This window comes from Streptopelia decaocto, assembly GCF_964273445.1.
Source record: "Streptopelia decaocto genome assembly, contig: HAP1_SCAFFOLD_238, whole genome shotgun sequence".
In the NCBI taxonomy this organism is placed as follows: domain Eukaryota; kingdom Metazoa; phylum Chordata; class Aves; order Columbiformes; family Columbidae; genus Streptopelia; species Streptopelia decaocto.
Window position 1 is genome coordinate 41,938 of NW_028115450.1, and position 72,089 is coordinate 114,026.

Below are 72,089 nucleotides of genomic sequence, written 5' to 3' on the forward strand. Positions count from 1 at the left end.
GACCTAGCCGCTGCTAGGCAAGTGCTAGCTAACTTGGAAGCTAAAGCACGAATCAATAGGATAAAAAGAAAAAGGGGGAATTGTGAGAAATGCAGTTGTGATTTGTGCTAAGATGTTTAATGTTTACAGATATAACCAAATGAGGCACGGGCTCTGAACCTGGAAAAGGGAAAAGGTGGTTAAGTTCTATGTAAAAAGTTATGAAACTTGCTTATGAAGTTATATTGACAGAGGGAACTAACATTTTAAGGGTTAACTAAACATATAGTGGGTGCCTACTAACAAACTAACATTTTAAGGCTTAGCCACACAATAAACGCTTAGTTTAGAGCTTCATGTAAATTTATGTTAAGAAAACAGAACCCCATTGAATGCCAAGATAAGAAGTTTTACTGCACCTAGCCGTAAACTTGAGGAGACAAGATAACGAAGATTTACAGCAAAAGGGGCACCAGTCTGGTTTCAATTGACTTGGCAGCTTGGGTCCCAGCCAATTCAACATAATGAGCCAAGGGTAAAAAGTTCACTGTGACGAAGCTGAAGGAGCCTTCATCCAAAGACCCCAAAGACCCCTCCTCAAAATCACCAAGTGACACTGTGCAGGCGCAACAGAGGAGGGTCAGGGTGGAGACTATGGAAATGGTTATCTGAGACTCATTTTAATAAGAAGCGGGGAAAGGTTATGAATATGTATAGGCATTCCTGGGGTCATTATGAATATGTAATACCTTACTGTATTTAAGCACACTTCTTATTGTTTAAAGGTGTGCGTGTTGGGCGGAGCGAATCCCCCACGCACCCAGCACTGTTTTGCTTATGCTCTAATGAACACATGTTTAAGGAATACAAGGAATTGGATTAAACGTTGTTTATCCATAGAAAAAGTGTAAGTTATTTATTTCACATTCAAACTGCAATAAATACATTTATATTCAAACTGCAATAAACATGTTTTCACATCTGAAACAAGGGATGGGAAACCAGAGAGAATTTCCAGAGCCTTTCCCTAGCATTTTACTCAGATCAGATAACTTTTGGTTAAAACATCACAGTCCTCCCGTATTGCCCTGCAAAGTGGATCCTGGTCAACATGGACATTTTTTGAAGATCTATCAGTGGATCCCACAGGAGAAGCTCCAGTAGATCCAGTTTCAAGTTCAGCAGTGGCTGGGGAGAAAAGAGACAAGATTGCTGGTGTTACTTTTCCAATAGACACAGCCAAATAAATCACTGTAAAAACATTAGGGGTAACTGAAGAAACTACAGTCCAGAAAGAGGTTTGAAAACTTCCAAGGGAACGTAACAATGAAAGGGCCAGGCACAAAGGAAGAAATACTTTTTGTTAGTTTTTTCCCCTCATGTGCTTATCAGTCAGCAGTATTTCTAAAGCTGGTGAAAGCAATTCCAGAGGTTCCACGCTGAACATCTTCAGGGAATGCACCTGATTACACCAGTGCTGAATTCAGCCCCCTGCAGGCCTCTTGAGCCTCAAGTGTCTGTTTTCCTTAAATGTTCAAACCAGTAATTTACTGGAACGCTACTCCTAAAAACCAGCTTCTGCATTCACTGTGACAAACTGGAAAGAATCTGGCTGTGAAAACACCAACGCTTGTCCAGTGCAGCCAGGTCAGGACAAGTCTCCCAGCCTGGCACCTTCTCTGAGGGGCATTTCTGTAACTCACCCTGGCAAAACCCTCTTTCCTCCATGAAAACACATAATCCATGAAAGCAAAGACACCTTTGCCATCTTTCTCCAGCCACATTTTTTAGACAAGGTGCCCAAACCAAGCACACTCTATGACTCCTGTCAGACGCACAACTACGTTCAAAACGCACGCGGACACGATGCAATGACTTTGTGTCCATTCAGACACATGGAAAGAGCTCTGAGGCCACAGCTGAACACTCTCTGTGTGATTCAGAGCACACAGAAACAGAAGGAAATGTTCTCAGGGCCTACTTGCTTTCAAATAGCACCAGTCACTGCAAAGTGGTGACTCTGGGGGACCACTTATCATGAAGAGGTGAAATTCCTCTTTGGACACCTGGCCTCATATTATAGAGCATGTATTTTATGCTATGCATTACAAGTATTGAAACTTGTGTGTGCCTAAACACTACGGAATTAACTTTTCCTAAAGAAAGGGTATATTTTGTCACTGATTATATTCTTCAAAAAAGACTGCAAGACATAAGCTACAAATAGAAGCAATGAATAGTAGACAGCAAACATTAAGAACTAACAGCAGGGAACGTGTATGGTGTGGTTTAGAGCTGAATGCAGTTGAGGTACAGGGAAGAAGTAGTGATGGCTGAAGTTATAAAAATCTTATCCCGGGGCTGTTTTTATGTTTGATGTTTGTGCTTGAAGATTAACGCTCGTGAAAGGTGATTTTAGCTTAAGCTGAGTGGATCTGTGTGGGGCAAATGAGTTAGTTGTCTTTGTGCCTTTTTTTCAGGCAACCGCATAACTTCCTGCACAATATTCTGGTGAGCAGGAAGGTCTCACATTCAAGTCTAAACTGGAAAGCTAGGAGAAAAAAAGTAAGAAAATCTGTGCTTAGAACAGGAACTTCACAGCTTCCAAGCCATTCTTTTCAAGAGTTAGGAACAGTCATCTTTTTCCTTAAAAACATGCCTGACATAATGACACATTACCCTGTTCAATTTCTTTAGTGATTCTTTCATCCAGTTCCTGCCATACCTAGAATTATACAGAAAATATATAGTTAATATTTTAACAGCTACATTTTTGTAACACTAGAGCTCTAGAATATTCTTAAAACCCAAACATAACATGAAAAAGCCTTAAAAGATCCTAACAAATAGAGACGTCTTGGTTTGGGGTCTGATTTTTTAATGAAGAGAAACTCTTGGTCAGCCAGGTTGTAACATTCCCATTACTGAGCAACATTAACTAGCACAAAACAATCTGTAGCTCACCTGCTGGATTATAACTGGGCATTTAAAAAATATACAGGAAGAAAGCACAGGGGTATTATTACAATGAAGGTCTGGCTAAAGTCTGTCATCAAACACATGAGCAGAGTGTCAGCTAAATGTCTCCACTGTTCTCCTTCCCCCCAGTCCCTGGAAAAGGCACCATCTCTGACTATCCCAAGCCTCCTGAGCGGGCACTTCTCACCTCACTGCACCTCTCTTCAGGCAGTAACATCCCGGGTTCCCCTGCAGCAGTCACCTTCTCAATAATTGTTCTTCATACACCGGTGTTGACTGACTACTTACCCACATGGGTTACCTGAGCACAGAGTAGGCTGGATCGTCTGAGACTCCATAAGATGATACTCGGAGCCTAGGAACTCAATTTCAGCACAGTCCTGGTACTTCAGACACAACCGCTGTTACTACCAAGAACTTTTTGAATATCAGAGCTGGCAAGAAGGGTAAACCAGACTACTCCTATGGTTTAAAGAAGTTCCATTATAACAGATGAAATCCACACACTGTCATCTTGACTACAAATGGATTCTAGCTTTAGGCTAAAAGGCAGAATAACCTTGCTTACAGATACTCTCGAGCAGCAGTTGAGAACAGTATTTCAAAATGCTTACCTTAGCCACATAGGCTTCAACCCTGTTTCTTGATGATAATGTGCTCCCAGCTAGGCTTAGGAAGCTTTCTCCTAGACTCAGCCTTCCGTTAAGTGCCAAATTGTTGCCAAGATGTTCCCATTCGGTTGAATACAGAATTGGACTTGCAGCCACACCTCCACTGACGATGCTGCTTCCGATGACTGATTTGTTTCGATGGCGTTCCTGAAGGAGATGCGCGTTGGCTTCTGCGAGTTTCTCATTAGCTCTGAAACATTCAGAAGCATACAAAGAATGACCTGTGGGAGTAACCCTTCCACAAAGTTAACCTCCAGGTCTTTGACTATTATTTGACTTCTGAAAGTAGAAGGGATTAAGACCGTCCAAAACAAGAATATAATTTGATCCGAGGTTTTTTGGAGAACCTATTTCTAAGAAGTCACATTACCTAGAAGGACCAGCAAGTTACCAACACTTTGGACTTGTCAGCATTAGGGCTTCAAAGCAACCTGTGAATGCCGTGTGTTTACAGCGCTTCTTCAGAAAAGGCATGTCATGTGCCTAAGAACTCTGGGCTCTCTCTCTGAGCCCAAACCTCAGACATGGTGCTAAAATGGAATCCAGAAAAGATTTATTTTGCTTTTGCTTCACAGAATCAAATTCTGCTGCCTGAAGAGCCTGTCATTCAAGCATCAAGTTTATCTTTTCTGACATACACAGAATAAGAGGAGGAGATTATTAGAGATTAGCAAAAAGGCTGCCTGTTAAAGCACAAACAACTTAAAAAATCCCCTAGTAATGCCATGATCAGTGGTGTTATTGCTGGAACACTAAAGAGAAATTGAGACAGTTCTAATAAAGGGGAAGGGTCTTAAGGTACTTTCCTCACAATACACCATCTTATGTGTACATATCTAATACTAACCAGATATAGAAAAAGGATTTTAGGAGGAAAATGTATGAGGAAAAAGTATCTTACTACCACTCCAAAAAAGCGTGGACTTACCTTTCCAGTTTATTTGCCAGGCATCTTCTAATTTTTACCTCCTCCAGATACAGCTCTTTGTACCTTTTCACTTCCGCCTGCGTGAAATCTTTTTTAAATATATTGTCTTGTTGAATATTTTGTATCTTGTCCAATTCAAATTCAAGTTCTCTAATCCTGTGTTTCAGTTGTTTTTGCAGGGAAGCGTGATGACTGGCTCTGATCTGTTCTAATCTGTCCTGGGAGGCTGCCTGCGTCTGAAGGAGATAATGCACTTTGAACCACCGCAAAGAAAACAGAAGAGTCCCCACCAGTCAGTTTCTTGTACGCAATTTTGAGGGCCCACCTTTACTCAGTGAGGCAACTGTGCCTCCTCACTACCATCAGCAATCAAGGCAGAACTCTGGAACTACCACGTTACATTGCTTTTTTCATTCCAAAAGAAACCCCTTCTTAGAACCATTACTTATCAAAGCTACTAATCAAAAGAACACTGTCTCTGTAGGACAGGGCATATAGAAAAGGATTCCTCCAAGAAATTATGAGGATCCCTCACCTCCACCCCCTGTACAACTTCAGTGACTTCTTTTCTGAGCGCTTTCCCCTGGACAATGACAAAGCAGGACCTGTATGTCTGGCCATGACAACTCTAAGTGTCAATAGTGAGTTCAAGGATGAACAGTAAGAACAAGGCCAGACAGTGATACCGCCCAAGAACTGCAAAACAGAAAGCCACCCTGGGCAAGCTTTGCATTCAGCGCCCTGCAGGCACGTTACTCACACGTGAAAGCACCATTGCCCAGCCGTATTTCCTGTCTTTGCTGAAGGACAGTAGAAGTACAGCACTAACACACAGAATCAGGAACCAAAAATAACATACTACAAAATTATCACCACAAGAGAAGGATATAATTGAGACTACAGGCACATACAAGAAATTCACTTACCTGCAAAAATAGATTGACTTCTTGTAGTTTTTGTCTTATTTCTTGTTCGGCTCGTTCTTCCACTTCTTTTTTATATTGTTCTATAAGGTTGTGATCCACCATGCTAGTCTCCAAACGATGTTTCAGGTTAGCCACCTCTTCTATCAGCTGCCATTTGCTTGTCTCCAGTTTTTGATGGTTCTCATGCATGGTGGACAACTCTTCTCGCAAATCCTGATTCTCAGCTTCCAGCTGCTTGCATTTTTCAGACTCTGCCTCCAACTGCTGGGAAAGTTTTGCAACCTGTAGACAGCAAAAAAAGAAAAAAAAAGAAAAAAAGATAAAAAAAAACAAACCAAACCAAAACAAAACCAAAGAAAACCAACCAACCAAAATCAGAAAAACCAAACAGGTCAATACATTTGAGTGGAATAGAACTTGCTGATTCCGTTCAAGTATAAAGAATGCAAATAGACATGAAGCTTTTAGTGGCATTCTCTAAGAAAAAAAAAAAAAGTCTACTGATACACAGAAGGTCATGAAAACCTTAGCACAAAGGCTTAGATTAAAAAATCCTCAGGGTGTACAACTTTCTCAAGTGTCCTTACAGAGTAGGTGAAACACTGGGTCTCATGACAGAAGCTGACATGGTCTCATGGGCAACCTCTGACAAAACTGCCAAGAAAAGATTGGCCTCCTAAGTTCAGTCTCCTCTCAGTTTTCAACCACAGATCTCCCTGCTGCCCACAACATTCATTCTGTCCATCATCTGCCATGGTTTAACTCCAGTAGGCAGCTAAGAAGCACACAGCCACTTGCTCATTCCCCACTCGTGGCATGGGAGAAATAATTCATCAGGCAAATCATGCTGATGAACACAACTATCTTGCACACCACAACACAGATACAAAACACAGCAGCAGGGGAATGAAGAAATTCACAGCCTTTTCCCTTTTGCCTTGCCCTAAAACCAGAAGGGTATTTGTCAGCTGCACTGTGCCTACACAGCCCACCTGATATCACAGAGTGGCTGCAGCTGGAGGGGACCTCTGGAGATCATCCAGTCCAAGCCACCTGCTAAAGCAGGTACACCTAGAGTAGATCACACAGGAATGTGTCTTGCTTTCATCAATTAGCTGCACACAAAAAATTCAAAGACTAAACCAGTCATTCATCAAAGCCAGTCAGGTACCTGCTGATGGTGGTGGTCCTCTGCAGCTGCCTGTGTTGTCCGTAAGCTAGTTATTAACTCTTCCAGGCGGTTATGAATCTACGGAAGCATTGTAAAAAGATGACACACCATGACTTTCCAGGCTGAAGTTTACACCTCATTACCAAAAATGAATATTACATATACCTCTTCACACCTTTATTCCTATAGCATTTACAACCAGCACCAACGATCAAAACAGCCTTAGTTTGATGCCGCTGTAAAATTGTTAGCAATCATCACCTCTGCCTTTTGCTTTATGGAAAGAGAACATCATGTGGGATATGATGAATCTTCAATGAAAACAAGTATTAAGCTTTTCCCACCCACAGTACGTTTGAAAATCATGCCCTGTTAATCAAAGGGGAAGGACCAGCACTGTGACTCCCTTCCCTCCTTTGACAGTATCAGTACAAAGGTCAACTTTCACACCTAGTTATTTTCAAAATCTCTTCAGCACTAACAGCTGGAGTCATAGCAAGAAGCCAAGCTCACTGGTTACAATACAAAAATCATTTGCTTCATAAAGGTCACTGATGAAAGCACCTTATCTGAGCTAAAATTAACCACTGCATAGAGGCACTGGGAAATGCCAAGGCTCACACTGAGTTCTGCAAATGATACCACAGGCATTCCTCTTCACTGCTTCATGGAAACACATACCAAGTGGCCAAAGGAAAAGAAATCCAGCACAGCAGATGTCCTGGAGTATAATTTTTTGTCCCAGTCTGATGATGCCAGTCAGGCCCCTGGCACAAAGTGCTTGGCAGCAATATCCCCTGTGGGATTTCTGTGAGTTAACTTGATGAATACCTTTAATAATACACATTGCCACAAGTGCCTGGAGCAGCATCTGATGTCACAACAGGTCTAATGCAGACAATAGTGACACCAGCATATTTGTGCCAAATCCTTACCTCTCAGAGGTAAGAAGCCTGTATTCGGAAGAACACAGGGACTGAACTCCCCTAGGCTCTCCAGGAAAACCTCATCCTAAAAGTTCCCCACAGAAAGAGTTAACTAGGCTTGGGAGCTCACAAAAAGGGAAGTTTGTGACCAGCTTACTGATGCAGACGTTTGCTGGTCTCGCTGAAGGGCTTCGATCTTATTGCCCTGCTGCTGGAGTGTGGCTTCCAACTTGGCATTTTCCATTTCGAGGCTTAAAAAGAAATAAAGGTTGGTTATGGAAATCCAGAGCACCACTTGTGAAAGAGCAGCGTGAAATAACATGATCGAAACCAAAAGCATCCTTGAAAATAGCGTATGAACTTGTTGTGATGCAACAAGACTGTCCTGTAGTTTTCACAAAGTCCGAGAAAGCAAGAGACATCTGGCTTCACTGAGTTATTCTCTTACCGTTGCACACGTTCTTCCAGCTGTTTTACGGTTATATTAGCCTCAGAAGATGCCAAGAGGAAGCCCTCGACTTCTTTTGCTTTATTTTCCAAGGCAATCTTCCACAACTGCAAAATCACAGCAAGAATCCACAGTAGTCAGGTGAGCTTGTATGGAGAGGAGTCAACTACTGCTGAAGAATACAAGTACTGCGTGTGTGTATGCACACCCTCTCCTCCAAGAACCATCATCATTTCAAGTACATTCAAACCTTGGCTTCTACTGGCAAATGACCACAAACTGTCTTACTGCAGCATCTTCAAACTGGCCTCTCCCATCCCTGCACTGATTTCTTACAGCACATTTCTAAGCACCAACACTGCTCTTCCAAGCCTTTCAGTGACTTGTAACACTCTTTTTATTGTACCTGCTTGTTTGCTCCTCCACTAAAAGTATGAATTGAAAAGTTCATCCGTCTCCTAAAGTGACTTCACAACTCCCGCATAATAGATTAACATGACTTCTGATTAGATCAGGCCTCTATACTTCAGTGGTCGTAAGAACACTGCCAAAGGTGGCCCCTGCCTCAGAAAGTAGCTTACAGTGCATTTGCAAGAAGGCTGCTCAAGGATGGCAAATTAGAGCAGGGCCAAAGAAGGGAGAGAATAAGAGATAAAAAAATAAAGAAAAGCAAACAAACCCCCCAAACAAAACAAAAGCAACCAACCACCACCAACAACAAAACCCCCAAACCAAACCCAAACAAATTATATGCAGAATAAGCTACAAGAGCATTCAGAATTGACAGCATCTGGTGGCAGGGGAGGTAAAAAAAAGCAGAGACAGCATAGAGAAGCCCAAATGCAGCAGTCCAGGATTCCTAGTGTTCATCAGAAACCAGACAACCTGCTTGGCCAAACCAAACACAATAACCTATGGACACATCAGTTTATTTTGCAAAGCAACTTAGGAAACAGAAACCTTTTTCCAAGTAAGGACAGAGCATTCCCATGTCAAAGACTTGGACAGTAACCTCATTAAGCCTCTGACATAGATTGCTTTCTAAGAGCATCAGCAAGTTCCTGCTGCAGCCGTCTGATCATGCCCTAGTGAAACAGGTAAATGAGCATGAAGAAGGTTACAAGAACCTGAAATATGCCTTCACTTATTTGATTATACAATTAGACCTGCCTTCAGATTGAACTCAAAGGTAGGAACTCTTGCCTGCCACCAGCAGGCATCTGCACAGATGGTGACCTCTCTTCATCCTACTCAGCTGAGCACCTCCAAACTATCAGCAGCTGTTCATGAGGACTTGTGTTTCCTAATACATACAAAAGGCTCAAGTACTAATCTTCTTGGAACAATACACCAGCACATGCTGCAATAATGTATTTTTTTTTCTAACAAAAGGCAACGAAATCTGTTGCAATACAAGAGCGATAGTTCGACTGCAGATATTACTCTGATGACCAAAGGCAGGACTTTGTATTAGATTGTCCTTTGTTCTGTTTGTCCATTACACAAATATAGTGCTAGAGTTCGGCTAGGTTACGGTTCGACTCGATGATCCTGAGGGTCTCTTCCAACTGAAATGATTCTTTGATTCTATAATTAAATGAATACATCTATCTGAAAGCTCTTTTGAGATACACTTTAAGTACATGTTCAAGCACATCCTTTTGCAGTCTTCTTACTGAGTTTATTTAAAAATAACAACTGCCTTTATACTGGCAGATTAGATTTACAAAAGTCTGGATGCACTCTCCCATTACCTACAGCTCCCCTACCTCCCTTCCTACCCCCTATATCTCCCTGCCTTTATTCTTTTCCACCACTTTTCTCAACAAAAAACATCTGCATGCAGAAATGGGAGCAACACATGGGTCCTGCATGTTTAAGGGACATAATTTTATGCTAGTGCTCTGCATAGGAGCATGTTTCATATTCATGTACTGTGTGAATTTGCAGAAAGACAGTTTAACGGATGTCCTAATGAGTCTTCTGTCCAGTTAATTAGTCTTTCACAGAGTCACAAAGAAAGAACACATTTAAATATGGCCACACATCATAAAACAGAGAATAGGAGGCTTAGGTCAGTGTCTGAAATGAACTTCTTGAGGACCAGGCAGGACCCTTAGAACCCCCAAAAACATCCATAAATTAATACTGGCCACTACTAATACTCTTCAATTTCGATAGCAACTTATGGAAAAGCAATTTTTTTTTTTTTTGATGTAGGAGCTTAATATAAATTCATCCCCCACCGCTTCACTTGTCTGCATCTTCATTTCACAACCCTTGCATTTTGGCTTGTTCTTCCCTTTATACCACTCTTACTTGTGTCATCAGTGTGATACATAGATAAAACCCATTAAATAATTAAAATCATTCCAGAGGGCAAAAATGGACTAAAGAAAAGGTGAAAAAAGTTCTAGAGAAGAATCACCTTTCTTGATCAAAGCTTAGACCTAGATACCTGTGTTCTGTTCACTGCTCAGATCTGAGCAGTAACATCCTGTTCGCCAAAACCTTCCATAATTCCAAGAGAAACAAGGCAAACCAGAATAAAACAGCATTATTTGAGCCCATGCACATAACTTATACCTGATACATTTTAGAAACATAAAAGAATTTCAAGAACTGACAAACTTTAAATTGTTCTTTGTAAGCGTATACTTTACCTCTCTTTCTACTTTGTCAGTCTCATATTTAAAGACTTGTTCTCTTAAATCGGTACACTTGGCATTTAATTCCTTGTTTCTCTCTTCCACTAGATAAACTGGCTTTTCTGTATACAGCTATATACTATTACACATCATTACAAATGCATGAATGATGCATTTCCCTCATTCACAGTCCATAGATTTGGCTCAAATATTACAAAGCTGCATACTAGCAGTAATTTGTGCATCTGGTTGATCACTACATAAACACTGTTCCCATCTAAGTGACTGAAGGCTGACACAAGCTATTTATCAAGACATTAATTTTACATTACCTTGTTCTTTTCACTCCCTAGTTTTGCTGCAGGTCTGGAAAACAGAAACATATTTCAGTACTGGAATATTTATATTGCATTATGAACAATATCTAAGGTTGCTCTGCAACTTAACGTCAGTAGTGAATTAAAGTAAAAATTAGTATGAGAATTTTGTTAGATGGAGTTGAAGACTGAAAAAAATTTGTGTAGCATTATGTCTATTGGAAAGGTATTTTTGCCAGGAGGTATTAAGCAAATAGCTGAAATTACTATTCTCTGCACTTTACCCAAGGTGACAGGAATCTTACAGCTATAGATATATATAGAGAGAGATGCAGATACAGAGTTATGTGCATTTGCTATTTAAATCTAGAGGTTCAGCTCTTTTCAGTATTGAGAATCCTTCTCTTACAGGTCAAAGCAACCTAATGTTGGATTCTCTGGTGTACTGGGTCTGGCTGGGATGGAGTTAATTTTCTTCATAGCAGCTCGCACATTGCTGCGTGTTAGATTTCTGCCCAGGGCAGTGTTGATAACACACCAATGCTTGAGCTGTTGCTGGACAGTGCTTGGACAGCATCAGCACCTACTGTTTCTCACTTTGTCTCCCGCAACAGTAACTTTGGGGCAAGCAAGAAGTCGGGAGGGGATAGAGCTGGAAAAAAAAAATAATTCAAAAGGCAGAAAGAACTAAGATGCCTGCAGTGGAAGAGTAATTTTAGTCTCTCCTCTCTCTGTTGGAAAAGATAAAATATATATATTTATGCACACACACACACTCACACTCAGGTAATTATTCAGAATTTGTGCACGTTTGACCTTATCATTAACTTGGCTGGTATGCTCAAAGCACTCCAAGCTAAAAACAAGTAGTTTTGAATACAAAGGGCATCAGGTAGTATTGTCATATGAAAGAATAAGAATCATTGTGCACTCTGGTTTACAAAACTTCCCGTTAGCTTTTAGGTCAACCTTTATCATGAAAAAGTTTTATTTACAATATTCCTTCTATTCAGTACCTTCTTCCATCTTGAGATGTTTCACTGAAAGTGCTGTCATCCAGTACTTGAAAATGATTCCCAGTAGAAGAACTCATCTGCTGATCAGCCTTCTTCTTTGAAGCCTGTCTTTTATTTTTCTTTGAAACTTTGGCATTTGGGGAAAGTTTACTACAAAAGAAAGGGATAGAAAGAAAGGGATAGAAAGAAAGGGATAGAAAGAAAGGGATAGAAAGAAAGGGATAGAAAGAAAGGGATAGAAAGAAAGGGATAGAAAGAAAGGGATAGAAAGAAAGGGATAGAAAGAAAGGGATAGAAAGAAAGGGATAGAAAGAAAGGGATAGAAAGAAAGGGATAGAAAGAAAGGGATAGAAAGAAAGGGATAGAAAGAAAGGGATAGAAAGAAAGGGATAGAAAGAAAGGGATAGAAAGAAAGGGATAGAAAGAAAGGGATAGAAAGAAAGGGATAGAAAGAAAGGGATAGAAAGAAAGGGATAGAAAGAAAGGGATAGAAAGAAAGGGATAGAAAGAAAGGGATAGAAAGAAAGGGATAGAAAGAAAGGGATAGAAAGAAAGGGATAGAAAGGGAGATCATCAGCTGAGTAGCTTTACTTAAAAAAGCCCTGTGTAACAGATGTACTTAAGATGCTGCCCAGAAACAACGGAGATGAAGAATACCTATGACAAAATACAGAGTTGACTCCAAAGACCCTGGAAGACACTCAAGTATTTTAATAATGTTCCCCTAGGAATGAGCAAGAAATGTGGAATCTGAGCTAGATTCAGCTAAGCTGAAACATATTTCATATCCCCATTAGAGGAAGTACCTAGAGCAGAGATGCCTTTGAAGGACAGACAGGAAAAAAACTCCTGCTTAGGGTTGCGTAAAATTATCTGTGCCTTCGTCAAACTTTTGAGCTTGGTTTGGTAATATCTTTTCCCTTTTCCTGACAAAGAACATCTGGACTTTATGAAAACACCAACTGCATGAAGATCACTCAAAATAATCTAGAAAAGGGAGAACGCGAAGTAAACTGTAAGTTCCTATTTCCTGGTTGGCCATTTCCTACAAAAATAAGTAGGGAGTTTTTCAGTCTTCAGCTCTGGTTTTGAAGGCGCATTTTGCCTCGGTATTGACAAGGAAATCTGCAGGAATTTGTCTGTTTGTTTTTTTTTTTATTTTGAGCACGCAATAAATCAATACCCTTGAACCTCCATTATGAGCTTAGGGGTTTTAATTTTCTTTTGTTTTTTCTTAAATTTTTGAGAAGCAGTGGACTACTCGGCATGGCTTTCGGCATTGAGGAAACTACTTCAACTACTACAATATTTGAAAACCTAAAAGATACTTAGAGTAGTACTACAAATAAAAATTAGACATTATTTCCTTAGTTTACCCTTTCATTGGCATCTTGATGCATCTCGACCTCTCCTCAGATGAAAAATTCTTTTTGTCTTTGACTTCTGCAGTGTTTCCAGTCTCAATTTTTGAAGAGTCCTTCTTCCTTAGAGTAACCTTTTGTTTCATTGGCTGATCAGTAATGTTGCCTGGTGGTGGATTTAATTTATCAAGATCTTCCTGGTTTGCCATCACCTCAGTTTTGAAACATCTTTGTTTGCTTTTTTCCTTCTCAACCTACAAAAAGAAAGTTAAACTGCGTGTATTTCTCAGTATTTCTAGAAGAAACACCATACTCAAGACTGAATAATTCAGTGTTTACCTCCGAAATCACATAAAAGAAAAAAAAATAAAATTCATACGGAGAAGCACTTTCACAAAATTACACTACAAAGTGTGTTAAGCCATTGAAAGTACTTTGAATTCACTCATGATAAAAGAGATAACAAAAACACAGCCCTTAGAAAGAAAACAACAGTGTTTTTTAAAACACGAACAACAAAAAGTGAAAGCATTACTGATGGACAAAGAGCTAGAAGGACTGCACAATGTTAGCTGTAAAAACACAACAACAAAAATCACGTGGAAGTGTGCGGGGCTACTGTGTCCTTAATGAGGGTAAAAAGAAAACAGATCCCAAATGCACAGGCAGAAATGGTTTCACAGCAAACAGGAATTTTGGCCAAGGACAAGGAAGACACACCGTGCCGAAACCACAGCAAATCAATAGATCATTCAAGACCCTGTTCAGAAGCTATTTTCATTCTTTGATTCAGAATCAGAATGGACAGCACTGTGCGCATTTCTTTTTCTGGCAAAGAAGTGAGAATTATTGACACTGGAACTGAGTGCCACCTACTGTTGAACTGCAACAGTAACACAGACTGTTTTCCAAAAAAGGGGGAAAAGGACAACTCTCCACTTCTCTCTTTATTCATAACTCATGTATTTCCATTAAAACAAAACCCAATTTGCACAAAGCATCTTCCCTTAATGATGAATAGCTGAAGTGAACAGGACCATTGATATGGAGAAAGACTAAAGAATAAGGAGTAGCAGGTGAACTTCTACCTCTTTTTGCAGCTGTACCTTCTCTTTCTGCAAAGCCAGGAATACTATTTGCAGCACTCCTACCTTACTCTTAAATCTTTCCATATCTTGTTTTAGTTCTTCATCAAGATTCTTTTTCAGTGTGCCACACAACGGCTGAGCATTTGCAAGAAGACTTTCAATTTCTGTTTCTCCTCTTTTATTACTGTTGATAAGGCACTCCCTGGGAACATCACCATTAAATCCAGAGTCTTTTCCAAGTTTCCTTTCTCTTACAAAAAGTGCATTTTCATTACTTGTAGAAACACATTGCATTTTAGGAAGAATAGTAGAAACATCATCCAAAATACTTGTGTTTAAGTTACGTCTTGGGGAATATTCAGGTCTTCCCATTACATTCCTAATTACATTCCTACTACTTCCATTTTCATTCTCCTCCATTTCCATCGCAGGCCTTTTCTCTTCCTCTCCTTTGGCTAGAGGCACCGTTATCTTATCTGTATGGTTTGTGCTCTCGTCTTCATCTGTACTCCAGCTACCTTCCAGATTTGCATTTAAGTTATTTTGATCAGGAAGGACACCAAGACTTGGAATGACAATTTCCATTTTGGGTACTTTTCCACCTCGCTTAAGTTTAAGTTCTCCAAATTCACCTTTATTTTCTAACTTCCTATCTGATTCTGTTGCACGAGATGAAACAACACAAGAACTCTTCACTTCTGACATTTCTCCCGCAAGGGAAGTACTTTTCCGAGTTTCATTAATTTCACCAAACAGCTGCTTCAGCTCTGCTGTAATACTTTTAAAATTTGTTTTCAATTCCCTTTTCTCACTTTCAACTCACATTCTTTCGTATCTTTCTTCCCAGGGTTTTGGACTTAACTGCTTGTCAGCACTGTGCAATTCCTCATTTGCCACTAGGGCTTCCTGAGGTGGAATTTCTGCTTTGTCAGTCTGATTTTCCCATGCTGTTTTCTGTGTCAAGTTGATAGTTTCTAAAATATATTTACCCTTAAGCAAACAGGTACAGATAGAAAGATTACCAAGGAAAAGGAAGTTACAGTTAATCTAGGTAATTTCTGTTGCAAACTCAGCATTCAACAGAAATAATAGAAATAAGAAAGTTTGAAAGCAGTTTTTATAATAAAAAAATATTGAGTGACACTAAATTAAAGGTTCACTGAATCATCATTTTCTTAAAAATGCAAGGACCTACTGTAGTTTCTCTTGGACTAGATATGTTTAGATCTTGGATTAGATTCATTTAGACATTAAGGTTGCTTTTACCTTTTATCCTGCCTGCTTTCCGTATGTGGTAGCAGTTATCAAAATGCAATTCATTTTTTCACATTGTATTGCTTTATTACCATTTTTCATCACAACTGCCTACATTTTCTCACCCTCTTTCCTCCACCATTCTCCACTGTCTGACATTTTACAGTCCCCTGCCAGCTAAGCTAATACAGCCTGGATGAACATGACAAGCTTTCCACTGTCCAGCACATGGAGAACTGGCAGAGTTAGGACTAGATCTTCACCCAAGATTCAGAAATATTAAATTCCATTCCAAGCTCCAAAGAGAAGCATTAATTAGGGAAACCTGTCCATTCCTTCCCTCATCCCCCAAAAAATCAGGAACCCAAGCTTGTATGGAAACCGTACCATGCTGTCGCAGGTCCACCCCAGCCCATCTCCCTGACCCCACGCTCTGTTCCTCAATAGCTCTGACTACTCCAGTCATCTGTCACCCTCCTCCCAACATCCTCACTCCCCATGTGTCTCCTTAGCTCCTGGTGCCTTCGCAACAGGGCCTGCAGCCTTGGGGTCCCCATGGGCTAAGACCATCCAACTCCTCGCTCTCTCTTCTCATTAGCCAGGCCCTTTTCCCCCTCTACACAAATTCCTCCTTCAGAAAAGGGCAGGAGCACCTCAACCAGCCACCACCTGTCTCAGCCTCTCCATTCCCAAGCTCATTGCCCAACTACTACCAGCTTATAGTAGGCTTCAGTTCTCTGCTCTGCCTGTTAAAATTAAGCATGTCCCTCTTTCATGGTGCTTGGGTGTGGGGTGGAAATCATTTACTCCACTGTCCCTCGAGGTGGTACACAAGATTCCAGACCTCTCTATCCAGCCCTGTCCTGTACGCCCAACACGAACAGGATGCCTGCCTTATTCTAGAATGTCCTCTGAAAAAAAAACAAACCCACAACCTTTTCAAACACTTATTACCATGGTCAAACAAGCACGTATTTTGCAGAGGCAGAGAAAGGATCAGAAAGGTCACCATATTTCAAGTGGTTTTGCTTGATCTTTCTCTCACAAAGAGGAAGAGCAGGCATGTTTAACCAAGCAGATAACCATATAATAGACTAATCTCCCTCTTCACTTGAATGTGCATTTTGTATAGGGAAAAAATGCATGACTGCACTGTTTGTCAGCACTGCACAAAAGGAAGAATACCGGTCAAAATATAAGCAAACCAGCTGGAAACAAGTCAGTATAACAGCAAGCATCCAACATAATGACAAAGGTTTTACCCCACCCTTAGAAGATTGTATCCAAATTTACTTCAGACTGTAAGACAACTTTCATCTACAGGCCTCTCTCTTCAGCATTATTTACTGACTGGTAAGGTTTGTTTTTTTACCTTGGTCTATAACACAATCAACCAGTTCAGACTCTAATTCAAAATATTTTGTTTTACATACGGGCATCTCATCATTTTCAAAGGCATCCTTGAGGTCTTCTTTTTCAGCTGCTGATGACATACGACAGGTAGATCCCGAGTGCTCACCTACAGCGAAAAATAGAAGCACTTTTATAACAAGCATGAGTTAAGATTAGTTATTTACACCAAGAGTACATCTTGAATCATCACATTTGTGAGAAAAATCTTAATGCAAAATAACACATCCCCTCAAATCTGGGAGCTCCTAGAGATAAAACTATCGTCATACAGATTCAAGATGCATCTGTGTGAATGCCTTTATTCCAGGGCATTTTAGTTTTTAATGCATAAAGGAAATGTGCCAAAGAAATCGATATACATGGTCACAAATAACAAAATTCCTGTTTCTTAAAGGTGCGTGATATCCCTCTCTCTTTCTCTCTGACACACTGTGTGCTGTGCAGCAACTGGCTACATTCCACCAGCAATTTTAACCTCCCTGTGTGTTGTGCACAGAAAATCACACGCAACGAAATCACAGCCTGAAATCAGTAAGGCCCCAGCTTTTCTCCACGCATGAAACAAATCTGTCTCTAGATGTGGATCTGGAACGAGTATTTCAGTCAAACTGCTGCCTCATCTCTTGCAGAAGAAACAAGTGAGGCACAATCAAAGACAGGCCTGTGAAATGTCGAGAAACATTTCACTTGTACTGTTGAAAACAGGATTCACCTTTCCTCTCCCAGAATCTCTAAGGAATATTGGACAAGTCACAAACACCTCAGAAGCAGTCACTCAGTCTGAGCTCCCCATTATGGGGTGTCTGCCTTGAATCTCTGTTACATCTGAGAATTGGACTCCAAACAGTCCCAGATACAATTTAGAAGCAGCAACTCGTTGCCACTGGTTTTGTGGAAGGCACACAACACTCTGAAGTCTCAAGTACTCAGAAAGAAACAAGTCCCAGCAGCTTTAGTGTGGCACCTAAAAACAGAGATGGAGGCTTTTCACCTTGAGCACTCTGCACCTCCTTTCCCGCTCCACAATTCTATGGGTTCTATACAACAGCCTTTCTATAAACAAAGCTTCACTGCTAAAGAGGTACACAGTATTCTTCCTACAGTGAAAGTGATCAAGACAGGGAGAAAATAGGTATTGTCATAATAATACAAAAGGATCCAGTATTAATAACTCACAGGGCCAAACTCACTTCTGGCATTTTCTGTTTAAGTGATTCGTTTTGGAAGTTTCATTTCTTGAAAGGGATTACATTAGATAGAAACTTAGAGTCACAACTCATATGTCTGAATTGGGAACCTAAGCTCCTCAGTCAGTCATATAGGTTTCCAGAGGTCAATCCTAACCTCAGGTTACACAGTGTGAAATAAAAATCTTCTCCTCCCACCTCAGTCACTGGTGGATGCAATTTCCTGGATTTTTTGTAAATGTATTTTTTGGGTATTTTAACATAAGGCATTTCCCAACACACATTAGTCATTACTGAGCTGATAGCACTTATGTCAGAGTTGTTATGATGATCTATTGATGAACTATTGATGACTATAATGTATTTCAGACAATCAGGTATTAAAGATAATAACAATGATACTTGATTATCTAAGGATAATATTCCATAAGGAAAACAGACACTTTTACTCTGCAATCCCGAAAAACAAGAAAAAGTCAGATTTAGCCTTTCCTGATGCTTATAGATATCCCAGTACCAAGCTGTTTGCTGGTGCAGATGAAGGCTCCAACCAGCAGTACAAATAAAGGACAAAAGTGCAGGCAGCCAAGGACCATTTGTAGATGGCAGATAGGTACCGTAGGGAGTGTTATAAATTATCAATACCAGGACGCTTGGAATAAGTAAACACTTAGCTTCTATACAAATAACCTCTATAATCTGGAGGTCAACATCTTCATTTCCTCCAACAGTTATGCATAGTTTGTGGAGATGGGTCTTTGTCCCTCTTACTAGCATTGTAACATGGCTGGATAACTGGACCCAGCAAGTCCCTCCCTCACCGAGCACACAGCTTTTGGAGTGCTAATTGGGAGGGGTGGCCAGAAGCATTGGAACCCGATGAAATTCAAGAGGGGTATCTGCATCAACATCACAGTGATATGTAACATCCTTTCAGAAAACAAAACAAAAAGAACTCAAGAAAGCAGAACGGGGCACAGATTAGGCATAACTAGGCATCCAGTATGTTGATAATTTGCACATAAGCATCTTCAGTGGTAACAATATCTCCTAGAATGAGAAGAGTCTAGACACACCAGTGTGCTCCGAGTTTCTAGCACACCTGGAAGCCTCTCCACTCCAAGTTCAGCAGGGGGCGGTCAATCTCTCAGATAGACGGAACTCCTCCAGTTTCCACTCAAGTCACAAACTGCAACATGCATGCAGCTTCCTACCATACGACTTCCTACGTGTGACCACTTCCGGCATGGAACATGGGCACCACCATTTTGCTTAAAAGACAGATGAAGTTTTTTGTGGATACAGGAGAGCTGGGACACGTTTTCTGAGGAAGACTGCGCAACACAGACTGAATAAGCTTTTCTGGTCAACTGTATCTGCCTGAAAGCTGGAAAAGTCAGACCTGCCAGCACCCAGACTTCTCTCTGCATACAAAAGATGAAAATCCCCCACCTTTTACTCTGCCTGTTCTCTAGCTAGTATCGAGAGGTGACTTTTAGAGCTCTCTCCAATTAGCCTTTACCACTCCTCTCTCCTCTAATATTTCCCTCCTCATCAATTGTCTTCCATAATAACTTTGTGCAAATTACAGTGTTGCCAAAGACAGAGAATTCCTGGCCACACGCTGACACTGTCATTTCCTCCCACCTTGTCTCTCTTCCCCGCTTCCTTCCCCTGCCTCTGAACCTGCTGGGCAGTTTCCAGCCTCAAAGGAATGTATTTGCTACACGTTTCAAAGCAACTGCCAGACAGGTAGAGAAAAGCCAGGGAAGCAATCATTCCTGCTACGTACAGCTACAGGAGGAGCCCAAGAACGATCCTTTCTGTCTCACCTGCAGCACCTGGACAGCTTAAATTGCAGATCCCTAGCCCGGAATCAGCTACGGCACATGCTCGGGGAACCGCAAATATCAGGAAGGGTTTTTTTGAGAAACTGGAAGGAAAGCAAACTTCAGGACTCCCCTGCAAAGGGGAGATGACAGCAGGTATAGAGGAGGAAGCCCACATCATGGAAGGGTATTTGCAGTGTTGAATGGCAGACCAGAGGAGGAGCACACACATGCATAGAGGCGTATTTCAGTAGACCTTCTTTTCCCAGAACACCTTGCTAGAACCATTAATTTAGTATTAGGAAAAAAACATGCCAGTACAATGTGTCTGGCCATAAAAAAACCCAAAACACTACAGAGACTGCTATGAATACCTTCAATATCATCTGCATCTCCTAAACCTAATTCTTCCAACAGATCTGCAAAACAAATACATCAGATGCTTTATTAAATACTCCTCTCCAGAAAGATTATGAAGCTAAACCCAGAACCACATGAACTAAACGTTACCTGATTCCTGCTGCCTTTTTTTAGGAGAGGTTTCCTTCATTTCCAAAGCTGATTCTGGAGTCTTCAGCTAGAAAAGACACAATCCAATGACAATAGGCCAATTTCAAAGTAACCACATACTATTCAATGAGGACAACAAGTAGCCCATCTGACATGAACAAATACTTACCTGGGAATTGCTGGGTTTCTCTGAAAAGCCTGGAGGTTAAAAAAAAAAAGGTTTTGAAAAAAGTGATTTTATTTAATTGAAGGTCTCTTTTCCTCCATTCAACATCACCAGGTTTACAGCTAAGTATTAGTTGAAAGCATTCTTTCATCAAGAGTATGATACCTAACATTCAGTTTGCCTCATCGTATAGCATTTGGATGACTATACCAGAAATGGACACCACACACTTCCCATCACGCACCTTGGATTTAAAAAACAATAATCACAAAACTAGGACAATTCATGTGAAGCAATAAGGCCGGGCTTGTTGAACGAACAAAATCAAAATACTTAGTCCTTTTGAGGAGCTGAATCCTGTTTTCTAAAAGGATTCTTTCAAAAGCCAAATCCGGTCTGCTATAGCGAATGATCACAAAACAGCGCAGCAGCGCTCCGACTGCAATTCTGCAAGTGCTTTGTGTGAAGGAGTATTTTCCTTTCCATTGATGGGACACGGCAAGCATGGCTGCAGACACAGAAACCTCACACGTGTCATTCAGCAAAAGGAAAAAAAAAGAAAAAAGAAAATCGAGCTAGTTCTCATCAAATTGTTCTGGTTTAGCTTGCAAGGAAACAAACAAATGTTGTTTGGTTGTCATCTGCATTTGTAGTATAGTTCCAAATACTTTTTTTCCTTAAATGTTGTCCAGCATTAAATCATTTCCAAACCCACACAATCTACTGGCCCACCTATGTTTCTCAAATCCTCTGCTTAATTCTTTGAGTTTGAGTCCTCGCATGAAATGAGTCTGTGAAGTGTTACTAAGAACGGCTCCACAGCAAAACTTTTGGATCAAAAAAAAAAAAAAAATTAAAAGCAAACAGTATTTCATTTCACTTCACTTGGTGGTCTAGCACTATGGAAAACCTTAGAAAGATCACCATAATGACCTTTCACCCCCTTCCCACAGGGATTTGAAATTTGCCTTAGTGGAATCACACAAAGCAGACTTCCATGACAACTACTCAACAAGTCGATTTAGAAGCTCCCAGGAGCTTGTCAAGTTTTGCTTCTAGCTTACTAAACTCAAACTGGATTAGCTTCTTCAGTTGTCCTATTGTACCTATCCTAGAAGCAGGATCGACAAACCACCTGGTAAAGGAGAAGTTCTTCTGGAAAGAGTTCTACCCCAAGAGCAAAACTTCCCTGCCATCCTATGCTCAAGATGCTAGGGAGACAGTATCACAAAACACAGGCAGAAACCCTTAGCAACAAAACCTGAACTTTCGGTCCCATTTGAGCTCCTAGGCAAAGCGAAACAGAAAGCTATCAAAAATTAAGCTGGGGGTAAAAATGTTTAGCCAGATCACAGCTTTCTTCTGATGCGTTAGCATCCAGTAACGTTTAAGTGTTCAGGCAGGTCAGTCCTAAAACACATACACTTTCATCATCATGCAACAAGAACCTGAATCCAAAAAATTACAAACACGTCCAAAGAACACACAGAATGCAAACAAGACAACTTCCTTTACAAAGGGGCCAGCAAGCGCTATGATTACTGGTGTTAATTCAAAAAGTAAGCACTTCATTGCTATAGCATGCACCCACATCGGAACAGCATTGCTAAGACAGACACTCATAAAAGTTCACTTTAGTCTATAAATGCCTACAGACAAACATCTAGTCCCCCAGGAAGTTACCGTTGTTGCATGCCTCGGAGACAATCTTGGAGTATATTCCTTGTCTGTCTGCAGCTGGGAGAAACACACCGGACGATACTTCCCTCAGACCTTCACAATTCGACTCTATAATCTAAAACATATGCATGACAATTGGTACAAATGCATTTTCAACTCATTTCTACGCAAAAAGCCAACTTGCACAGCATGGTATCAAGTATATAAGAGGTACAAAAACCTTTTATAAGACCCCAGGAAAGGACACACCAAGATGTACTATACTGGAAAATCACAACAGTTGTGTGTGTTTTCAGGTCTTAGGCAAAAACCTTACAACTCATCTAAACTGTTCTGTCACACTGAGAAACTGGACAGCCAGAAAGGAAAACTAACATGGCAACTCAAGATGTGGGTTGCGAACCAATAGCTGCAGGTCTGTGGTGATCCAACTTCTGTACTGAACTAGTACCTGACATTCAAGTTTGTGCTTATGTTTCTTAGGCACGTATCCTGCATGGTGAGGGAATACATCGATACTCCCAGTCACAAGGCCAATTTGGATTGAATGAAGACTAGCAAGGCAGAGCTTACAAAAAGGGCTGGAGCACACCTACAAAAGCTAGAGGGGATCCAATCAGAAGCAGCTAACCATCTAGGTTATACCCTAAGGAAAATCGCTGACCAGGTCAGCAGAACAGGGCTGCATGGTGAAAAAGCAACAATCCTGCCAGGCCCTGGTTACAAACGTGGAGTAGAAGCAGTAGAAGAAACGAGCCTTATCAGCGTTAGGGCTCAAGGCAACAGCAAGCTCTCAAGTGCTTCTGGATCTTACCCCTCCCCTCCATGCACCCCTTCTGTGGGGACCCCTGAGTCTTCCACAGACAGTACCTCGGAATCCCAGGGAGAATCATTATCTTCCTCTGCTCCCTCGGCTGGCAGGGCACCTATAAATGAGGTAACAAGTGAGACACTGAGTGGTTTTAGTTCACTCTGCTTTTCCCCGTCGGTCAAGCCCTGCATCCAAAAGATGCGCAGTGCTTCTCTTGCTAAGGACAACCTAAGAAGTGAGTGTTTCTTCACGCCTGGTCACATCATGGTATTTCCTTTTCACTGCCACCTCCTCTTGCCTCCTTTCCAGCAGAAGATGGATATGCACAACAGCTGACACAGCTACAAGCAACACCCAGCCCAATTCAGGAAGACACTCCTGCATGCTGCAGTCCGGTGAGATACAGAGTTTAGGTCACCTGCTCTCCAGCCTACAGCTCCAGAATTTGGCACTTACTACTACTTTCCGCTGCACAGCAGCTAATGTAGAAACACTGTCCAAAACATCCTCACACTAAAATCATGAAGCAACAACGCGCGTTTTGTAGCGCCACCAAGAAAGCTCTTCCTGGACAGAGGGGTGTTACCCTGCACCTTCCCAGACGCTCAACACCTCAGCATTGCCACTGAAACACAGAGTATGGGCTCACAGCTCCAACACACGCCAAACACACAAAAGTTGTTTCTATCTTAGGGGATTAACATCCAAATCTCTTCTCTACCAGACAAACAAAAGGTTCAGTCTCAGTGGGTTCCTGGCCAGATGCGACTATCTTCATTTGGCTCTTTTAAGCTACTCCATTAGGTAAAACTGACTCAGGATTCACTCATGTGACTTCTAGTGCTCTCTCCAAGTAGCCTTTACCACTCCTCTCTCCTCTGAGATTTCCCTCCTCATCAATTGTCTTCCATAGTGATTTTGTGCAGATTACAGTGCAAAGCAGCTACTCTTCTATACAGAAAAGATAGGAACAACACTACCGATCCAAGCTGACTCAACACTATTGACCCAAAAATACATTTCAATAAGTTCTGATGAGTAGTAACAAAGTAAATAGATCGGGAAATCTAATCTCTCATTGAACACTCAGTTGTGCAAGATACTGCACCTTTTTTCCAGATTTATGAAATAAACTTGTGAAGGATGGCATTCAGGCCTTTTAGAGTCATACAGATTTGTGCCGCAGGAACTGTGATGCTTTGCTGAAGCAATCTAAATTGCTTAAACCAAAAGCCAACCATAAAAGTTGGAAGGAAATTGTCACATGTACTTCTTAACACTTGATCTTCACGATAACACCTGGGGAAACACTAACATGGCACAAATGAATAAAGACACACCAGAAAAGTAGCTGACACCAAAGGAGCTACGAAAAGGTGGTTGTTCTGTGTTTGTAATATTATACAAACGTATATACAACGTAATGATCCGCTATGGGGCTACATCTCACATTATTGTGTAATACAGACAAAACCAGCACTCATGCTTGAACAACTTTTAAGAAGCCTCTATGCATCTTATAAAAACGCTATCACCACAAAATAAAGGGCACAAGAGGACCTGCTCTTGCTTACCCACTGCAAAGACATGAGAGAGACGAGAAGAGCGAGAGGAAGAGGTGGTGGAGAGGAGGACTGGAAGAGCAAGAGGAGAGAGAGATTTTTCCTAGGGAGAAGTTTAATCTCTATTATTGCCAAAAGAAACACGGTACTTTTTTTATCCCCCTAAAGCGAGGATGCCAAGGTGCTTGGAACCATTTGTATTCTATACTTCAAAGTTACAAGTTCAAGTACTTGCTGACAGATCTGTTCACCTCTCTCTCATTTCTATTTTCAATAGCTGAATGTAGCAACTCTTAAAAACTCATCTCAATAGTAGATATGGAAATCAATAAACGTTAAAACAAGGAAACTAAAAAACCACTGAAGTCATATATCCTCCCTCCAATTTATAGTGGACCAACTAGCTGTGTCACTTTTATCCTTGTTTCCAAAGACAGAGAATTCCTGGCCACACGCTGACACTGTCATTTCCTCCCACCTTGTCTCTCTTCCCCGCTTCCTTCCCCTGCCTCTGAACCTGCTGGGCAGTTTCCAGCCTCAAAGGAATGTATTTGCTACACGTTCCAAAGCAACTGCCAGACAGGTAGAGAAAAGCCAGGGAAGCAATCATTCCTGCTACGTACAGCTACAGGAGGAGCCCAAGAACGATCCTTTCTGTCTCACCTGCAGCACCTGGACAGCTTAAATTGCAGATCCCTAGCCCGGAATCAGCTACGGCACATGCTCGGGGAACCGCAAATATCAGGAAGGGTTTTTTTGAGAAACTGGAAGGAAAGCAAACTTCAGGACTCCCCTGCAAAGGGGAGATGACAGCAGGTATAGAGGAGGAAGCCCACATCATGGAAGGGTATTTGCAGTGTTGAATGGCAGACCAGAGGAGGAGCACACACATGCATAGAGGCGTATTTCAGTAGACCTTCTTTTCCCAGAACACCTTGCTAGAACCATTAATTTAGTATTAGGAAAAAAACATGCCAGTACAATGTGTCTGGCCATAAAAAAACCCAAAACACTACAGAGACTGCTATGAATACCTTCAATATCATCTGCATCTCCTAAACCTAATTCCTCCAACAGATCTGCAAAACAAATACATCAGATGCTTTATTAAATACTCCTCTCCAGAAAGATTATGAAGCTAAACCCAGAACCACATGAACTAAACGTTACCTGATTCCTGCTGCCTTTTTTTAGGAGAGGTTTCCTTCATTTCCAAAGCTGATTCTGGAGTCTTCAGCTAGAAAAGACACAATCCAATGACAATAGGCCAATTTCAAAGTAACCACATACTATTCAATGAGGACAACAAGTAGCCCATCTGACATGAACAAATACTTACCTGGGAATTGCTGGGTTTCTCTGAAAAGCCTGGAGGTTAAAAAAAAAAAGGTTTTGAAAAAAGTGATTTTATTTAATTGAAGGTCTCTTTTCCTCCATTCAACATCACCAGGTTTACAGCTAAGTATTAGTTGAAAGCATTCTTTCATCAAGAGTATGATACCTAACATTCAGTTTGCCTCATCGTATAGCATTTGGATGACTATACCAGAAATGGACACCACACACTTCCCATCACGCACCTTGGATTTAAAAAACAATAATCACAAAACTAGGACAATTCATGTGAAGCAATAAGGCCGGGCTTGTTGAACGAACAAAATCAAAATACTTAGTCCTTTTGAGGAGCTGAATCCTGTTTTCTAAAAGGATTCTTTCAAAAGCCAAATCCGGTCTGCTATAGCGAATGATCACAAAACAGCGCAGCAGCGCTCCGACTGCAATTCTGCAAGTGCTTTGTGTGAAGGAGTATTTTCCTTTCCATTGATGGGACACGGCAAGCATGGCTGCAGACACAGAAACCTCACACGTGTCATTCAGCAAAAGGAAAAAAAAAGAAAAAAGAAAATCGAGCTAGTTCTCATCAAATTGTTCTGGTTTAGCTTGCAAGGAAACAAACAAATGTTGTTTGGTTGTCATCTGCATTTGTAGTATAGTTCCAAATACTTTTTTTCCTTAAATGTTGTCCAGCATTAAATCATTTCCAAACCCACACAATCTACTGGCCCACCTATGTTTCTCAAATCCTCTGCTTAATTCTTTGAGTTTGAGTCCTCGCATGAAATGAGTCTGTGAAGTGTTACTAAGAACGGCTCCACAGCAAAACTTTTGGATCAAAAAAAAAAAAAAAATTAAAAGCAAACAGTATTTCATTTCACTTCACTTGGTGGTCTAGCACTATGGAAAACCTTAGAAAGATCACCATAATGACCTTTCACCCCCTTCCCACAGGGATTTGAAATTTGCCTTAGTGGAATCACACAAAGCAGACTTCCATGACAACTACTCAACAAGTCCATTTAGAAGCTCCCAGGAGCTTGTCAAGTTTTGCTTCTAGCTTACTAAACTCAAACTGGATTAGCTTCTTCAGTTGTCCTATTGTACCTATCCTAGAAGCAGGATCGACAAACCACCTGGTAAAGGAGAAGTTCTTCTGGAAAGAGTTCTACCCCAAGAGCAAAACTTCCCTGCCATCCTATGCTCAAGATGCTAGGGAGACAGTATCACAAAACACAGGCAGAAACCCTTAGCAACAAAACCTGAACTTTCGGTCCCATTTGAGCTCCTAGGCAAAGCGAAACAGAAAGCTATCAAAAATTAAGCTGGGGGTAAAAATGTTTAGCCAGATCACAGCTTTCTTCTGATGCGTTAGCATCCAGTAACGTTTAAGTGTTCAGGCAGGTCAGTCCTAAAACACATACACTTTCATCATCATGCAACAAGAACCTGAATCCAAAAAATTACAAACACGTCCAAAGAACACACAGAATGCAAACAAGACAACTTCCTTTACAAAGGGGCCAGCAAGCGCTATGATTACTGGTGTTAATTCAAAAAGTAAGCACTTCATTGCTATAGCATGCACCCACATCGGAACAGCATTGCTAAGACAGACACTCATAAAAGTTCACTTTAGTCTATAAATGCCTACAGACAAACATCTAGTCCCCCAGGAAGTTACCGTTGTTGCATGCCTCGGAGACAATCTTGGAGTATATTCCTTGTCTGTCTGCAGCTGGGAGAAACACACCGGACGATACTTCCCTCAGACCTTCACAATTCGACTCTATAATCTAAAACATATGCATGACAATTGGTACAAATGCATTTTCAACTCATTTCTACGCAAAAAGCCAACTTGCACAGCATGGTATCAAGTATATAAGAGGTACAAAAACCTTTTATAAGACCCCAGGAAAGGACACACCAAGATGTACTATACTGGAAAATCACAACAGTTGTGTGTGTTTTCAGGTCTTAGGCAAAAACCTTACAACTCATCTAAACTGTTCTGTCACACTGAGAAACTGGACAGCCAGAAAGGAAAACTAACATGGCAACTCAAGATGTGGGTTGCGAACCAATAGCTGCAGGTCTGTGGTGATCCAACTTCTGTACTGAACTAGTACCTGACATTCAAGTTTGTGCTTATGTTTCTTAGGCACGTATCCTGCATGGTGAGGGAATACATCGATACTCCCAGTCACAAGGCCAATTTGGATTGAATGAAGACTAGCAAGGCAGAGCTTACAAAAAGGGCTGGAGCACACCTACAAAAGCTAGAGGGGATCCAATCAGAAGCAGCTAACCATCTAGGTTATACCCTAAGGAAAATCGCTGACCAGGTCAGCAGAACAGGGCTGCATGGTGAAAAAGCAACAATCCTGCCAGGCCCTGGTTACAAACGTGGAGTAGAAGCAGTAGAAGAAACGAGCCTTATCAGCGTTAGGGCTCAAGGCAACAGCAAGCTCTCAAGTGCTTCTGGATCTTACCCCTCCCCTCCATGCACCCCTTCTGTGGGGACCCCTGAGTCTTCCACAGACAGTACCTCGGAATCCCAGGGAGAATCATTATCTTCCTCTGCTCCCTCGGCTGGCAGGGCACCTATAAATGAGGTAACAAGTGAGACACTGAGTGGTTTTAGTTCACTCTGCTTTTCCCCGTCGGTCAAGCCCTGCATCCAAAAGATGCGCAGTGCTTCTCTTGCTAAGGACAACCTAAGAAGTGAGTGTTTCTTCACGCCTGGTCACATCATGGTATTTCCTTTTCACTGCCACCTCCTCTTGCCTCCTTTCCAGCAGAAGATGGATATGCACAACAGCTGACACAGCTACAAGCAACACCCAGCCCAATTCAGGAAGACACTCCTGCATGCTGCAGTCCGGTGAGATACAGAGTTTAGGTCACCTGCTCTCCAGCCTACAGCTCCAGAATTTGGCACTTACTACTACTTTCCGCTGCACAGCAGCTAATGTAGAAACACTGTCCAAAACATCCTCACACTAAAATCATGAAGCAACAACGCGCGTTTTGTAGCGCCACCAAGAAAGCTCTTCCTGGACAGAGGGGTGTTACCCTGCACCTTCCCAGACGCTCAACACCTCAGCATTGCCACTGAAACACAGAGTATGGGCTCACAGCTCCAACACACGCCAAACACACAAAAGTTGTTTCTATCTTAGGGGATTAACATCCAAATCTCTTCTCTACCAGACAAACAAAAGGTTCAGTCTCAGTGGGTTCCTGGCCAGATGCGACTATCTTCATTTGGCTCTTTTAAGCTACTCCATTAGGTAAAACTGACTCAGGATTCACTCATGTGACTTCTAGTGCTCTCTCCAAGTAGCCTTTACCACTCCTCTCTCCTCTGAGATTTCCCTCCTCATCAATTGTCTTCCATAGTGATTTTGTGCAGATTACAGTGCAAAGCAGCTACTCTTCTATACAGAAAAGATAGGAACAACACTACCGATCCAAGCTGACTCAACACTATTGACCCAAAAATACATTTCAATAAGTTCTGATGAGTAGTAACAAAGTAAATAGATCGGGAAATCTAATCTCTCATTGAACACTCAGTTGTGCAAGATACTGCACCTTTTTTCCAGATTTATGAAATAAACTTGTGAAGGATGGCATTCAGGCCTTTTAGAGTCATACAGATTTGTGCCGCAGGAACTGTGATGCTTTGCTGAAGCAATCTAAATTGCTTAAACCAAAAGCCAACCATAAAAGTTGGAAGGAAATTGTCACATGTACTTCTTAACACTTGATCTTCACGATAACACCTGGGGAAACACTAACATGGCACAAATGAATAAAGACACACCAGAAAAGTAGCTGACACCAAAGGAGCTACGAAAAGGTGGTTGTTCTGTGTTTGTAATATTATACAAACGTATATACAACGTAATGATCCGCTATGGGGCTACATCTCACATTATTGTGTAATACAGACAAAACCAGCACTCATGCTTGAACAACTTTTAAGAAGCCTCTATGCATCTTATAAAAACGCTATCACCACAAAATAAAGGGCACAAGAGGACCTGCTCTTGCTTACCCACTGCAAAGACATGAGAGAGACGAGAAGAGCGAGAGGAAGAGGTGGTGGAGAGGAGGACTGGAAGAGCAAGAGGAGAGAGAGATTTTTCCTAGGGAGAAGTTTAATCTCTATTATTGCCAAAAGAAACACGGTACTTTTTTTATCCCCCTAAAGCGAGGATGCCAAGGTGCTTGGAACCATTTGTATTCTATACTTCAAAGTTACAAGTTCAAGTACTTGCTGACAGATCTGTTCACCTCTCTCTCATTTCTATTTTCAATAGCTGAATGTAGCAACTCTTAAAAACTCATCTCAATAGTAGATATGGAAATCAATAAACGTTAAAACAAGGAAACTAAAAAACCACTGAAGTCATATATCCTCCCTCCAATTTATAGTGGACCAACTAGCTGTGTCACTTTTATCCTTGTTTCCAAAGACAGAGAATTCCTGGCCACACGCTGACACTGTCATTTCCTCCCACCTTGTCTCTCTTCCCCGCTTCCTTCCCCTGCCTCTGAACCTGCTGGGCAGTTTCCAGCCTCAAAGGAATGTATTTGCTACACGTTCCAAAGCAACTGCCAGACAGGTAGAGAAAAGCCAGGGAAGCAATCATTCCTGCTACGTACAGCTACAGGATGAGCCCAAGAACGATCCTTTCTGTCTCACCTGCAGCACCTGGACAGCTTAAATTGCAGATCCCTAGCCCGGAATCAGCTACGGCACATGCTCGGGGAACCGCAAATATCAGGAAGGGTTTTTTTGAGAAACTGGAAGGAAAGCAAACTTCAGGACTCCCCTGCAAAGGGGAGATGACAGCAGGTATAGAGGAGGAAGCCCACATCATGGAAGGGTATTTGCAGTGTTGAATGGCAGACCGGAGGAGGAGCACACACATGCATAGAGGCGTATTTCAGTAGACCTTCTTTTCCCAGAACACCTTGCTAGAACCATTAATTTAGTATTAGGAAAAAAACATGCCAGTACAATGTGTCTGGCCATAAAAAAACCCAAAACACTACAGAGACTGCTATGAATACCTTCAATATCATCTGCATCTCCTAAACCTAATTCCTCCAACAGATCTGCAAAACAAATACATCAGATGCTTTATTAAATACTCCTCTCCAGAAAGATTATGAAGCTAAACCCAGAACCACATGAACTAAACGTTACCTGATTCCTGCTGCCTTTTTTTAGGAGAGGTTTCCTTCATTTCCAAAGCTGATTCTGGAGTCTTCAGCTAGAAAAGACACAATCCAATGACAATAGGCCAATTTCAAAGTAACCACATACTATTCAATGAGGACAACAAGTAGCCCATCTGACATGAACAAATACTTACCTGGGAATTGCTGGGTTTCTCTGAAAAGCCTGGAGGTTAAAAAAAAAAAGGTTTTGAAAAAAGTGATTTTATTTAATTGAAGGTCTCTTTTCCTCCATTCAACATCACCAGGTTTACAGCTAAGTATTAGTTGAAAGCATTCTTTCATCAAGAGTATGATACCTAACATTCAGTTTGCCTCATCGTATAGCATTTGGATGACTATACCAGAAATGGACACCACACACTTCCCATCACGCACCTTGGATTTAAAAAACAATAATCACAAAACTAGGACAATTCATGTGAAGCAATAAGGCCGGGCTTGTTGAACGAACAAAATCAAAATACTTAGTCCTTTTGAGGAGCTGAATCCTGTTTTCTAAAAGGATTCTTTCAAAAGCCAAATCCGGTCTGCTATAGCGAATGATCACAAAACAGCGCAGCAGCGCTCCGACTGCAATTCTGCAAGTGCTTTGTGTGAAGGAGTATTTTCCTTTCCATTGATGGGACACGGCAAGCATGGCTGCAGACACAGAAACCTCACACGTGTCATTCAGCAAAAGGAAAAAAAAAGAAAAAAGAAAATCGAGCTAGTTCTCATCAAATTGTTCTGGTTTAGCTTGCAAGGAAACAAACAAATGTTGTTTGGTTGTCATCTGCATTTGTAGTATAGTTCCAAATACTTTTTTTCCTTAAATGTTGTCCAGCATTAAATCATTTCCAAACCCACACAATCTACTGGCCCACCTATGTTTCTCAAATCCTCTGCTTAATTCTTTGAGTTTGAGTCCTCGCATGAAATGAGTCTGTGAAGTGTTACTAAGAACGGCTCCACAGCAAAACTTTTGGATCAAAAAAAAAAAAAAAATTAAAAGCAAACAGTATTTCATTTCACTTCACTTGGTGGTCTAGCACTATGGAAAACCTTAGAAAGATCACCATAATGACCTTTCACCCCCTTCCCACAGGGATTTGAAATTTGCCTTAGTGGAATCACACAAAGCAGACTTCCATGACAACTACTCAACAAGTCGATTTAGAAGCTCCCAGGAGCTTGTCAAGTTTTGCTTCTAGCTTACTAAACTCAAACTGGATTAGCTTCTTCAGTTGTCCTATTGTACCTATCCTAGAAGCAGGATCGACAAACCACCTGGTAAAGGAGAAGTTCTTCTGGAAAGAGTTCTACCCCAAGAGCAAAACTTCCCTGCCATCCTATGCTCAAGATGCTAGGGAGACAGTATCACAAAACACAGGCAGAAACCCTTAGCAACAAAACCTGAACTTTCGGTCCCATTTGAGCTCCTAGGCAAAGCGAAACAGAAAGCTATCAAAAATTAAGCTGGGGGTAAAAATGTTTAGCCAGATCACAGCTTTCTTCTGATGCGTTAGCATCCAGTAACGTTTAAGTGTTCAGGCAGGTCAGTCCTAAAACACATACACTTTCATCATCATGCAACAAGAACCTGAATCCAAAAAATTACAAACACGTCCAAAGAACACACAGAATGCAAACAAGACAACTTCCTTTACAAAGGGGCCAGCAAGCGCTATGATTACTGGTGTTAATTCAAAAAGTAAGCACTTCATTGCTATAGCATGCACCCACATCGGAACAGCATTGCTAAGACAGACACTCATAAAAGTTCACTTTAGTCTATAAATGCCTACAGACAAACATCTAGTCCCCCAGGAAGTTACCGTTGTTGCATGCCTCGGAGACAATCTTGGAGTATATTCCTTGTCTGTCTGCAGCTGGGAGAAACACACCGGACGATACTTCCCTCAGACCTTCACAATTCGACTCTATAATCTAAAACATATGCATGACAATTGGTACAAATGCATTTTCAACTCATTTCTACGCAAAAAGCCAACTTGCACAGCATGGTATCAAGTATATAAGAGGTACAAAAACCTTTTATAAGACCCCAGGAAAGGACACACCAAGATGTACTATACTGGAAAATCACAACAGTTGTGTGTGTTTTCAGGTCTTAGGCAAAAACCTTACAACTCATCTAAACTGTTCTGTCACACTGAGAAACTGGACAGCCAGAAAGGAAAACTAACATGGCAACTCAAGATGTGGGTTGCGAACCAATAGCTGCAGGTCTGTGGTGATCCAACTTCTGTACTGAACTAGTACCTGACATTCAAGTTTGTGCTTATGTTTCTTAGGCACGTATCCTGCATGGTGAGGGAATACATCGATACTCCCAGTCACAAGGCCAATTTGGATTGAATGAAGACTAGCAAGGCAGAGCTTACAAAAAGGGCTGGAGCACACCTACAAAAGCTAGAGGGGATCCAATCAGAAGCAGCTAACCATCTAGGTTATACCCTAAGGAAAATCGCTGACCAGGTCAGCAGAACAGGGCTGCATGGTGAAAAAGCAACAATCCTGCCAGGCCCTGGTTACAAACGTGGAGTAGAAGCAGTAGAAGAAACGAGCCTTATCAGCGTTAGGGCTCAAGGCAACAGCAAGCTCTCAAGTGCTTCTGGATCTTACCCCTCCCCTCCATGCACCCCTTCTGTGGGGACCCCTGAGTCTTCCACAGACAGTACCTCGGAATCCCAGGGAGAATCATTATCTTCCTCTGCTCCCTCGGCTGGCAGGGCACCTATAAATGAGGTAACAAGTGAGACACTGAGTGGTTTTAGTTCACTCTGCTTTTCCCCGTCGGTCAAGCCCTGCATCCAAAAGATGCCTTCTGCTCCTACTCTGAGACCTGAGGTAAGGACCAAAGTGCTCAACTCTGAAGAAGCTGGTAATGCTTTCAAGCACACACAGCTGTGGCACTGGAGAGACCCTCTACATTTTAAAACTGTAGAAGATTAGGCACTAGAACAAACAGCTCTCAGCTTAACTCAAATCTCTCCTAGCCTTCAGCTAAGAACAATCTCAGCTTTTCAATCCAACAATATGGGCCAGTAAGGGGAATACTACTGTCACACCCAAGACACTCTTAGTCCTCCATTTTTTTATCACGTGTGTGTTGTGTTCAGATTACTTCAGGGACAACAGAGCAATGCAAGCAAGAATGCTACTTGCTTCGTATAGCATTACTGGGAATCCAAAATCATAATTGCAGTTCTTCAAGAATTAATGAAAAGGAACAAAAGCTGCTTTCCTTCTCTGCCAATGCCCACTAGCATTCACAGGCAAGGGAAACATTTGCTGTCTTAGAGGTCAATCACCATTTTCTTTCATTTAGTGTGCATTAACATTTAGAGAGGAATAACTGGGACTAGTATTTACTAATTCATTTCTCTCACCAGCATTTTCTTTTGAAGCATTGTGGACTTGATGGTTATCATTACAAATAGAATTCTTCACTCCCTCAAGAATTGCAGTTTGTAGCTTTTCACCTGTGTCTTCTTTTTCCTGCTCCTCCTCCTTTTCTTCCCATTCAGGTGATTCTCCCTAAAAGAAATGGATCAAAGCAGCTGGAAAGAGCCGAAACAAGCACCTTTTTTGCCATCCATCGACAACTTGAAAAATACTTTTCTTGTGTAAGACAACAGGGAAACTTTGTTGAGCTTTGTTTTACAAGACTTTCAGTTTTTCCATGGGAATCTACATGAGTAGAAAGCAATGCCTAATGTTCTAAGTCTCACCTCCAGTTCTGCAAAGCCCCTGAGAAAAATTCAATTGATTCCAGAAACAGTCTACCGCCTATTCTTTTTACTGCAAAACCACTGCAACCAATATAAAAAAATATGGAAAATGTTGCCTGATATTATTCTTATACCTAAGAAACTGATTTGGCTAGCAGTGAGACATTTTCTAATACCAAAAAGGATGATCGAAAGATGGATATACGTGAAGAATAAGTATTAAGAGAAATCCAGTTTACTATTTGTTTCTTACCTGTATCACCCTTAGAAAATAATGTTGTCATTGGATCATCCCTATATGCTTACTTTGGTGCTTGAGTGAAATGCTGCTCTTAAATTTTCTTGACTGCTATTTAAGCACAAGTTTTCCCTTTCTTGCTTCAGGGCTTCCTCAGTATCTTCATCATCCACACATTCAAGAACAACAGAGTTTGGTCTTTGGCTTTCAAGCTTTGGGCTTTTTGCTGCATTTCTGTGAAACTTCTCCTGATTCATGCTTTTCCTATTCTGGCTTTCTTGTGTATCTTGCAAATTATTTAGATTTTGAAAGACAGCTTGTTTTGGCACTGACTTGCAAGATACTTCATTATTCATTATCTTTGGAGACATAGAAGTTACATTTTCTCGCACCTTTTCATAACACCCAGCTATAAAAACACAGGAGTATCAACAGATTCCTCCACCTTTTCATCAAGTTCTTTACTTATTTTATGATAATCATCACAGACATCTCCAGTTCCACACCAAGCTTCCCCTTCATACTTAGCATTACTAAAATACTTCAATTTCTGATTAATTTCCCCTTTAGGTTTTGTTTTCTTTCCCTGCTTCTCCACCTGTATGTCTTTAGACTGAGTTTCTTCATCTTCCTGATCTTCCTCCTCCTGTTCTTCTTTGAGGTTTTTCTTTGGTGACTTAGGACTTTCAATTCTAGAATCATCACCATCGTCTTAAAGCATAAGAAAAGGAAAAATGCATGTGAACAAAAGGAGTTATGTAAACAGAAAAAAAGAAAAAAAAAAAAACAAAAAACCACCCACAAAAACCAAAACCCTACTTATCAAGTCTACTTTTATATATCAGGATATCATACAATCTTTTCCAAATAGCTTACTCTTTTTCCTGAACTTCTGGGAAGCTTTCATTAACAGTGTCAAGTTTGGCTTCTGCGGCTTCTGTAAATAAAGATTTATTTAAGCAAACCAATTTTTTTAAAACGGTAACAAAAACAAATCCTTTGTTCACATCAAATCTTGAACAATAAATACAATCGGCTTGTCCTTTTGATAGTGCTCAGGTGCTTGCTCCATCCTATAGTTCTAACTATGCAAACACTTCTCACATATGCAATTCAGTAAGTATTTCACCCCAAAACACCGCACAGACATCTTTTGCAAATTGTTTCCGAAACTATGTTGAGATGCATAAGAGTTCTAAACGTCTGGTTTTAATATTTGTAAAAGTCAGCTGTATTTACGATTGCAGTTTCAGGATGCTTGCTTGCAAATACACATAACACAAGTAACTGTTAAGATCCCTAGACTGAATGCATAAATTAGTACCTGCAAGTACACTTACTAAAATATCCCTAAATTTAAAAATCATGCCAGAAAAATGCATCATTTCTATTTAAATCAGTGCAAGAAAATTAAACCATATTTCAAACTAAACATGCTTGTATCTCTACCATCACAGAGAGGGTTCAACTAGTACACTCAGGTTCCTCACCACTGCAGAGTCCCAGTGCAACAGATTAGATGCTCCGGACATCACTGCAGAAGTTGAAAACCATTCAGAACTTCAGTAAAAACAGCTATGAGAGCTTGTAGCTGACAGAAAGAATACTACCGAAGCATTCAAAAGAGAGGGAAAACATGCAGTGTGAGATTACATGCAAGCATGGAATGCCATCTCATAGCAGAAAAAAGATGACCCATTTGAATAACTCATCTATTGAGTGCTCTTGAGGAACCTGACGAGGAGGAAAGGAGAACTAGGTGATGAAGGATTTCAGTAGATCTTGGTAAATAAATGCCCTTTTTCTGAGCAGTTAGGATTCTGTCAGCAAATTTACAGGAAATAATAACAATGTTTGGAGAAGAACAGAATAGGTTAGCATAGTAACTTATCAACTTGCAGGGTCTGCAAATCTGACTCAAATGAACAAGAGTAAATAAAACCATGTGGTTGTTTATCCCGTCACCTATTGCTCTTTTGCCCCAAACCACAAATCTACTGCATGCTTGGCCACAGTTACAGGTCTTTTAGGGAAAAACTCACAGCAGAAGAGAGACTGGCAGGCCAGAGGCTGCTTCTAAGGAGAAAAGAATATTGGCTGGAACTGCAGCTTCTGTCAATCCCAGAGAAAACTTGCCTTCAAATCACTTATTTTTGCAGAACATTTTTCCTGTAAAGGCACCGTACCTTGGGGGTAAAATCGAGTTCTTCTTCCTCAGAGGTATGCCAACTGTCATCACCCTCCTCTTTCTCAGAGCTTCTTAAAAAGCAAAGCAAAATGAGTGCTGTGTCTCTCAAATGATTCCTCAGGTACGTGCTAGGTATTTTCAAAGTCTCACCTTATTGAGTCTCCTTGGGAAGAGTCATCTATTGCTGTGTAAAAATTCATTGACATGTTGAAATTAGATTTGGCATGCAAAAAATTAACCAATACATATAAATATCTCACATGGACAACTCTAAAGGTCATAAGAGAATGAAACTTTGGGCAGTCAATTCAACACAAGACAACATGAATGAATCTATTTCCAAAGCGACTTATTTTTCAAACCATACTGAATTAAAAAAGACAACAAAAATACCAGAGTTCTCTCTCCTTTGGATTCTTATGTCCTACAAGTTTAAGAAACACCTCTAAACTAAAAAAAATAAGCATAGTAGGAATACGCTATGTTAGTTAACAGTTAACATAATGCTGGTGGTTTAGCAAAATACTAAGTACATGAACCTCTGAAGTACTCATATTACACATGAGAACACATCACATGCAGAGATTTTACTACTCTATGTAACATGTATAACATTATGCTACATGCTACACTACCTAATGCTCTACCCAGTTACAGATTAATCTGAAAATGTAAAGAAAAAAACCACAAAGTACAGTTAAGATCTCAAGCTTATCCTCAGGTAGAAGAATCACCAGCAGTTCTCTATGCTGCACAGAAAAGGGCATTCAACAGACAAAAGGGGCATAATAACCAGGGCATTCTATGCTACACACCAAGCTTTTGTCAGCGGTATGAAGGCAACTTGGATATAGGATCATAGGACAAATCAGGTCAGAAGGGACTTCAGGAAGTCTCTTAGCCAACACCTCTTCAAGACAGGCTTAGTGAAGAGGTCAGATAAGGTTGTTTAAGGCTTTATCCAGACCAATCTTGAACACCTCCAAGGAAGGAGACTGTACAGCCTCGCTGTTTGACTGTGCTTATCACAGTGCAGCTTCTCACATTCAGTTAGACACTCTCTTGTTTGCGTTTATGCCTCTGGTGTCTCCACCTCCTGTCATGCACCACTGGGAAGAACGCGGCTTTGTCTTCGCCTCATATGTACTGGAAGCTGCAGCTAGGTCCCCTTCAAAGTCAGTTCTTCTCTAGGCTGAACAAGCCCAGTTTCCTCAGCCTCTGCTCACAGGGCATGTACTCCGGCCCTAGACAAACTGGATGGCCCTCCACTGAATTTGCTCACTGTTGAAAGACCAGTCCCTCTTGCACTGGGGGCTCAAAATTGTACCCAGGGAGCTGGACACACTCCAGTGAGTTGCCAAAGAGGATGGACAATCACTTTTCTCAGTTTCTTGGCTATGCTGCTCTTAATACAGCCCGGGACACTGTCGAGCTTCTCAGTCGCCAGGGCACTCTGCTGGCTCACGCTCAGCTCACTCCCTGCCAAGACCCTCTGGTCCTTCTCAGCAAAGCAGCTCTCCAGCCAGGCAGTCCCAACATGTTTTGTAGCAAGAGGTTGTTCCTCTCTGTGTGCAGGACTTGGCATTTGTCTTTGCTGAATTTTGTAAGACGTGCCTGACAGTCCTTCTCTCCAGCTCGCCAAGGTCCCTCTGAATGGCAGCGCTGCCCTGGAGCGTATAGAATGATCCCCCCAGTTTGGGGCCATCTGCAAACTCAATGAGAGTGCCCTCTAGCACATCGCTGATGTCCTAATGAAATCTGCACTCAAGGAATCCAGCCTGAAGAGTGCTAACATCTCAACTATCAACAACTAAGATGAAACAAAAGGGCTCTTCAAGTCCCAAGACGGAAGGGAAAACCAAACAAATATAACCTCCACAGAGCAGCTATTTCAGCACTCCTCAAGTTCTCAATAACTAATTCTTGTTAACTATCATAACAAAATGAAGTTGTTTATAAACAGGAGATGGAGACAGGTGACCTCCCATGAAGTCACATGCTGACAACCAAACTGAGGTGTTGGGCAAAGCCATTGAAGGCAAAAGAAAACAAAGGCATACCATGCTGGAAGACATCTCTTCTACTACCAGTAAACCACAAACGAGCATGCAAATTGCGTCTGTCCGAAAGACAGGGTTTATGTGGGAACTTTGATGAGTACATCTCCTGACCTGAACAAGGCTTTCAGACCATGAAATACAGTAGACATGTTCAGTGTAGACGCGTCACACAGACAAAACCTAGAGGCTGAAACTTCCAGTGCAAGCTGAACTAGCTAAAATACTAACATAGTCTCCGATTTTTAATGTTTCCTACTACAAACACATAATATTTTAAAAGAGTAATTATTTTTACATTCTGCAGCTTCCTGTAAACCCAGTGCTCACAGTCTAATCTACCTGCTAACGTCCCAAGCTGAATGAAAACATGCCTCTTAGAACTGGGGGGATAGGGAGGAACAGCCAGTTACAAACTCTTGACACAATACTTCAGATATATTTTTGATTAGTACAGTTATAATTAATCAAATCAGCTAAGGAAGTTATCTGAACTTCGGCTTTCAACGTACAGTAACTTTAAGCAATGATCGAAACCAGGTCACATTGCCTGTTAGAAGGCAACAGAGGAAGTTCATGAGCATGCTTTCAGACAGACCTTGATGCCCTACCACAGAAACAGGATCTAGAAAAGCTGTCTCTGGGGATTACTTGTTTCCCCTTTAACTGAAGTCTATTTCCATTTTGGAGCAATCAAAGAACATATTTAAAAAAAAAATACTGTCACTGATGACACAAAGCAAACGATTCAATAACAAATGACTCATGCAAAACATGCAAACAAACAAAAAGTGCCCAAAGACTGCTCGCAAATCTGATTTATAAAAGCAAACCCATCAAAATAGGGTCCTCCAGGATAGAAAACACCATAGATGTATTTGTACATAATACAACGTGTTTCATATTTGAAATGCTACTGTACAGAATACCTTTCCTTGATTTTCCTGTTCTTGATGTGTAGTTAGGAGATTGTTGCATTGTTATATCCATTTAGGAAAAGGCATGAAAAGGACAGACGAAACAGTGACATCAGAATAAAGTTCAATTCCCAGAAATTTGGAAAACATAAGCAGCACATCAACAAAGCTACAGCAATGGGAGAATGTACTGCAACTACAAGCCTACTCTACAGTTTTAGGTGCTAGAAATGAAAACAATCACAAACGGCAGAACTCTACTCTCAAGGGACAGTGTCAAACAGTGTAACTTAATTTACTAGCTCCATGTAAAATACCTACATTCCAACATTTTGAAATACTGCAACAGATTACCAGAAATGTACTGCTAACTTGACTAGTTCTCATCTAGCATAGACTGCAAACGCAATTCCTTCATATTTGTAGAGTGCTTTATACATACAGCACACTCAAACCCACTCCCTCTAAGCATCCCAAAATCCCTAAGTGCCAACAACTAAACTTTGGACATACGCTATCCAGACATTTTGAAGGAAATCTTGGCTCCACCACTACACAACTTCCAGCCATTATGTTATCTACAATCATTCAAGTTACAGTTTTAGCATGCTTGTTATCCCTCACTCAAAAAGCAGCCCAGAAACATGTTGCCTTAAACCAGCTCACCTTAAAAGCTGTGTCAGTTGGTGCCTGATACATAGGCCCCTCCTACATCAGTGTGAAGACAAGAGAGTCCTGCTTACATTGATGTGACCATGCTAAACTGCTGACATGCAGCAGCCTACGCCACCAACCAGAATGCAGACATGACAAGCAGTCTGAATGAATGCCCTGTTCCCTCAGCACTGTAGGACAGGCCACAAGGGGACCAAAACAGGTGCGTTGACTGTTGTGAGTGTCACGCATGCGTGTTTCTGTGCCTGTGCATGTCTGTGTATTGTGCGGCAGAAGTTTTAGAATATAAATCACCAACCACCTGCTCCGCCCATCCTATTTAGTAAAATTTTTTATTTTAATAGTGAGGTTCTGTTATTGCAGCTACCTGACACCAAATTTCTCTGTGGTAAGGAAACATTTGTCTCAGAGCAGAAGGGAGTCCTGCTGATATTGATTTTACTCTAAATACATGTAACGGATGTGGCAAAAGGATTCCTACCAAAAAACATACACTTGAAGACCTCAAGATGGTTTCTCATCCCATCTCCATTTCTTGGTTTTCTTCAAAAGTGATACAGGACAACTTTTCCTGACCTCAGGAGATGTAAATCACACTGAAGCACTCACTTATTTTCCAAGAGCTCTACGATTAAAAACCAACAGTGTCTGAAGGGACTCAGGGAAACACTGAAGGAACAATATGCTAATAGGCAGTGCAGCAGCTAAAACAAGCTGCCACTGCAGACACACAGGAAATCTGAATCCTTGCCTTTAGAAAAGTTGCAGAATTGTTATTTTTGCCAAAGAAATTCCAACTTCAAATCCAAAAGGTCTGTCATTCAATATGCTAGGGCTGGAAGCCATTCATTTGGAGGTTTTTGCAAACTCGCCTGTGATTAATAGAAAGGTTCATGTTCTGACAAGAAGTAAACAATCAAATAAGCTTGTGCCAACTTCTTAAATATGCTGACTTGCTCATTAGAGGAGAATATTTTGAAGAATGTTTGACAAGTACAAAACCAGCAAAAGGGATAAGGACAACACTGAAGATGCCAGGAAAACAATAGAGAAGAGCAAAATAAAGTAATTCTGAAGTGGGTGTTTCTCTGGTCGGTCAAGATCATCCCAGCTTCTCCACTAACAGAGGCTTCAAAGCCTGTTATGCAGCTTATCAAAGGGACTATCATGATGCAGGACATGTGCTTTGCAGGTGCAAGCCAGACACTGCAGAATTAACGCCAATGAGTGTCCTCTATATGCTACTCATGTCTCTCAACATGCTGAGGTCATCTTCCAAGAGACTGAGCACAAGGTCAAAAGGATCCATGCTACTCAGAAGAAAACCAAGCTTTACTAGAAGCAGACTGAGAACAGCACACACTTTCTCCTTCCAGGTCCTTAACTTGCATAACATTCTCTTCGCATTTATTATGCCTCTTCAAATGAACATAAGAAGTAAAGACTTCCCATAATATTGGGGACTTGTATTAGTAGTATGATCATTTTCAAGGAATGGGGCAAATTATTTTCACTGAGGGTATGTCAGTTTCAGAATCACCCAATAGTATTCTTCAAGTCATATTTTAAAATAATAACTCAGGCCTATCAGCCACTACAATGTGGTATCACAGCAATTATCTACATTCACAGGAAGCAGTAACAGAGAGTGCTGTTTGGCTGAAAGCAATATTTTGCTGATTAAACTACCTGTACCAAGCTCTTAAAACAACACCAACACCACCACCACCCACAAAAAAAGCACCGCACAATGAAAATCTTCCTTCAGTCTATGAAGAAACTTCACAAATCTCCAACTAGATCAAAGCAACTGCTCTAAATTAAATTCCCATATTCTCATATCTTGGAAAAGTCAATGAGGAAAAATATCCCCATTTGCCACATAGTTCTGATATAACACCCTTAAAAAACCAGAAAGAATAAAACCTCCCACTGTAGGGCCTGAGTTATAAAGTTCAAGACAAACAATTTTGTTTACATGAAAATATTAATTTTCTAAGATTCCTCTACAGTTATGCTCATAAGCATAGACTGGATTTTAAAAACTCACTGAAAGAGTTAATTATTTTTTATCACAGGTCAATTTAGCTGATTTTTTTCTGGATCATGAGGTAATACAGATTTTTTTAAGTTTATTTCATAAAATTACTGCAAGTGAAAGAAACCCATTATTTTCATTGTAAATCAAACGATGTCCAAGAAGATACAGTATACACAGTGCATTGTTGTTGTTAACAAAGTCAACACAAAGACACACAAACTCCGTGGAAATCAACAGGCCATATCTTCCTGTTAACTCATCTGTTACTTCCTAACTACAGAAAGATGAAGAACTACTCAGGATGAACCTACTGCTTTTACGATTGGATTTTCACAATCTGAATGGCCATCTACAGGTAAAAGTACACATCTGAAAAACAAAACCACTCCCGCCTAGTTTCTTCCCTGTCCCACTTCTCTCTTTCTCTAGAAAAACAATCTAGAGATGGGCAATCTGACAGGCGGAAGGGAACAAGCTGTAAGTGAACACGTAACACAAAAATCCCATTCACAGTCTGACGAGAAGCATCTCCAACTAGCAACAAGTAAGTGCATTCACAAAACTTCTTGTCCTACTCTCTCTGACACCTCCACTGAAGTCAATGGTGAACACAACAAGTGTTAACATACAAAACACCTAAAGAAAAGGCCATAGTGATTTTCCTCCTGAGCTCCTCCATGATTAAGGATCCTACCTCTGTCCACAGCAGGTGCACCCAACATAATGCCAGCAGTTCCTGCCCAGGGAGGAATGCTAAGTACTGGGAGGCCTGGTGCAGCACCTGCAGAAGCTTCTGCTGTGTTTTCTGAGTCTGCGTGTTGTGCCAGTAGTTCACTAAGACTGTAGAGAGAAAGAAAGGAAATATATTGGCAAAAATAACCATATACTTGCTTATACCATCTAACAGAATAGTTAGCAGCCATTTATTATCCATCCTGTGCACATTCATAGCCATATGAATTAATATACTTATATGTATTTGCTCAGGGTAATACACACAGAACTTATGGCATGACTATTACATACTTCAATATTTCTTACAGTCATATTAATTCTAGAGACGGATATTCATCCCAACAAAGTTATTAACTCCTGCTTGGTACATTTTTTCAGCCTGGTTTTTGAGCACACATAACCACCTTAGAGAAGGAACACCCACATGAACAAAGCTATGCAGACAGGATTAAAACTGCTTAACATTTTAACAAAAGGGCTATCAGTTAGACCTCCTCTAAAATAAAAGGCTGGTAGTTCGTGGGCATTGTAATGGAAGTGGTCTGGAGAGTAGTGCTGGTCTGGAGAGAGGGTTTACATGCATTTCAGTTTGCCAAGTTCCACCACTGGATAACAGTAAGATACAGACACTTTTTAGAGCTTTTATTGGTCAAATGGGAGCTTTGCAACAAAACTTGAAATCTAAGAGAGAATTCTGGGCGGAAATTTTCCTCAACTTCCAAATTAACACTAGACACAGGAACGATACGTATTGGAAGATGCCACTGAGCACAGCATCTAGACGGGTCTCAACACACCATTAAACCTTTGAGCTGTTACCAAAGATGTTCCAAAGCCACGCTGATAACTGACAACTTTATCATTAGAAAAAGTTAAAAAATTACCTAGAATATCCATGAATAACAGCATAATCTTCAGCTGTCCATTCATGAGGGTCTGTATGGGAAACATCAGCACCATACCGAAGAAGCACCTTGACCAAATTAAGCTCCCCATCAGAAGCAGCAATCATAAGTGGTGTTCTGAAACATCCAAAATATGATAAAAAAACAGATCCTTTCACACAGACACTGTAATTATTTTTATTCCTATTTGCTCTCAAAAAACAGTATTGTCCAATTACTTCAAAATGAACAAAAGAAAAAGTGTTTTTCATTAAGTATTAAAAACAACAGCAAAACGGGAGAGGAAGTAAAAACAGAAGTTCAATCTTCACACAGAGCTTCCACATAGACAACACTGTGCTGCTGCACAGGAGATGTTTTTTTCAAACTGAGGCAACACTGCTGAGCTAATGGCACGTTTCCTGCCAGAAGGGCCATCACAGCCAATGCCTTCTTGCAAACTCAATGCAGAAAGCATCCACTGAGGTATGACAGCAGTCAAGTGCAGACCTGCTTCCAAAAGTCACACAGAAATAGCTCTTTCCGTGTGGGTCCCCGATTTTTTTCTTTAAGAGCTCATTCTCATGCCTCTCATCAATCCAGCTTAGAGAGTACTAGGGAGACTCATGTAGTGTTCTGACTAACCCCTCACCTTTCACGCTGATCTCGAGCATGCACGTTAGCTCCGTGCCCAAGGAGAAATTCTACTATCTCTTCCTGGTGTTCAGAGATAGCAAGAGCAAGTGGAGTAAATCCCTCCTGAAAGGACAGATAAATAAATAAAGTTCAAAATAATAAAAAAAAAACAAAAAAAAACCACACAACCTTGAAGAGAAATATTAATGTTAATGCAATTTCTTGAAAGAATTTCCTTAACAAATACAAAAATTTACCTTATTCCGGGCCTCAATATCGGCATCATAATCAAGTAGCAGCTCTGCCACAGTTGTATTAGGAGAGATGACAGACAGATGCAGGGCAGTGTTGCCATCAGCATCTGGCAGGTTTGGTTCAGCACCATGTTCTAGTAGAATAGCCACACATTTTTCTTGCTGGCACTGTACTGCCTGGGAACAACACACAAAGGAAAAACTTCCAGAATTTACATTTCACTCTGTTACCATTCCCCCAGCTTGCCAACGCTGGAAAATAAGAGCACCTTCTAAGATTAGCTCATGCAGCCTATTCCCTAACAGTAACATATGCCTATTCCATGCCAATCCACCACAATATGCATGTTTCTACATAGGGCTGTGTAAAGAGTCCTGCCAGATACATCATTTAGTGCATAATCAATAAGCCCCACTTACAAGCACATAACATATTCCACATACCTTCATCAGGGCTGATCTGTTATCACTGTCAAGAAGATTTAGCTTACACTTGCTTTCTACCAAATGTGTAACAACATCCACATGGCCATTTGCGCAGGCGAGATGCAGAGGTGTCCTAAAAATTAAATATATTAAATTAGCACAGGCAGACAACTAAAGAAATATTTCAGGCTGGGATAAATTGATATGACCACGAGCTTCACTTTGTAAAAAGTAAGCTTAAGAAAAGATTTTGTAACAGCTAAAGATTACAAGTAGCAGCCGCTGCACACCATATGCCTGAGGTGGCTAGCAAAAACCTTCCAGAGAGTCCACTTTGTAAGGTGACATTTCCTTCACTGTAAAACTGACCCTGCACAAACAGATGCCTGGGCCCAGGCGTTGGTCGCTGCATCCAGCAGGACAACACACAAGGCACAACAACAGAGACCAAAGCCTGAGCATCTGAGGGCTATGGCAAGTAAAACTCTTAAGTTCTTCCGTGATTATTCACATCCCGGAAGCGTATCAGAAATGTAGAAGGTGGGTTTTACAGCAAGAATATTAGTATTTCCCTGCGCTTTGAGAATTTATGCTGCTTTCTTTTTTTTTTCCTAGCATGTTTACTACTGCACCAAACACAAGGATGCACATGCACCTAAGTGCCTCTGATAACATGTAGCAAACCAGAGAGCAAGACTCTGTAATCCTGACTACAGGAAAGTAATATTTGACCATCCCGACATGTTAAAACTATCATAGTCATAAAAAGCCTACTACAGAGGAAGTCCTCTTCAAGGAAGGAATATTGTATTTCAACAGTACATGACCAGCATAAGAAAATGAAACTTTTTTCTTCAAGTTAAAGTCTTGTCAGAAAGAAAAGAGCTCCTTCAAGCCACAGAACATTTTAGGTCTGATGTCAATTAATCAGCCTAGTTGTACCCAAAGACACAATCACCCAGAAGGTCCTTGCATGTGTTTCCCTCTAAATCACAGGCAGAAAGCAGCACAAGCTTCACTCTGTGCAGAAGGTAAAGCTCCTGCTGCTCTGCAGGACACCTGTCCCAACAGAGAAGGAGACAATCCACAAAACACACAGGACCTTTCTCCCTTGAAGGTGATGCAATAACAATCCTGCAGTTCCTCTAGAACTGAGGGGGATGGCAGCACCAGTTTTGAACTGCAACACTGTGGGTAGGTCCTTGTCTGTATTTAGAAATGCCCAACTAACATTGCAATTGCTTTGGTACCTTGCTGAGAAGCAAGAGGACAGCAGCTCTCTCCCACTGGCTAGGTGGGAATGAAAAGGGAGAGGTAAACAAATGCAGTGGTATGTGATGCAGAAACACCGTAATTTGTAATGCAGATACTTCTCGTTACAGTGCAGCTGATGCGCCTCCTCCATGGCAACAAGGACGAGGACAAGAAAAACACGCAGAACACAGAACTTGCAATATCTTGCTACAGATGGGGAAGAGACAGAACCATCAACGGAGGAGTCCCTCAATGGTGACTACCACCACTTTTTGAGAAATTCCCATGTAAGTATACAGGATCCTCCATATCTGAAGAAATGACTGACTAAGATTATCTGGGAGCGCTGACCATAACTGGCTATGAAGGATTCCACCATCACCGAAAAGCTGCTACTAGCAAGCACTATGAAACATGACAAACCTCAAGAAGTCACTATCAGCTCTGCAAACCGAAAAGCCTTCAGGAAACCTGCAACTGGTTGCTGCCCTCCTCAACCAAGCCTCTCAGCCTGCCAACAGGAAAGGAGATGGCTCTGCTTGCAGCAAGGCCTGCTGAGCTCCACAGAAGATCCACTTTAGGGAACAGGCTGGCAGGGAATATCACAGTTTCACGTACCTGCAAGAAACCTCCAGTAACACCAAAGCTGCTCTGCCACCCAGCCGTGGGGACCCTGCCCAGACTCTGCTTCTCCTGCTGCTGCAATCCTATGCTGATCAGCCATGGGGTAAAAGAGAACTGCTGATGCCTGAGCAGCTGCAAAACCGCCCCAATGGGATACAACAGGGAAACAGCAGGCTGGTGTCATGCATTTCCAACAGCACTTGAGCCCATGACCCAGCAGCTACAAGCTAAGCAATGAAAAGCTCTAGAGTTCACTCTGACAGGCAGCGGACAAGGTAAATCTCTCTTAGCGATTAGCTTCGACCCAGGATTCATGACTAGCTGGCATCATGCCTATAGTGCTTCCAACTCCCTGCTAAGTTTTGCCCATCTCGTTCAGTAAGGCTGAAGGCTTTGCTAGACCACCTCTGAAAAGCTGCCCGCTCCTAACTGATACTGTTCCAGGTGCAGTTTTTGGGAGGTCCTGTGGGCTACAGGACCTACCTACTTTATGCAAGGAGCCTGTAGGTCTGATACTTGCCATGTCCCTGGTACAAGATTTTGGTTTTGGAAATCCTGAGCAGAACAGAGATACTCATATGAACAATGCACGCCTTAGCCATTACTAGTCACGTTTCTTATTCTTTACATCTCTTTCCAACTATGTCAACTCTTCCGGTCCCTGGAGGACACAGTGAAGCTCTGAAACACAACTGCATGTGATGGTCACTCACAACACATATCACAGCCACAAGCACTTAAGAGGGCACAGCTGGGCCTGCAACCCTCATGGCTGGTATAGTGTACAGGGGTTGCAGCAACCAGGCAGACTGTCCACTGAATTCCTCTCAGGTGAGCTTTTCAGCACTGGGCACTGTCATGCCAAAGTCATCACAGTGCTCTATGTATGTACACTACTTTCTCTTGTGTTTTTTTTTCGGTTGGGTTTTTTTGTTTGTTTGGTTGGGTGTTTTTTATTTTTTAGAGTGTGTTACTTTAGTTGCTCATGAAATAAATAACTTACGATTTTTCTATGTATAAACAACGTTTAATCCAATTCCTTAATTGTATTCCTTAAACACATTGATATGTTCATTAGAGCATAAGCAAAATAGCGCTGGGTGCGTGGGGGATTCGCTCCACCCAACACGCATACCTTTAAACAATAAGAAGTGTGCTTAAATACAGTAAGGTATTACATATTCATAATAACCCCAGGAATGCCTATACATATTCGTAACCTTTCCCTGCCTCTTCTAAAATCAGTCTCAGAGAACCATTTCCATAGTCTCCTCCTTGACCCTCCCCTCTTGCACCTGTGCAGTGTCACTTGGTGATTTTGAGGAGGGGTCTTTGGGGGCCTTTGGATGAAGGCTCCCTCAGCTTTGTCACAGTGAACTTTTCAGCATTGGCTCATTATGGTGAATTGGCTGGAACCCAAGCTGCCAAGTCGACCGAAATCAGACTGGCACTCCCTTTTTGCTGTAAATCTTGGCTATCTTGTCTCCTCAAGGTTACAGCTGGTGCTGTAAAACTTATCTTGGCATTTGATGAGGTTCTGTTTTTTTCTTAACACAACTGGTTACATACAGCTCTAAACTAGATATTCATTATGTGGCTTAAAGTGGTGGTTCTTTAGTAAGCCCTTCTTATGTGGTTGGTTAACCCTTAAAATGTTAGTTTCCTCTATCAATATAACTTCATAAACAAGTTTCATAACTTTTTACACAGACAACACTTATGCTGCTGCACATGAGATGTTTTTTTCAAATTGAGGCAACGCTGCTGAGCTAATGGCACGTTTCCTGCCAGAAGGGCCATCACAGCCAATGCCTTCTTGCAAACTCAATGCAGAAAGCATCCACTGAGGTATGACAGCAGTCAAGTGCAGACCTGCTTCCAAAAGTCACACAGAAATAGCTCTTTCCGTGTGGGTCCCCGATTTTTTTCTTTAAGAGCTCATTCTCATGCCTCTCATCAATCCAGCTTAGAGAGTACTAGGGAGACTCATGTAGTGTTCTGACTAACCCCTCACCTTTCACGCTGATCTCGAGCATGCACGTTAGCTCCGTGCCCAAGGAGAAATTCTACTATCTCTTCCTGGTGTTCAGAGATAGCAAGAGCAAGTGGAGTAAATCCCTCCTGAAAGGACAGATAAATAAATAAAGTTCAAAATAATAAAAAAAAAACAAAAAAAAACCACACAACCTTGAAGAGAAATATTAATGTTAATGCAATTTCTTGAAAGAATTTCCTTAACAAATACAAAAATTTACCTTATTCCGGGCCTCAATATCGGCATCATAATCAAGTAGCAGCTCTGCCACAGTTGTATTAGGAGAGATGACAGACAGATGCAGGGCAGTGTTGCCATCAGCATCTGGCAGGTTTGGTTCAGCACCATGTTCTAGTAGAATAGCCACACATTTTTCTTGCTGGCACTGTACTGCCTGGGAACAACACACAAAGGAAAAACTTCCAGAATTTACATTTCACCCTGTTACCATTCCCCCAGCTTGCCAACGCTGGAAAATAAGAGCACCTTCTAAGATTAGCTCATGCAGCCTATTCCCTAACAGTAACATATGCCTATTCCATGCCAATCCACCACAATATGCATGTTTCTACATAGGGCTGTGTAAAGAGTCCTGCCAGATACATCATTTAGTGCATAATCAATAAGCCCCACTTACAAGCACATAACATATTCCACATACCTTCATCAGGGCTGATCTGTTATCACTGTCAAGAAGATTTAGCTTACACTTGCTTTCTACCAAATGTGTAACAACATCCACATGGCCATTTGCGCAGGCGAGATGCAGAGGTGTCCTAAAAATTAAATATATTAAATTAGCACAGGCAGACAACTAAAGAAATATTTCAGGCTGGGATAAATTGATATGACCACGAGCTTCACTTTGTAAAAAGTAAGCTTAAGAAAAGATTTTGTAACAGCTAAAGATTACAAGTAGCAGCCGCTGCACACCATATGCCTGAGGTGGCTAGCAAAAACCTTCCAGAGAGTCCACTTTGTAAGGTGACATTTCCTTCACTGTAAAACTGACCCTGCACAAACAGATGCCTGGGCCCAGGCGTTGGTCGCTGCATCCAGCAGGACAACACACAAGGCACAACAACAGAGACCAAAGCCTGAGCATCTGAGGGCTATGGCAAGTAAAACTCTTAAGTTCTTCCGTGATTATTCACATCCCGGAAGCGTATCAGAAATGTAGAAGGTGGGTTTTACAGCAAGAATATTAGTATTTCCCTGCGCTTTGAGAATTTATGCTGCTTTCTTTTTTTTTTCCTAGCATGTTTACTACTGCACCAAACACAAGGATGCACATGCACCTAAGTGCCTCTGATAACATGTAGCAAACCAGAGAGCAAGACTCTGTAATCCTGACTACAGGAAAGTAATATTTGACCATCCCGACATGTTAAAACTATCATAGTCATAAAAAGCCTACTACAGAGGAAGTCCTCTTCAAGGAAGGAATATTGTATTTCAACAGTACATGACCAGCATAAGAAAATGAAACTTTTTTCTTCAAGTTAAAGTCTTGTCAGAAAGAAAAGAGCTCCTTCAAGCCACAGAACATTTTAGGTCTGATGTCAATTAATCAGCCTAGTTGTACCCAAAGACACAATCACCCAGAAGGTCCTTGCATGTGTTTCCCTCTAAATCACAGGCAGAAAGCAGCACAAGCTTCACTCTGTGCAGAAGGTAAAGCTCCTGCTGCTCTGCAGGACACCTGTCCCAACAGAGAAGGAGACCACCTCTGAAAAACTGCCCACTCCTAACTGATACTGTTCCAGGTGCAGTTTTTGGGAGGTCCTGTGGGCTACAGGACCTTCTTTATGCAAGGAGCCTGTAGGTCTGATACTTGCCATGTCCCTGGTACAAGATTTTGTTTTTGGAAATCCTGAGGAGCTGAACAGAGATACTCATATGAACAATGCACACCTTAGCCATTACTAGTCACGTTTCTTGTTCTTTACATCACTTTCCAACTATGTCAACTCTACCGGTCCCTGGAGGACACAGTGAAGCTCTGAAACACAACTGCATGTGATGGTCACTCACAACACATATCACAGCCACAAGCACTTAAGAGGGCACAGCTGGGCCTGCAACCCTCATGGCTGGTATAGTGTACAGGGGTTGCAGCAACCAGGCAGACTGTCCACTGAATTCCTCTCAGGTGAGCTTTTCAGCACTGGGCACTGTCATGCCAAAGTCATCACAGTGCTCTATGTATGTACACTACTTTCTCTTGTGTTTGTTTGGTTTTTTTTTCTTTTTACAGTGTGTTACTTTATTTGCTTAGTTATAACACTGATAGTACTATGACACACAGAAGGAAACCTTTCCAGAGGAAACAAAGCTTTCTAGACAAGATGAACTTAAAATCTAAAACCGGCCAAATTTCCTAACAGGGTCTGCTAAGACCTGATGACTGACTGAATCAGCCACAGTCAAAGAGAAGGGGTAGTAAGAAAAAAAGATAAACATTCAGCAGCTATTTCCACAAATGTCATTGGGCACCTTGACTCAGGAAGCTGGAGTGTGCACAAAAAGCACTCAGACCACCTTAAACTGCATCCCTCATCGCCAACTGCATAAACAAATCCTAACTGGCAACACAAAGGCACACACCACACATTACTGAAGTGTATGCTTACCATGCTCTTTCTTGCTTCTCCTACAAATATAGGTGTATTTAATCACAGAATCACAGAATCGACTGGGTTGGAAAAGACCTCACAGATCATCAAGTCCAACCCTTGGTCCAACTTCAGTCCATTTACTAGATCATGGCACTAAGTGCCATGTCCAATCTCAGTTTAAAAACCTCCAGGGATGGTGAGTCCAGCATCTCCCTGGGCAGCCATTCCAAGGCCTGACCACTCTCTCCCTAAAGAATTTCTTTCTAATCTCCAGCCTCAATTTCCCCTGGCAGAGTTGAAGCCCATGTCCCCTTGTCCTATTGCTGATGCCTGGGAGAAGAGCCCAATCCCCACCTGGCTAGAACTGCCCTTCAGGTAGTTCTAGAGAGTGCTGAGCTCAGCTCTGAGCCTCCTCTTGCCCAGACTAAACAAGCCCAGCTCCCTCAGCCTCTCCCCATAGGTCTTATGCTCAAGTCCCTTCACCAGTCTTGTTGCTCTTCTCTGGACCCGCTCCAGCACTTCAATCTCTTTCCTGAAGTGAGGGGCCCAGAGCTGAACACAATACTCCAGGTGTGGCCTCACCAATGCAGAGTACAGGGGAAGGATCACTGCCCTTGTCCTGCTGACCACGCTATTTTTGATACAGGACAGGATACCATTGGCCTTCTTGGCCACCTGGGCACACTGTTGGCTCATGTTGAGCTTCCTGTCAATTAGTCCCCCCAGGTCCCTTTCTGCCTGGCTGCTCTCCAGCCACTCTGTGCCCAGCAGTCACTCTCTAGCACTGCAGGGGGTTGTTGTGGCCAAAGCGCAGGACCTGGCATTTGACCTTGTTGAACTCATCCCATTTAAGGGCTTTCAGGGCAGTATGCTAGCTGGCTGGCAAAAGTCCAGTCTTTGCGATAGATGCTGAGCTACTCTGATAAAATCAGCATGTTTTCAGAATGTCATAAAGGTTTTGACTCCAAGACTTTTCAAAAAAAAGGCATTAGAGTATTGACACATACATGACCCAAAACTTCAGCTGATTCCCTTATGCTTATGATGGATCACTAAGAGCTATGCTGCAGCCCAGGGCTTCTCCTTAAAATATAATTGCAAGCACTTGCTATGCTTGACTCAAAAACCCACAGAGTAACACCCGCCAGAAAAAGCAGTTTCTCCTGCAAGTTGCTGCCCAGATCTTCCAAGCCAAGGCACCAATTAGCTGTGCGAAAGCCTCAGAACAAACAACTAAGTACCTGCCACCCAAAATCAGACTATTGCTTTGGCTGACACATCACAGTCATAAAAGACGTATCAGGCAACTGCGCATGGAGAACCAAGATAAAACACAGTCATTTTGCACTAGAACTCTTTCCTAACTGCAGCGCCTACCTCTCCACAAGTTACTCCCTGGTAAGAGAATGGCAGCTTTTTTGGCTCAACTGCTAAACTTGCACGCCGAGCCCTTAGAGATACACGGAGATGCATGCCATTGCAGTTTGACTTTTGAGTGTGGCTGGAGAACGGCTGTGATGTCCCTTGTGCACCCCGTCTTCCTGCTGCCAGCTCCCCTCCACCCCTGCGCAGGGAAATACGACTCCGGGAAACGAGACCGGGACAAAAGGCGACAGTGGGATGCTAGGTCGAATAGAAGTGTTTCTGGCAGCACAAGGGCCGAGCTCGGTGACAGAACCAGCCCTCCCGCCCCTCGCAGCGACGCGGCCGTTTGTCCCCAGCGCCGCGTCGCTGCCGGGGGCTGCGGCTGCACCTCGAGGCTCCCGCCGCTGCCGCCCCCGCCCTGCGGCGCTGCTCCCCCCTTACCTCGCCTCCTCGTCCCGCCCGTCGATGCTGAATTTCTTCAGCCGCCGCCGCAGCTTGGCCAGGTCTCCGCTGGCAGCCGCGCGGTGCAGCTTGCTCAACTCCTTGTACTGGATGTCGTAGGCACCGGCGGGGCAGGGCAGGGAGGCGCCGCCGGACGGCGGCTGCCCCTTCTTCCTCCACGCGAAGCCAAAGATCCTCTTCATCGCGCAGCGGGGGCGCGGGCACGGTCCCGCCTCAGGCGAGCAACGGCGGCAGGCAATCGGCCGGCAGAGTCGGGGACTGGGACAGGGGAGAGTGGAGCTCCCGCAAGCGGCCTCCGCCCGCTACCACTGCTGCGCGGCGAACTGCGAGGGGCGGGTGTCCAGAGAACAGCGTCTCGCTGCCCCGGTAACGGCAACAGCGCTAACGGCCACCGCCCCCCACGCGACGGCGCAGGCGCGGTTGGGCGGTGGCGGGAGGAACGGCTGGCTCTGCCCGCCGCGCGGCCGGCTCCCCGCGTGCGCCGCCTCGAGAGCGTGGTGGCCGTTAGCGGCGCCGTTAAGTAGCCGAGGGGCGGCCGCCATATTTATGTGTGAGGCTGTTTATGGACAAAATCTCCAATGCAATTCATGTCCTGGTTTATTTATCAGTCCTACTTGTACGTATCTCAGTAGAACTGCTCCTTGTTTTCTGGAGTTGGGACTTTGCCAGCATCTGATTGGTAATGGTGTCTTCAGCTGTGAAAATAGGGAAAAGCAGTTGACTTCTTCTACAGTAATACCTTCTACAAATGAAAGGAGCTCTGAAACACAGCTGCTTTAGCAAGGAACCTGAGGAATGAGTGGAGAAGCAGGGATTAAGGGAGTGGAGCATCTCCCTTATGAGGAAAGGCTGAGGGAGCTGGGTCTCTTTAGCTTGGAGGAGACTGAGGGGTGACCTCATTCATTTTATAAATATGTAAAGGGTGAGTGTCACGAGGATGGAGCCAGGCTCTTCTCAGTGACAACCAATGATAAGACAAGGGGCAATAGATATAAACTGGAACACAGGAAGTTCCATTTAAATTTGAGAAGAAACTTCTTCACATTGAGGGTGACAGAGCACTGGAACAGGCTGCCCAGGGAGGTTGTGGGGTCTCCTTCTCTGGAGACATTCAAAACCTGTCTGGACGCCTTCCTGTGTAACCCTAACCTCTAGGTGTTCCTGCTCCAGCAGGGGGATTGGACTAGATGATCTTTTGAGTCCCTTCCTATCCCAACATTCTGTGATTCTGTGAAAAGGTTACACACTATTGAACAGTCAAAGCAACCTCAAAAACACTTCTGGAAACTCTGCTTTTGAGTCAAGGTGACTAAGTAAAGTTGGGCAGAGACAGCTACTGGTGGCAAATGTTACAGATTTTTTTTTTTTTCTGCATCACCTCTACCACATTGTGCCCTGCAAAGCAGGACACCATTCAGAAAAGCCAAAGCTGAACTGCCTCCTGCTCAATTCATGCCTAAGATGGGGATCAAGGGCTGATCTTGGGCAAAGCCAACTTCATACCGTTGTTCCGAGTTATGGCGGTGTTACTTCCCTCTCTTCCTGAGAAGGAATTCATCTGCCAGGCCTAGAAGAAGCTGGCGAGGCCTGAAGCTGCAGCCAGGCCTGTGCCAGCCTCACTGCTCTCAGCCCTGACCCTCACCCATGGACATGACGTCTGGTTGAATTGTAGACGTACCCGTCCCTATGGCCTGGCCTGGTGACCTGCGGTCATGGCCGCCCTGCTCACTGTCACCAGACCTGTTCTGCTTTTCTTGCTGAGGGCCTGTGATGCTGCTCCGTGGCCCCTCTGAGATCAGCTACCATGCCGTCTTGCAAATCCTGATTTTGTGCTCCCGGCTGCATGCATTTTTTAGATTCTACCTCCAACTGCTGGGAAAGTTCACCAACCTATAGACAGCAAAAAAAGAAAAAACAAAAAAAGAAAAAAAAAGAACTCAGAGGGGTCTAAAATAAGTCCCTCACCTCCACCCCCTGTACAACTTCAGTGACTTCTTTTCTGAGCGCTTTCCCCTGGACAATGACAAAGTAGGACCTGTATGTCTGGCCATGACAACTCTAAGTGTCAATGTTGAGTTCAAGGATGAACAGTAAGAACAAGGCCAGACAGTGATACCGCCCAAGAACTGCAAAACAGAAAGCCACCCTGGGCAAGCTTTGCATTCAGCGCCCTGCAGGCACGTTACTCACACGTGAAAGCACCATTGCCCAGCCGTATTTCCTGTCTTTGCTGAAGGACAGTAGAAGTACAGCACTAACACACAGAATCAGGAACCAAAAATAACATACTACAAAATTATCACCACAAGAGAAGGATATAATTGAGACTACAGGCACACACAAGAAATTCACTTACCTGCAAAAATAGATTGACTTCTTGTAGTTTTTGTCTTATATCTTGTTCTGCTTGTTCTTCGACTTCTTTTTCATATTGTTCTATAAGGTTGTGATCCACCATGCTAGTCTCCAAACGATGTTTCAGGTTAGCCACCTCTTCTATCAGCTGCCATTTGCTTTTCTCCAGTTTCTGGCGGTTCTCATGCATGGTGGACACCTCTTCTTGCAAATCTTTATTTTCAGCTTCCTGCTCCTTGCATTTTTCAGACTGTGCCTCCAACTGCTGGGAAAGTTCTGCAACCTGTAGACAGCAAAAAAGAAAGAAAAAAAAAAAAGGAAAAAACAACTCAGAGGGGTCTAAAAGAAGTCAGTTCTGTGAAAAACAGTAAAGGGGTTGGCCATCAAGACTCTGTTTATCATCTGCTGATCCAGCACTATATCAAAGTGAAACCAGGCTCTTTTAAAACAAAAACAGCTTTCACATCATTTCTGATAGGATTCCTTCCAACAGAAACACAAAACCACTGCTAACTTTTGGATTAAAAATGAGCCACCGCAAAGGCGGTTCACTCATTCTGCAGCAATCGCTTCTCAAAATATATGCAGCTCTGAAACGTGGCTGCTTTAGCAAAAAATCTGAGTAATGAACAGAGAAGTAGATATAAGGTTACACGCTACTGCACAGCCCGAGTGACATCAAAAACACCTCTAGAAACTCTGCAGTTTTGTGTAACAGTAGAAGGAGCATCAAGAAAAGTCAATAAATTCCAGGATACAGCCAAGAAATAACAAAAGAAAACAAAAAAATCCAGAACATGAAAAGTAGTAGAGGGAAATAATAAAACAGGTTTCAAATTGAAAACCACCACCACCTAAAAACCCAACCAAACCAGGACTCACCTTTGCTCTTTATCTGCCAAATTCACTGGCCATTTCAGAACACCTGCTCTTCATTTCTTCCTGCAAATTAAGCTGAGACTCTTTCTCTCTCCCTTCATACACCTTTAGTTTCTTCGTAGCTCAGCTCAGAAGTCTCTTCAGCCTGCAGAGGAAATTAGTCAAGAAAACAATGAAACCAGGAACAACCAGCCTTTTTCACATACTCTTCATGTAAACCGCACAGACACGTCTGTTGTAGTTAGCCCCAGGCCTCCCACCCCCCAGCTGGCAGCTACAGCCACATGCTGCTCGCTCACCCCTCCTCTGCCCCAGTGGGACGGGGAGGAGAATTGGGACACAAAATGCAAAACTCATGTCTAATGGAACAGCAAGAAGAAAACTCAAACAAACACACACCACTATAAAAAACACAAGAAACCCAAACAACAACAACAAAACCCCAATAACAATAATATTGAAAGAATATACAAAGCAAGGGACACACAGCACAAATCTCTCACCATGTGGTAATCCTGGAGTGCAGGTCTCTTAAGCAGCAATTGTGAACTCCCAACCACAGCCCGTGCCAAAACCTCCCCCCTTCCTGGGCAGCAGGTCGCACTTGAGACACAGTAGCACCGAATTGCGTGGTCCAGAGAGAACCGAGTGGCCCGGAGCACCCGCAGCCCCGCAACCAGCAGGAGAAATGCCACCACGCCCCAACAGCTCCCCTTACTGAGTGTAACCTCATACGGGATCAAATACCCCTTTGGCTAGTTTTGGGGTCAGCTGTCCTGGCTGTGTCATGCCCCCAGCTACCTGTGGAAATAATAGCCTTATCTTGGCCAACCCAGCACAATGGCCTTGCTTCATCTTTAATGTGCTTGACACACCAGGAATTAATGAGAAAAGCCAGCATTACTGAGCCAGAAATCACTTGGAGGGTCCCAATTTGACAAGACAAGAGGAATAAAGGACTTCCTTTCCCCCAGGAGAACACAGAGTGACCTGCATTTGCAGTTCTTTTGGCAGCTATTGAAAACTATGGGCTCATGCACAGAAGCGCCTTGCAAGAACTAACATGAGGCCTGCATTATTTGCTCACAAAGAGTTATGTAAACCTATTTTTCCATTGGAGTTCAATAAAGCTTGACTTCTGCTCATGGATACCTCTTCAATATACTAGAAAGCCATACCTCTCACAGTCATTCTGCGGTTCAATGTTTCTTTTCATTTCGTGGTCTAAACGCTGGTAAACTGGGTGGTTCGACTCTACCAGCTTCTTCACTTTTTCACTCTCGCACTTTCGAAATAGAAAAGATACATGACACACAAAGATTAGGAACAGCTTCTGTATGCAGTATGTGCATCCAGCGTTCTCTGCAGAGAAGCTGCAGTACATCTCTACCCGTTAGCCAAGTTCCACAGAATAACACGGGACAGAATTCCTGAGAACATTTAATCACTTCAGGTTTCACATCAGACAAGTTAATACATAGCAACAGAAACAGATGCCCTCACCAAAGCAAAGGCCATTCTCTTCTAATGTTTCAAGAGAAAAAGGTAGAAAAGATGCTGGAGAGTGCTTTTGGCAGTTCCTCTGCTCACAGCAGGAATTACGTAGGTATCATGGGAGAACATAGGTCAATCTAAAGCTTTCACAGGATCTTCAAACAACCAGCATGCAAGGGCTTGCAGAGGTATTCGATCTTTTGGAATTCTACAGTGTTTTATTCCCCTCTGCCCTTACCTTCATATATTTTTTGCAAGTATTTACTTATTCACATGTTGGTCCTCTTGGTGTTTTCACAGTTAAACCAGAGGAGAGCTGGCACCTGTTTTGACTTTGTGCTTCCATTTTTCCTCTACAGAAAAGGAGAAAAAGCAAAAGGCTGCCCCTTGGAAACTGTCAGCCATTTCTTGTTTCCCAAGCACTAGTTCATTTGTTCATGTGCCTGAATCCCTTCAGTGCTTTTTTCTGCAAGGCTTACATGCTCTTGCTACTCTGAAAACATGCAGCAGCTCCTCCATACGTTGCACTGCAAACATGAAGCATTTTATCTCTGCCCAGGAAACAAGGGGTCAGAAGATGAGCAGAAGGTATCAAGAAGGAACTGGGGAACTGCAGCCTCGCTTGATGTGCTCAACTGGTAGCAAACCATGCTGGGAACTCTTCCAGCAGAACCAATCTAGAATTCACACAAGGATACCCAGCTAGCTTTTATTTGCTTCCTGGATGACAGCCAAATCACAAGACTCTCAGAACCTGAACGGCAGGGATACCAGGAAAAAGCCGAGTATGTAAGAACTCAACAAAAAGGTGAACACGGTTCTCCTGGGTATTGGCTGGGTATCTGGAGAATTTTCTGGGCTCAGCTGTTCCAACAGCTCAGCCTTTTCCCTGCCAAGCTGAGCAACACGCTCCTCAAGGTGGGATCTTGTCTTCAATTGTTCTTCCCACGTGCGGTGTGAGTCCTTTGGTGTCCAAACCAGCTTTTGCATCTGTGAAAGCAACAGTGGCAAAGGAAAAAGTCTAAGGTGGCTAGAAAGACAACACTGCAACAGAGAGCAGTAACTTATATGGAAAGAGGTCTAAGGTCTTCCTCTCCCCATCCAAGATCTATGGTTAAGGTAAATGCAGAGTGTGCAACACACCTCAGGTAACGTAACCAAGAACAGCAACTGCAGCTGGCGGAAGTGATAAGATGAGGTTGAAACTTTGAGGGATAAGACACACACACACACACAAACACACAAACACACACACACAAACACACACACAATGATCCTACAACTTTCTTCCAAAGGTCCTCCAGAGTTCATTACACATATTTTATATTATAATACCTCCCCTGGTGCCCACCACAAAAAAAAATCCTACCCTCACACCTTCTGTAACAGTTGTGCATCTCCTGCAAGAAAAAAAAAGTTTTCAAATCAACACTGCTATTTATGCTTCTACGCAAAGGGACAAAGATGTGCCTAACAGATCGATACATTTGAGGGGAATAGAAATTGCTGATTCAGTTCAAGTATAAAGAATGCAAGTTGACTAGAAGCTTTTAGTGGCATTCTGTAAGAAAAAGAAATGTCTATGGATACACAGAAGGTCATGAACACCTTAGCACAAAGGCCATGTGTTTACAGAGCTTCTTCAGAAAGGCATGTCATGTGCCTCAGAACTCTGGACTACTCTCCTTTTCCCAAGGAAAGCTCAAACCTCAGACTTGGTGCTAAAATGGAAACCAGAAAAGATTTATTTTGCTTTGGCTTCACAGAATCAAATTCTGCTGCCTGAAGAGCCTGTCATTCAAGCATCAAGTTTATCTTTTCTGACACACACAGAATAAGAGGAGGAGATTATTAGAGATTAGCAAAAAGGCACAAACAACTTAAAAAATCCCCTAGTAATGCCATGATCGGTGGTGTTATTGCTGGAGCACTAAAGAGAAATTAAGACAGTTCTAATAAAGAGGAAGGGTCTTAAGGTATCACAGTTTCACAGTATGTTTGGGATTGGAAGGGACCTCAAAAGATCATCTAGTCCAATCCCCCTGCTGGAGCAGGAACACCCAGATGAGGTTACACAGGAACATGTCCAGGCGGGTTGGAATGTCTCCAGAGAAGGAGACTCCACCACCTCCCTGGGCAGCCTGTTCCAGTGTCTGTCACCCTTACTGAGAAGAAGTTTCTTCTCAAATTTAAGTGGAACCTCTTGTGTTCCAGCTTGATCCCATTACCCCTTGTCCTATCATTGTTTGCCACCGAGAAGAGCCTGGCTCCATCCCCATGGCACTCACCCTTTATATATTTATAGACATTAATAAGGTCCCCCCTTAGTCTCCTCTTCTCCAAACTAAAGAGACCCAGCTCCCTCAGCCTTTCTTCATAAGGGAGGTGCTCCACTCCCTTAATCATCTTTGTTGCCCTACGCTGGACCCTCTCCAGCAGTTCCCTGTCCTGCTGGAACTGAGGGGCCCAGAACTGGACACAATATTCCAGATGTGGTCTCACCAGGGCGGAGTAGAGGGGAAGGAGGACCTCTCTCGATCTACTAACCACCCCCCTTCTAATACACCCCAGGATGCCATTGGCCTTCCTGGCCACAAGGGCACAGTGCTGGCTCATGGTCATCCTGTTGTCCACCAGGACCCCCAGGTCCCTTTCCCCTACACTGCTCTCTAATATGTAATCTCCCAACCTATACTGGAACCTGGGGTTGTTCCTGCCCAGGTGCAGGACTCTACACTTGCCCTTGTTAAATTTCATCAGGTTATTCCCCGCCCAACTCTCCAGCCTGTCCAGGTCCCGCTGGATGGCAGCACAGCCTTCTGGCGTGTCAGCCACTCCTCCCAGCTTAGTGTCATCAGCAAACTTGTTGATAGTACACTCTATTCCCTCGTCTAAATCGTTAATGAATATATTGAATAATATTGGCCCCAGTACTGACCCCTGAGGCACTGCACTAGATACTGGCCTCCAACTAGACTCCGCTCCATTGACTACCACTCTCTGGCTTCTCTCCTTAAGCCAGTTTGCAACCCACCTCACTACTCTATTGTCTAGACCACACCTCCTCAACTTAGCTGTGAGGATGCTGTGGGAGACTGTGTCAAAGGCTCTACTGAAGTCAAGGTAGACCACATCCACCACTCTGCCATCATCCATCCACCTTGTTACATTCTCATAAAAGGCTATGAGGTTGGTCAAGCATGACTTACCCTTGGTAAAGCCATGCTGACTGCCCCTAATAACTCTCTTATCCTTGATATGCCTTGAGATGGCACCAAGGACAAGCTGTTCCATTACTTTCCCAGGGACAGAGGTGAGGCTGACCGGTCTATAATTACCCGGGTCCTCCTTCTTGCCCTTTTTGAAGATTGGAGTGACATTTGCTTTCCTCCAATCCTCAGGCACCTCTCCCGTTTCCCAAGACTTGGCAAAGATGATGGAGAGCAGTCCAGCAATGACTTCAGCCAGCTCCCTCAGCACCCACAGATGCATCCCATCTGGACCCATGGATTCATGGATGTCTAGACTATTTAATTGCTCCCTAACCCAGTCCTCATCGACTAAAGCAAACTCCTCCATTGACCTGGACTCTGACTGAGACTATTTGACTGTCACACTGAGACTCTATGACATAGTGGCACTGTGACTCTGTGAAACTGTGACTCTGTGACTCTGTGACTGTGACTCTGTGACTCTAACACTGTGACTCTGTGACACCGTGACACTGTGGCTATGACTCTGTTACTCTGACCCTGTGACTCTGTGACTCTGTGATTATGTGACTGTGACTCTGTGACTCTGTTACTCTGAGATTATGGCTGAGTGACTCTGACTCTGTGACTCTGATTCTGTGACTCTGTGACTATGTGACACTGTGACTGTGACTGAGACTCTTTGACTCTGACACTGTGTCTCTATGACACTGTGACACATTGTGAATCTCTGACACTTTGACACTCTGACTGTGACTCTGTTACTCTGACTCTGTTACTCTGTGACTGTGACGCTGTGACTCCGTGACTCTCTGACACTGTAACTGTGACTCTGTTAGTCTGACTCTGTTACTCTGTGACTGTGACTCTGATTTTGTGACACTGTGACCGTGACTGAGACTCTCTGACTGAGAATCTGTGACTCACTGACTGAGACTCTGTCACTCAGTGACACTGTGACTCTGTTACTCTGACTCTGTGACTCTGCGATTCTGTGACTGTCACTCTGGGACACAGTGACCCTGTGACTCTGTGATTCTGTGACTGTCACTCTGTGACACAGTGACCCTGTGACTCTGTGACTGTGAACAAGACTGTCACTGTGACACTGTGACACTGTGACACAGTGACTGTGACTCTGTGACTCTGTGTCCTTGTGAATCTGTTACTGCGACTCTGTGACTAAGTGACTGTAAATGTGACTCTTTGACTCTTAATCTGTGAGTCTGTGACTTTGTAAAACACTGTGACTGTGACTGAGACTCTTTGACTATGACACTGAGACTCTGTGACACAGTGACCCTGTGACTCTGTGACTGTGATGCTGTGACTGTTATTGTCAGTCTGTGACTCTGTGACTGTCACTGTGATATTGTGACTCTGTGACACTGTGACTCTGACTCTGTGACTCTCTGATTCTGTGATTCTGACTCTGTGACTCTGCGATTCTGTGACACTGTGACACTATGCCTGTGACTCTGTTACTCTGACTCTGTGACTCTGTGACTCTGATTCTGTGACTGTGTGACACTGTGACATTGTGACTATGACTTTGTTACTTTGATTCTGTGGCTCTATGACCCTGTGACTGTGACACTGTGACTCTGTCACTCTGTGACACTGTGTCTCTGTCATTCAGTGACACTGTGACTCTGTTACTCTGACTCCGTGACTCTCTGATTCTGTGACTGTCACTCTGACACAGTGACCCTGTGACTCTGTGATTGTGAACGAGACTGTCACTGTAACACTGTCTCTCTATGACTCTGTGACACTGTGACACAGTGACTCTGTGACTCTGACTCTACGTCTTTGTGAGTCTGTGACTGTGACTCTGTGACTGTTATTGTGACTCTGTGACTAAGCAGCTATGACTAAGACTCTATGACTGTGACACTGTGACCATGAATATGACTTTGCCTCTGTGACTTTGTGACACTGTGACTGTGACTGAGACACTTTGACTGTGACACTGTGTCTCTATGACTCTGTGACACTGTGACACTATGACTGTGACTCTGTGACTGTGAATTTTACTCTATGACTCTGTGACTCTGCGACTCTGACTTTGTGACACTGTGACAGTGACTGAGACTCTTTGACTGTGACGCTGTGCCTCTATGACTCTATGACACTGTGACACAGTGACTATGACTCTGTGACCCTGTGACTCTGTGACTCTGTGACTATTACTCTGTGACTCTGTGATTCTGTGACTCTGACACTGTGACACAGTGACTGTGACTCTGTGACCCTGTGACTCTGTGACTGTGACTCTGTGACTGTTACTGCGACTCTGTGACTGTGACTCTGACTCTGTGACTAAGTGACTGTAAATCTGACTCTGACTCTGACTCTGTGAGTCTGTGACTTTGTGACACTGTGACTGAAACCCTTTGACTGTCACACTGAGACTCTGTGACACAGTGACCCTGTGACTCTGTGAATCTGTGACTCTGTGACTCTGTGACTCTGTGACTATTACTCTGTGACTCTGTGACTCTGACACTGTGGCACAGTGACTGTTACTCTGTGACTGTTTCTTTGTGAGTCTGTGACTCTGTGACTGTGATGTGACTCTGTGTACTAAGCAACCATGACTAAGACTTTATGAATGTGACACTGTGACTGTGAATGTGACTCTGTGACTCTGTGACTGTGACTCTAACTCTGTGACTCTGTGACTTTGTGACATGGACTGTGGCTGAGACACTGACTGTGACACTGTGTGTCTATGACTGTGACACTGTGACACAGTGAGCCTGTGACTCTGTGACTCTGACACTGTGACTGTGAATTTGACTCTGACTGTGACTCTGTGACTCTGATATCGTGACACTGTGACTGTGACTGAGACTCTTCGACTGTGACACTGAGACTCTGTGACACTGTGACCCTGTGACTCTGTGACACTGTGACACTGTGACTGTGACTCTGACTCTGTGACTCTGTGACACTGTGACACTCTGTCTGTGACTGAGACACTTTGACTGTGACACTGTGTATCTATGAGCCTGTGACTCTCTGACTCTATGACTGTGACTCCGTGACTCTGTGACTCTGACTCTGTGACCCTGTGACTGTTAATGTGTATCTGTGACTCTGTGCCTCTGATTTTGTGACACTGTGACTGTACTCAGACTCCTTGACTGTGACTCTGTGACTGTGAACCTGTGACATATTGACTGTGACTCTGTGACTGTGACTCTGACTCTTTGACTCTGTGAGTATTAATGTGACTCTCTATCTCTGTGATTCTGCAATTGTGTGACTCTGTGACTCTGACTCTGTGTCTCTATGAATCTATTACTGAGACTCTGTGACTGTGATTCTTACTCTGTGACGCTGTGACTGTGACTGAGACCCTTTGACTGTCACACTGAGACTCTTTGACACAGTGAGCCTGTGACTCTGTGACACTGTGACACTGTGAATATGACTCTGTTACTCTGACTCTGTGACTCTGATTATGTGACCGTGAATCTGTGGCTCTGTTACTCTGTGACTCTGTGACTGTTAATGTGACTCTGTGACTCTGACTCTGTGACCCTGTGACTTTGTGACACTGTGACTGTGACTGAGACTTGACTGTTACACTGTCTCTCTGACTCTGTGACTCTGTGACTTTGTGACACTGTCTCTGTGTCTTTCTGAGTCTGTGACTGTGACTCTGTGACTGTTATTGTGACTCTGTGACTACGTAACTATGACTGAGACTCTATGATTGTGACTCTGTGATTCTGTGACTGTGACTCTGTGACTCTGACTCTGTGACTCTGTGACTGCTAATACGACTCTGTGACTCTGATTCTGTGACTCTGTGACTTTGTCATGCTGTTACTGTGACTGAGACTCTTTGACTGTCACACTGAGACTCTGTGACACTGTGAGTTTGTGAATCTGTGACTGTGACTCTGTGACTTTGTGACACTGTGACTGTGACTGAGACTCTTTGACTGTGACACTGTGTCTTTATGACTCAGTGAGTCATTGACTATGACATTGTGCCTCTGTGACTCTGTGACACAGTGACTGTGCCTGTGTGACTATGTGACTTTGTGACTGTGACTCTCTGACTGTCACTGTGACTATGTGATCTGTACGTTTTTAGGCTTACATTTTATAAGCCTACATTTTTAGGCCTACTTTTTCAGGCCTACTTTTTTAGAAGGTGAGGTTCGAACAGCGGTGACTCTTCAGATGATTCAACTGGGTTTGTTCTTGGGGCTGGTTGTTCTGAGACTCAAGTTGTAGATCCCATTTCCTGAACACGGAGAGATTCCTTGGTTTATGTTTTTGCTTTTATAGTAAAAACATTGTAGCATAAACTTGGAATTTGTTCCCATCTGGGTAGAGTCTCATTCTCAGTGTTTGACTGTTTCTATCATTTGGGTGAGGGGGGGATATAGCAGGTATTCGTAGGCCTCAAATCTGAGGTTTTTTGCACACTAAAGATTAAGACCAAATAAATATGAAAGAACAAAGTGGCAGTTCAATGAGTATGTGGAATCTCAACAAGTTTTCAAGTGTCGTAAATATTTCCTAAAATATCGCAGTGCTTTCAAGATTACTTTAAAGCACTTAATGCAGTTTCTGGTAATTAAGACCTTTTATTTGGTTTCTTTTTGGTCTGTTGCAGGGCTCCAAAATAACACAAAACCCTTGTAACTGCTTTCAAATGACATTTCTACTGCTATTTTCAGTCAATACGGCATATATTTTATGACGTATTATGTATTTTGGTGATTTCGTGGCTAAACATGGCAAAGACTTGATCACAGTGCTTGGGCTTCCACAAAGAAACACTCTTCTGAAGAGATTTTAGTTGTGTTTTCCTCAGATGACTAATTAGAGTGATTAGTTACCAAATACAAATGTAATTTTGGTGTGGTTTATTTTTCAGTTGCACTGAATGCACCTGGAGAGAAGAGTTTATGCATAAGAATAAATTTCCACATTCCTTAGGCAATCAGAACATAAAGTTTGATGTTCAAGCTTTAGAATCTGGTTTCACTGCTTGTTGTTGGTTCCGGATGCTTTATTTAAGTTCTGATCACCTTTATTTCTCCTTCTAGAAGTCAAAAGGAGCCAGTGAGCGGAACATCAAAAGCAGTATGTAAAAACTTAATCTCACCCTTTTTCCTACACACTGTGCTGAATTTTAACCAACGCAGCCTTGTATGAATTTTCCAAGCATTAACATAATGTATTTTCCAGTAAATGTTTAAAATATTGGACTCAACAAGGTAAAAAGTGAGTCATGCCGTTGTTGTGAGGACAGTTCTGTGCAGCTCCGTGCTTCCTTGTTGTGCCCTTAAGTACTTGGGGATTTGTTCCTAAAACTGTGTAATTGCAGTGATTTTGTTGGGGCCCCTCTGAGTAAAAAAATGTCTTTAATAGATTGCTGTGAATTTAAATATCATTGCTACACAACTATGAATTTACATTTGGGAAAGATGTGGTGTTTTTCTTCAGGTTTGCAAACACTGTTATTCTGCTACTAAAATATTGTATAAATGCGAAACACAAGGAAACACTTGACTGGTTTGGATCTGGATCTGGATTTGCCGCTTTTGTCGAATACTATGTGTCACTCACTTGGTTTTTATATTTTGTCTTGATTTTAATGTAAATTGCATCTATTGTATTGCAACTAAAACAGATGAGTTTTTATTTCTTGAAAACAGTTATTTTTCTCTCTCTCTCTCTTTTTTTTTTTTTTTTTTTTTTTTTTTACTAGCATGTGTATCCACACAAAATCAGTCTTCATAAATACAGTTTATTTGGCTTTTTTCCATGTTTCTGTATGTATTTCAAAGCAGAAGTTAGTCTGATAGGAATAAATCACTGGAAAGTTTGTCCATAATTGTGGAACAGTAAGACAACAACATTTGAATTTGTTACAGCTTTGTTGTGCTGCTGTCCCGCTGTCCCGCTGTTACTACGCTCTGTCTTGAATGTACAATTGAACATGTGTCTAATTTTTTGTGAACAGATCAATGACTCTCCTGCATCTCTTTCTCTGGCACACCTTATTAAGGTATTACAATAGAATATAAGGTATAAATTCTTGTCAAATACTTTAATAATTTCTGGAAGAGAAAATGAAACCAACCAAACCAAATCTGAGAGGAAAAAGATGGGGAGAGTGACAGCTTTGAAATAATGTAATATTTTTCTGTGTTGTGCTTTCTTAAGGTCCAAGTCTCCCTGTAGTGCTTTGTCTTACCCTAGAAGTTTGTATACCCACTGCAAGTCACGATCAGGTTCTTCCTGTGCTCGCTCCAGCTCTCGATCACGGAGTCGTTCCCGTTCCCATTCCTACTCGCCATTGCTGCCGTCTCCAAGAAGAGGCAAAGGGAAGAGTCATAACTATCGTTCTAGGTCAAAGTTGCATGGTGATCACCACTCATGGTCAAGGTGTTCTTAAAAGACATGAAGCGAGATGAGGCCAGCCCCATCGCTGAGGAACTGGCCGAAGAGCTCCGGCCCCTATTTGACTCTGTCAGACCCTGTCAGGCTCTTTCAGGCTTTTTCATGCTCTGTCAGGTCCGTTTGGGCTCTGTTGGTCTCTGTTGGACTCTGTCAGGCTTTGAAAGGACCTGTTGGGCTCTGTTGGGCCCTGCTGGGCTCTGTCAAGCCTTGTCAGGCTCTTTCGGTCTTTGTTGGGCTCTATCAGGCTCTGTCGAGCACTGTCTGGCTCTGTTGGGCCCTGTTGGGCTCTGTCAGGCTGTGTCAGGCTCTGTCGGCTTTGTTGGGCCCTGTCCAGGTTTGAGGCTTTGTACAGGCCCTGCCAGGCTTTGTCAGGTGTTGTCAGGCTCTCTCATGCTCTATCGGGCTCTGTTGAATCCTCTTGGGCTTTTTTGGGCCCTGTCAGGTGCTATGGGGTTTTGTCAGGCTCTGTCCAGCCCTGTCAGACTTTGTCTGGCTTTGTCAGGCTTTGTCAGGCTCTGTTGGGCTTTGTTGGGTTTTGTTGGGCCCTGTCAGTTGCTGTTGGGCTTTGTTGTGCTCTGTCAGTCACTGTTGGGCTTTGTCGGGCTCTGCTGGGCTTTGTCAGTCTCTGTCAGTCTTTATTGGGCTTTATCAGACTTTGTCTAGCTCTGTCAGGCTCTGTTGGGCTCTGTCAGGCCCGGTTAGTCTCTTTCAGGCTTTATTGGGCTTTCTTCAGCTCTGTTGGGCTTTACCAGGCCCTGTCGGGCTCTGTCGGGCTCTGTCAGGCTCTGTTGGGCTTTGTCAGATTTTTCTGGGCTCTGTCGGGCTCTACAGGTCTTTGTCGGGCTTTATTGGGCTTTGTCAGTCTTTGTCAGGCCCTGTCAATCTCTTTTGGTCTCTTTTGGCAAAGCTCAACACAGCCCAACAAACCTTGAAAGAGCCTGACAGAGCCCGACACAGCCCGACAGAGCCAGAGCCAGACAAAGACCAACAAAGCCCGACAGATCCTGACAAAACCCAACAGAGCCCAATAAAGCCTGACAAAGACCTATAGAGCCTTACAGAGCCCAAAAAAGTCTGACAGAGCTCGACAGGGCTTGACCAAGCCTGACAAATCCTAATAAAGCCCAACAAAGCCCCTTAAAGCCCGACAGAGCCCCCAAAAGCCGAAGAGAGCCCAACAAAGCCTAGCAGAGACCAACAGAGACCAACAAAGCTCAAACAAGACAAACAGAGCCTGACAGAGGCTGACAGAGGCCAACAGAGCCCAACAGGGCTGGACAAAGCCCAGCAGAGCCCAACAGAGCCCAACAAAGCCCAACAAAGCCCCAAAGAGACCATCAGAGCCTGACAGCCAGGCAAAGGCTGACAGGGCCGGACAGAGCCCGACAAAGCCCAATAAAGACCGAGAGAGCCTGACAAAGCACAACAGGGCCTGACAAAGCTTCAGAAAGCCCCACAAAACCCCATGGAGCCTGACAGAGCTTGAAAAAACCCAACAGAGCCTGACAGGGCCCAACAGTGCCTGATAGAGCTTAAGAGAGCTCAACAAGGCCTGACAAAGCCTGACAGACCCCAACAGGGCCCAACAGAGCCCGACAGGCCCTGACAGGGCCTGACAGAGCCCAACAAATCCTGAAAGCACCCGACAAAGCCTGAAAGCACCCGGAAGACCCCAATAGAGTCCAAGAGGACATGGAAAAAGCCTGACAGAGCTTGACAGAGTCTGACAGGGCCCAACAGAGCCTGACAGGGCCCAAAGAACCTGATCGTGACTTGCAGTGGGTATATGAACTTCTAGGGTAAGACAAAGCACTACAGGGAGACTTGGACCTTCAAAAAACACAACACAGAAAAAAACAATTACATTATTTCAAAGAAAGCACTCTCCCCAGATTTTTTTCCTCTCAGATTTGGTTTGGTTAGGGTTTTTTTTCTCTTCCAGACAGCAAGTCGCAAGGGCTATAGTGCAGTATCAAATAGCAAGAAAACATGATTTAGCCTGCAGACAGTCACTCCTGATTTTAAAATGCTAGTCTAGTCTGTTTAACTTTACTACTTATTTGGCAATTTGTAGAGGATGCAAAGCACTTGTACTGCAATCCTATATACTATTTAATCCTCTGTACTATTTAATCCTCCATACTGTTTAATCAAAACTTCCAGCCAGATGTCCCTGCAAAATCTTGCACCTACCCTGATCTCTGACCAGGAACGGTGACCACATGTTGATCAAATCACCTCTAAAAGCTTCTAAACTCAGTTTCTAGAAACATGACAGATCCTGGCACCATGACTAATAGAGAGCTCTTCAGACTCCTGCCCAAGGGATTTGGGGGATAGAAAACATCAGCTGCCCTGATTCTTTTTTTTTTTTTTTTTTTTTTTTTTTTTTACACAAACTTTCCCTTTATTATTTTTTGAAGAGTCATTTCACATTATTCCACATATGTTCATTAGCATCATTCCTCCTCTAAATGTCCTTCACCAATTGAAAATTTCTTTACAAACAAGTCTGATGTTTTAATTCCTAAGTTAACCATGTCAGCAAAAGACCAGTGGAAGTCACCAGTCTGCAGTCCAGGTTAAAATCTCTCTGGGTATCCATGTGAGAGAAAAGAAAAATGAAATGAGGACAGTTTCTCTGACCATATTTGAGCTGTAAATCACACAGGAAACTCCTGTCACTGCAAACCCTGAAGTCATCCAATCCACCCAATGACAGAGATGTGGAATGGAACTCCTCTGGCTTCTCCTAGACAATCTTCTTCTCCATTACAGACATATAAAGCAGTTACTTGGAAAATGAATATGTACACTCCTTTGGACTCCTTTCCTATTCCATCAATTCCTGGGAACAGGCTAAAAAGATTTGTGCTATTACAAACAGAAATCCAGACATCTCTCACCGTAAGACCCACACTTGCAATGATATTTCATTGATTACTTTAACTAGCAAAAGCATTTAATCCTCTCCTTTTGCCAAGCATAAGGGCTGCAAGGCAAGGCAAGGAAAGGCTAGGCTGCAGGACGTTTATTTCCTTTATATTTTCTACCACATCCACCTTCAGAGCAGGAGGAAAGCCATCAGACCTTATGGATTAGGCCCA

The 72,089-nt window shown here is 42.6% G+C and overlaps 1 protein-coding gene across 1 annotated transcript; it reads right to left on the bottom strand.

The window, feature by feature from the left end:
- Positions 1-496: 496 nt before the first annotated feature.
- Positions 497-54,820, bottom strand: LOC309452748 (uncharacterized protein). The gene is given in 38 exon segments (XM_082077411.1): positions 497-1,167; positions 2,659-2,704; positions 3,573-3,819; positions 4,558-4,793; positions 5,484-5,765; positions 11,591-11,645; positions 12,010-12,159; positions 13,386-13,624; positions 14,459-15,277; positions 15,281-15,448; positions 17,146-17,231; positions 20,516-20,560; positions 20,652-20,718; positions 20,821-20,849; positions 22,501-22,612; positions 23,368-23,423; positions 25,905-25,949; positions 26,041-26,107; positions 26,210-26,238; positions 27,890-28,001; positions 28,757-28,812; positions 31,294-31,338; positions 31,430-31,496; positions 31,599-31,627; positions 33,279-33,390; positions 34,146-34,201; positions 34,857-35,004; positions 35,505-35,845; positions 36,313-36,373; positions 37,623-37,695; positions 37,775-37,808; positions 40,611-40,664; positions 44,009-44,154; positions 44,934-45,071; positions 45,586-45,692; positions 45,827-46,000; positions 46,268-46,382; positions 54,587-54,820. Coding segments are annotated over 38 exon segments (4,998 nt in total). The 5' UTR covers positions 54,790-54,820; the 3' UTR covers positions 497-1,018.
- Positions 54,821-72,089: the final 17,269 nt, after the last annotated feature.